Genomic DNA, 72,089 nt, shown 5'->3' on the forward strand with positions numbered 1-72,089 from the left:
CTTGGTCTACAAAGTGAGTTCCAGGACAGCCAGGGCTATACAGAGAAACCCTGTCTCGAAAAAAAAAAAAAGAATTGAAAAGATTTAAGCATATGATCCAAAATTTCTGTAAATATTTCCTCTCTTAGGCTATCCTCTTACAAAGCAGGACATATCTTCAAATCAAGTACCCAGAATTCTTTCTATTTACTGAATGAATAGTGATCATCATTGATTTCAAACTAAACATTTTTTAAGTAGTTCCCTACTTTAAAAGCTCATAAACTTAAAGTCAATTGAAGAAGTATGTGGTAACATCTTGTAACAGTGTATAGCAATACCACAGCCAGGATACTGACATTGATGGAATCAAGGTACCAAAACCATTCTTCTTTGTTACTTGATTATAGCTACATCCACTTGCCCTGCCTCACTTTTGAATCGTAGCAACTACAAATCTGGTCTCCATTTCTACTACTTGCCATGTCAAGAATGGTACTCAAACGTAATCACACAGTCTATTATTTTTTTCCCTTTTTTTTATTAGGTATTTATTTCATTTACATCTCCAATGCTATCCCAAAAGTTCCCCACACGCTCCCCCATCCACTCCCCCAACCACCCACTCTCACTTCTTGGCCCTGGCGTTCTCCTGTACTTAGGCATATAAAGTTTGCACAACCAATGGGCCTCTCTTTCCACTGATGGCCGACTAGGCCATCTTCTGATACATATGCAACTAGAGACACGAGCTCTGGGGAGGTACTGGTTAGTTCATATTGTTGTTCCACCTATAGGGTTGCAGATCCCTTTAGCTCCTTGGGTACTTTCTCTAGCTCCTCCATTGGGGGCCCTGTGATCCATCCAATAGCTGACTGTGAGCATCCACTTCTGTGTTTGTTAGGCCCCGGCATAGTCTCACAAGAGACAACTATATTAGGGTCCTTTCAGCAAAATCTTGCTAGTGTATGCAATGGTGTCAGCATTTGGAGGCTGATTATGGGATGGATCCCCAGATATGGCAGTCTCTAGATGGTCCATCCTTTCATCTCAACTCCAAACTTTGTCTCTGCAACTCCTTCCATGGGTGTTTTGTTCCCAATTCTAAGAAGGGGCAAAGTGTCCACACTTTGGTCTTCGTTCTTCTTGAGTTTCATGTATTTAGCAAATTGTGTCTTATATCTTTGGTATTCTAAGTTTCTGGGCTAATATCCACTTATCAGTGAGTACATATCATGTGAGTTCTTTTGTGATTGGGTTACCTCACTCAGGATGATGCCCTCCAGGTCCATCCATTTGCCTAGGAATTTCATAAATTGCAAAGCTTCTGCAATCTATTACTTTTAAAGATTTATTTTGTCTCTAGAAAGTCATCCAGGTTACTGGCTGTATTGCTGGCTTTCTCTTTTAATTGTTGTCTAGTATTCTGTGCATAAATATGTCATAGTTAAACTATTAATTAGCATATAGCAATTATATTTTATAGGCCCCCCAGGTTAACTCTGATGACTTCTCTAGTATGATAATGACTAGTCTCTGGATAGCTTGTTTAGAAAAGTAAGTGAGAAGCAAAAACATAGCTAAGTGTGGTAGAAAAGGCAGTTACAAGAGGACCATGAGATCAAGGCCAGCCTGGACTACATACACATGTAGAAGCCAGAGAAATTAACTCAGTGGTTAAGATCAGTTATCTTCCAAGTTTGATTCCCCACACCCATGTCATACAACACATAACCAATTATAACTCAAGATACAGGGAGATCTGATACCTCTGACATCCTGGGTATCACGCACACACACACACACACACACACACACACACACACACACACACACACACACACACAGTCTTCCCCTCCAAAAAATGAACTATAGCAATTCTCTTATTTTATACCCTGTATACTAGTGTCGCTTTTCTGAAGCACAAGAAAATGATGTCTCTTTTTCACCTGCCCCACTACTATTAGCACAGGCCTCTATTCCTTTATCATCATTGCTAAATAATGCACTTTCCCAAGAGATCAATGTATCCATTAAACAATGACTTAATAAAGTACCTGCTAATAATTGTTCTGGAATATGAAATAACAACTGTGAGAAAGGTATGTAAGTTAGGTCATTTCTCAAAAGTTTCTTTCACTACCGTGGGACCAGGAAAGGTTATCAATGAATAAAATCTTGTGAAATAGAGTCAAGTCAAAATAATTGTTGTGAATAAAGATAAAACAAAGGGTTCTAGAATGAATGAAAGGAGGATTCTGATTTTTATTCTTTTTAAAACTTTTTTATTGGATATTTTGTTTGTTTATATTTCAAATATTTCCCCCTTTCCAGATCTCCCATTTAGAAACCCCTTATTCCATCACCCGCCCCCTGTCTCTGTGAGGGTGCTCCCCCACCCAACCACACACTCCTGTCTTTCTGCCCTGGCATTCTCCTACACTGGGGCACCAAACACCCTCAGGCCCAAGGGCCTCTCCTCCCACTGATGCCAACAAGGCTGTCCTCTGCCACATATGCAGTTGGAGCCATGAGTCCCTCCATGTGTACTCTTTGATTGGTGGAGGGTTACAATTTTAATGACAAAGACCTGTGAGATGTCACAGGTACAGATAGCCAGCTGAAGTGAGCAGTTGAGCCATGCAAATGTATGAAGAGCATTAGCAGACAGTGCAGTAAGTTTAACTGTCTTGACTTAATTTGAGAATACGCTTACTTCATAGACCTAGAGATGATAAGAAAAAGAGAATACTGGAGAATATGAGATGAGAGCTATCCTGGAATGGACTTCAACCTTGCTCATGTGTCTTTGGAGAACTACTGTATTGAGTACAATTTAATACATTGGATTACTAACTAATTGCTTTTGCTGTCTTAGAGTAGGAAAGAATGCATATGAGAGGCCAGCAACCTAATGAGGCACCTTTCTAGGTAAGAGCTGATGAAATTAGTTCAAATCAGGTAGTGATATTTATGGTAATGAGCAGCTGAACTGAATCTATTTAGAAAGCAAAGCATTCACGATTGACTAAGGATTTAATAGTGAGAGAACAGTAGACTCAAAGATAGCTGTAAGACTTACACTCTTAAAAATGGCTGGGATATCACACATGAAAATGGCAAAGCAGAATGAGAAGATTAAGTCAAACTGGTCTCTGTAAGATGCAAAGTTGAAGATGCTGTTGCTACCAGTTGGAGTTACTAGTCCCTGTGGGAATAAACTTCATACTTTAAAATTTTTACTCTGTATAAACAACAACAAAAAAAAAAACAAGAAGAAAATATATAAGGAAGAAATTTTGAAACTCAAAATTCAATGGAAGGAAAATCCTTATGTAAATTATTGTGTCTTCACTCTGTAATGTCATGAGCTCATTAAAAACTATGATTAGCCAAGGGAAATAACAATATGAAAACTAAACTTAATGTTATGAAAGAAAAATACTGAATTACATATGGTATATAATTCTTGCAACATCTAACAGAAAGGTTAAGTGAGATAACTAAAATCTACTAACTAAATTAATATAGGAAATTAAACATTGTTCTCTTTTTATAGGCCTGATTATTTTGTTATCTCATAGTATTTACTTATGTTCTTTGATTCTTTTTTTTTAAGTAAGCTATTTTTTTTTTGGTTTTTCTTTTATGACAACTTCATGTGTGTTTATAATGCACTTTGGCTGACCACTTTTTCTACCCACACTTCTTATCTTCACCTGTGCTTCTAGATCTAACTTTCAAAATTGCAACACATTTAAGGTTGTGTTTCCCCGTCTATGAAAACACTGTAAAATAGCAATGAATACTGTTAAAATTTTTAAGTGTTCCTGTATCTTTAGACTCAGTAAAGTGAGTAGACTTGGGACATAAAGACCATTAAAGCAAGAAAGCCATGTCTTAAGATGTTGATTTCTACAGAACTGAATGAAACAGGGTAGTCATGAGAAGAAAATAAATCTTTGATATCTTCCCTGGATGGCAATTCCTAGTTGTAGGACAAAATCTTTGCCTCATTCTTTGAAAAGCTCCAGACTAACCAATAGTCTCCTAACATCTCCAAAATTGTCAAGTGATATCACTATTGTCCCTGAAAATAAGAACTAGAGAGAGTATGGCCAAGTGGAAACTATGTCCCAGAAAAATTTTTGAAGCACTCTGCTAAGAAGGAAAGTGCCAACACAAAGGGTAGACCATCTTTGTAACCACGGCAAGAACTAAAAAAGTATTTTCTCCAAATAGATGAAGAATGCAGATTTACAACTCTCCATATTTGTGGTTTTCCAACATTCCTTTCCAATCCTTTTATGGATCTCTTTTAAAAATTATATACAACTGAAACTGGCAATGGTAATTAAATCATTAAAACCAGTCTGAGGTAGTCTTCGAAGGCCACACACACACATACACACACACCAAAAAAAAAAATCATAATGATGTTTCAATTTGCCTTTATGTGCAAAGGTCAACCTCTAGAGAAAAGAATCCAAGCCAAATAAATTACTTACCTCCTATACATGTGTGTTATTCCATGCTCAATAGAGAATTTAAGGAGTAGAGAAGAATAAGGGGAAATAAATAAAGAAATCTGAAAATCAGCACGAAAGAGTTCTCTAATATCACTTTTGGGGCTTGAGACAAAATAACATAGCTATATATTTAGATCTTAACTCATAAAATAATTTTAAGTACTTATTAGAATCCTGTTCTCTGCTATACTATGTAATATTGGAAATATTTAATTATTAGTTTAAATGATAGAGTATAGAAGAGATCAGACAAGCTGATCCTAGATATGTTTTAGAAAGGTCATTAAGAAAGCAAACTGGTATAAACTCTCATCTCTATTACATATTCCTTCTTTATTCTGTAGAATGTAGGTCAGAGCTTTTCCCAGTGTCTGTCCTATGTCAGCTGTCTACTTTACTCTGCTTGTACCAATAAGTCTACCAAATAGGGAATGGGGGCGGGGGGTCACAAGACTGACAGTTGATTGTTCATAAACCTTTATCAACAAGTATCAAGTATTCTATAAATCCTGTTCTTACAACTATACTTCAGTAGTCGCTAAATTATTTAAAATTACATAAGGAGCAAAGAGTATGAATGAGATGAATAGTTAATATTTATTACTCAGTTATAAATTCAGTTATTTCAACAATTACACTAAATTTGTATGCTGGGGACTTCATTGACAAGTGTAACAGTGAAAACTGAAGGTCATTGTTAGTATGTTTTTATTTTTTCAATTGCTTCTCTACCTTATGTTTTGTTTTGTTTTGTTTTTATTATTTTCTTGGTTTTGTTTTGGGGTTTGTCAACGTTGTTGTTGGTTTGGTTTTCTTATTTGTTGGTTTGGTTTGGTTCTTACTTTTCATGGCTTTTAATAGTTACATGCAGGAGTCTGGTTCATATCAACTCCTTCAGCTGACAATTCTGGGGGTAGGGACTGCTTCAGCTTCTCTGCCTTCTCCTTGTCTGTGATAACCAGGGTGTAAAGAGACCTTCTGCAGCAAACTTAGAACTTCACACTATCCTTGTTCTTGACATATTTGGCATCCTTCTGCCAGGCTGTGAGCAGAAAGTTCACGATTTCCGCAATTTTTTGAGACATGGTGATAGGTGCTCAGCTCTGGCACCTGCACAGTGGAGATAACTGAAAAGAATAGAAAAGGCTCCACCTTAGGTTTTGAGACAGGGTCTCCTAAAGACCCTGTTGCATTTCACCTAGACAGGCTAACAAGCCCTTAGATAGCACCTGGTTTTGCCCTGCTCAGTGCCAAGGCTAAGGTGTTCCCACCTCATCTGGCTACTTACAATAGTGCTGAAGATGCAAGCTCAGATCTTCATGCTTATCCAGCAAGCACTTCACTCACTTAATTTATCTTGCCAGCACCCACAATAAATCTTAAATGTTTTTCCTATTATTATCTAAATATTTTCTCCATTTTGTAATGGAGAAAATTAAGATTATTAAAATTAGCCAAACTCGTTGAGGTTGCAGAAGGTATTGTGGTAGAGAGTGGTGGCATAAGGGAATTCAAAACTAATACCTGAATGATATATACAGTAAAAGATTATTTAGAAAACTTGTACCAGTCAAATTTGACAATCAGTGATTTCTAGGAAGGTCAGGAACCTGTCTTTCTCCTTATGGTTTCAACAGTTAGGACTGACAGAACACATGTATCTTACCTATATTTGTATGAAGATTAAAATCAGAACAAAAACATAACAATATGGTTTGACTCTATAAACCAGAATCTGGGGACTGTTTTTGATATAATGCTTTCTCTTTACCCAAAAGGGGAAATGTATATCAAAGGATGGGTATTCTGCTAACATGAGGAAAGATAGACAAAGATAGTACAGGCAATAACCTACTTTGTCGAGGCATAGGGAACATCCCTGACAATGACAAGGGTCTTTGCCACTGTGAAAGAAATCATACACATACACACACACACACACACACACACACACACACACTAAAGCAAAGATCAAAGCCAAAATCTACAACTAGAACCAATTTCCAGCTGTCAAAGAGTCTCTGAATCTGCAGAAAAACAAACAAACAAACAAACAAACAAACAAAAAACAAACCAAATGCCTTAACCCAAAAATGAATTTGTATTCATTTCAACCAGAATATGGACAAAGCCAAGGAGAATAGGTATGATGTGTGACAGAGTCAGGCTTTAAAAAACATAGGTATAACGAGGTTGTAAAATGGATATTGCAGCATAATGGACATCTGAGCAATTTACACATCAATTCCTGCAGATGCAAGAGATGGCAATAAGTAAATGTGCTGAAATAGGAAAGGCTACTGCTCTCTTCACAACAACAACGAAATCTAAGTATATATGTGTGGCATCAGTTAGTTACCATGGAATCACACATGATGTCATAAATTTGACATTCTAAATTCAGAGCTAGACTGAGCCAGCGAAGTGATAGGAAATGGAGCTGGGGAGATGAAGACCATCATAACAACAAACGAATTCCATCAGTTGAAGAAATGAGTCAAACATCCTTGAAACAAAAAAAGAAAGTGAGTGAGTGAGTGAGTGAGTGAGTGAGTGAGTGAGTGAGTGAGTGAATGAGTGAGTGAGTGAGTGAGTGAGTGAACTACCCTAAAATCTTACCAGAAAGCTGAGAACATGGAAACATTCGTCCATTTTTACTCTCTGGGAATGCTCTGCAACAACAAATAAGTCTAGACCACAGAGACATGGAATAGGGAATGGAAGCAACAAAGAAAGAGGTGAAGTGGGAGAATGTAGGCCAACCTAGTGTGTCAGCCTGTGTTGAACATATGCTCATAGTTAATATGAAAAAGTAAATACAATGACTCTATAGGAGATTTGTACAAAGAACGTTTGCCTGTGGTGCTGCAGCAAGATTGGAGTGAGCTGAGTTTTGGAGATTATTGAAGAGAAAGTGGCTTACAAAGAAGTTACATGGGTGTTAAGCATAGAAATAGGAAGTAGTGGGGCTTCATCCTGATGTTCCTGGTCTGTTTGGGTTGAAGATAGAGTTGACCCGGGAATAAAGCTTAAGTATGCTTACATTCAACAAAAGAGACACCTTTGGAAATGTGAAGGCTTTAAAAGCCATGAATGATGACCGGAGACCTAACACAAAGATAAAGAATGGTTAGATTTAAATATTTTGGAAGCTAGAAGTGACAGAATATTATGGAACCTGAAATGGGGCCATGGGAGTTGGTGGGGTCAGCTCAGGTCAGCTCAATAATTATGCAGCTAGGCCATTCCTTGAAGTCACATCTCATTCAAACACCATGGAGATGATGTTTCCTGGGCCGGTGCAGGGAGTAAATGGATGAACATAGAAGTTTCTGAAAGGACTTTGGTCTAATTTATGTATGTATGGCACATCATAAAAAGACACTTAACACTAATATTAATGACAGTACACACTTGAATTAGCATAAAACAAGTAGACTTCGGTATTTCCCACTCAAAATGCAGGCATCAATATTTGATTAGGTTTCTACAAAATAAGTGTTCATCCTATCTGTTCTTGATTTTTACCTATTAGTTTGTTAGTAGGTAATTCCCTTTTTTAGCTAGATGCTAAGAGAAACTTGACAATAAGAATAGATGTACCAATAAATTTGTAAAAGATAAAAGCCCTTGTTTGTAAAAATCAAATTAATACTGGTTAGGATCAGCTATATGAGTTTCTGTTCTATATAGAAAATGAAAAGTTTCATAATTAGCAGTCTTCAGAAAAACAGGAGAAGAAACAATTATTCTGCACATGCAACATTACACTTAAATCCAAATGCTGTCGATCCCCCGAAGATGCTCATTACATTCCTCATGCTATCATTTTTAATGATAAATACAGCTCATATCCTGAACCCATGGAATGACTGAGTCATATAACAATATGCTTATGTAATATTTTATTTATAAAATGTGTCCTTTTCTTATACTTGCTAGAGTGGGAAAGGAATCATAGCTAAAGTTTACATAAATTTTTGATGCTGGCCAAGGGACAAAGTTTAGGTTTTATTTACCCTGTTTTAATTCCCAAACCCAAGGTTTCTAATGTCTCTGAGAGTAAACATTAATAAACATTCTTTGTTTCCATATTAAGAATGAACCTGGAAGGAGGTACTCAAAAGAGAGTCTAGATGCAGAGAAAAGAAAGGATTCTGACAAAACTGGAGCTCGTCTGAGCACTCAGGTGAGCTGCCCTGCATAACACAGCTGAAAGAAAGCAGAAAACACAATGAGAAAAAACAGGGGGGAAGCTCTGGAGGAGACATGTGAGCCCTTCAGGTCTGCACCAATGGATACTCCTAAGGTCCTAGTGAAGAGGTTAGGGGTACACTCAGGAGAAGCTGGCCCTTGCCCTCCCTCCAGTCCACAGCCTCCCTGTTCAGGCAGAATGATAAGTGTAGAAATACAGTCTCCTCCGCTCAGCCAACAGGAGGAGACTGGTCCATTCAGATCAGGGAGGGAGTGGAAGTCTGGCCATCACATTGACCCATTTTCTGCACAATCTTTCAGATGAGGCGTGCAGGCTACCCGAATCACTCGCTGAGATGTTGCCCCATGCGGTATCACCACTCCTGTAGACGCTGCCTTTGTGCAGCTGAGGGAACTAGCCCCTGTCGCACAATACGTATTTATATTCACATGTGCCTGTTGTGGGAGCAGGGCCGGCAGATCACCATGATCAGGGTGAGCAGAGATCGCATGACTAATTTGGGAGGGGAGCCCCAGTCATCCTGGGTAGGGGAAGGATATGGGACAGAAAATAGTCCACTTGCCTCTCCATGGTGTCATCATGAAACAAAGGTTGGCAGGTTGTATGCACTTTTGTGTAGCTGTCACAGAGCCCTGCTGCAGCTGTGGTTTGAGTATCAGCTGCCCTCGATTTACAGTACAGTAAAATCATAGATATATAATTTTGACCTATAGTCATAGGTTTATCTTTAAGGGCGGATGTTGGGGAAAGGAGAAGATATGACTGAAGAGCAAAACCAGGACCTAGACTGAATCAAGGGTCATAGAAACAGGGCTGGGGAACATCTTTCCCTTGGTTGCTGCTGTTTTTTGTCTGACATGGTTATCCTGTGGGCAGATACATATAAGGAGTAGATGGTTAAGAATTAAATAGTTGGGTCTTTTCTCTTACACAGGGATCCCAAGAATTACCTCTGCATAATACAGACTCCAGAGGTTACGTCGTACGAAATCAGTGGTCCCGAACATCACGGAGCCCATCTACTGGGGCTCCATCAGTGGATGAGCCCAGAAGCAGGAATACTGTCATCAAGGTAGAGGTAATGATGAAAGAGAGGAGTGGGTGATAAATGATAACTTCTGTCTATTGGGACTTATTTTTCAAAGTGCTTAGACCCTGTTCTGGGTAAGTGACTTTTTTAATGTTAGTTTTTTATTAGATATTTTCTTCACTTACATTTCAAATGCTATCCCCTTTCCTAATTTCCTCTCTAAAAGTCCTCTATACCTTCCTGCCACCCTGCTCCTCAACCCACCCACTCCTGCTTCCTGACCCTGGCATTCCCCTGTACTGGGACATATATTCTTCTCAAGACCAAGGGCCTTTCCTCCCATTGATGACTGACTAGGCCATCTTCTGCTAAATATGCAGCTAGAGACACGAGCTCTGGGGGTACTGGTTAGTTCATATTGTTGTTCCTCCTATAGAGGTGCAGACCCCTTCAGCTCCTTGGACACTTTCTCTAGTTCCTTCATTGGGGGCCCTGTTTTCCATCCAATAGCTGACTGTGAGCATCCACTTCTGGATTTGCCAGGCACTGGCACAGCCTCACAAGAGATAGCTATATCAGGGTCCTGTCAGCAAATGCAAAATGCAAAAAGACCCTAACTCAAAACATCTAGGAAATCCCGGACACAATGGTAACTGACTTCTTAGTAGTTAATTTAGCTTTTCCAGAAACACCTAGGCCCGCCTAAACTTACCACTGAGAAAACAAAACCACAGAGCGATCTGCCCAAATTTTCATACTACAAAGCAGAAGACAACAGTTTTAAATACAGTTTTTAGGTCTAGTAATATATTCTCTGTCCTTCATCTAAATAACAAACACAATTGAGTACCCTTGGCTTTCAAAAGAAGAAAGGGAAGAAAACAATCAAATCAAAAGAGAACATTTAAATGTCATTGCATGGGCTTTAGACCTTTAAGTTGGCCTGACCACATAAGTGAGATTATGAAATTCTTTTCAGATGCATAGAAAAGAAGAGATTTCCCTGTTCAAATATATAAACACATTCCATATACCTATATTTTGCTGGGTTTGGTTCAGTAATCTCACCAAGAATGGCCATACATGTGAAACAAACATAAATTGAGTGTTATATGAATACATGAATGTTTAATAACATCTTGCAGAGCTGTGTCAGTAATGCATTCTTTCTCCAGAACTGCCCCTTCTTATTTAGAAAGATAATCAACTCTGATGTTATCTGATAGCATATCAAGACTGCGACTTTGGGAATGGGTGGGTTGGGGAGCAGGGCAGGGGGAGTGTATAGGGAACTTTAGGGATAGCATTTGAAATGTAAATGAAGAAAATATCTAATAAAAATTGTTAAATTAAAAGAAAAAAAAAAGGACTGAAGCCTTCCCAGCAATCACATGCATAGTCACTGCGCAAAGAAAGTCACAGAGGATTAGGGTAAGTAGAGCCTTCTAGTGCCAGTGTCTTACCCAATATGCACATGAAGCTCACTGGAGTCATTTAGGGAGGCAAGGTTTATGATTTATTCAAAGCCAAATACCAGGTGCTGCAATGAGCAAATGTGATACCCATGTGTGAGGTCCAGGTAGAGGGGTTGGTGGATGAGAGTACAGCAAGCAGTCTATTTTAACAGGAATACCCAATGTCTGGAGACTAGAAATGCTTGGATGCTTTTCAGTCTAGTTAAAGGGGCGAGAATGAACCAGGATTCATTCAATATCTAGGAATAGGCTAGAGCTAGGAGGTGCAGTATGGGAGATAAATGTAAATCCTCATGGGCCTAAACTTCAACCTCCATTTCTTCATCAGGCCCCTAACAGCTCCACTACCTCTCGAACTTCCTCTGCCTCCCCCAGTCAACACGAGACCTCGCCTCCACCTCAGACATCAGAGAAGTCCTCCATTCAACAGACCCCCCAGAACAGACCTATCACCCAGCTTGAATCACAACCTCCCACACCTCCGGAAACAGAGCCAAACTCGAGACGAACATCGGCGAAGATGTATACAGGCAGTGATCCATGGGCTCACAGGGAAAACAGAGAGCCTAGAGACTTGCAGTTGAGGGACTATGCACACAGCTGTGACTCGCGAGAAGGGATGCCCAAGACCCGAGAATATCCGCGCACTCCTCCTACTGAGTGGAAGCCCTATGTCCAGCGTCGCCTCCAGTATGGCACCTCTGTGGACTTGGAACCGGAATATATATCTGATGGCCTGCAGCAGAGGCAGAGGCAGCAGACGGAGGAAGATGAGGTGGATGAGGCCTATTGGACATCTGTGAGCATGCTGTATGAGAAGATCCCCAGCTGTGCACGGCCCAGGCCGGTGAGGGTGCCTGGCTTCTGGCACCCCTAGGCTCCCTTCTGCCTGTCCCTCAACTCCATCCCACTTATTGTGTAGAGAAGACCTTCTCAGCCTTCCCACCTCGGTCCTCTATCCTGTCTCAGCTACATTCCTACCCTTTTCTATATGTGTTGACTTTCCTCTCCTTGACCTCCACAGCCCAAACCCAAGCATGCCATCACCATTGCCGTCTCTTCTCGGGCACTTTTCAATATGGTAGATGACAGAAAAATCTACGAAGAGGAAGGTCTGGAAAAGTACATGGAGTATCAGCTCACTAACGAGAATGTCATCCTGACCCCAGGGCCAGCATTCCGGTTTGTCAAGGTACTGTGTAAACTGCCATTCACTCCCATCAGGGACTCTGGATAAGAAGAAAAAGGACCCAGATGGACCTTTGGGAGTTTGCCCATTCTCCTCAATAATCCCTATACCATCTTTATAATTCTTGCCCCATTCCAGTTGACCAAGTCCCAAAGATATTCGGAATTGTTGAGAGAAGGATTTTTCATCCTGAATCTGCCATTATGAATCGTGGCTTTCTTCAATGGAGCCCTGGTTACCTGGCCTTTAAACAAAAGCCTGATTCCTCTAAACAGAAGTTAGGTAGGAAATAATAATGAGTTAATGGTCCTGGGTAGTAGAAAGAAAACGCCTTATTAAAATAATGGAATTCACTTGAGCTGGTCTGACCCCAAATATATTAAGAAAATCAAGACTATCCCAGCATGTACTATCATGAATGTATACTAAAATATGTAGCACTCATAACCTATCTCCTGTATACAATTATTGGATTATTATACAATCAATCATGTAACTATGTGAAAGCAAATGTCACCTCTACGGGTTTGGAGTAAGATACTTGCATGACATGTAGAACCATGGAGAGAAACCACCAGCCCATGAAAAACATTTAATTTTTTTTTTGTAAAAAGATTAAAGGGCTGGAAAGAAGAGTGTAGTATTTAAAGCTGGCATTGTTCTTGAAGAGGACCTGACTTGGTTCCCAATCCCCACATAGGGCAGCTCACAACCATCTCCAGCTTCTAGACATATAGTTCCCAATGTTTGGATCAGGACCCCTTTGGCAACCCTGTCTCTTCAAAATGTTTACCTTACAAATAATAAGAATAGCAAATTTTCAGTTATGAAGTATCAAAGGAAATAATCTTATGGTTGGGGTCACCATAACATGAGGAACTGTATTAAAGGGTCTCAGCATTAGAAAAGTTGAGAACCACTGAGCTAGAGACTCTGGAAGTACTTTCTTTCTTTTACACACACACACACACACACTTTAAAAAATGAATTAAATGCCAAAACTAAAATTAAAATAAGTGAGTCACAGCCTATGATGTTCCATAGAACATACAAAAACAAAACAAAACAAAACCAAAATGAGATTATCAGTTTGCCTCAATCTGCTTTCTGCATGAGTGACAAGTAAATTCCCAAATCGTTCCAAATTTCTTACAATAAAATCAGGATTTACAAAGTTAAACAAATAGACAAATAAGAAGGCATATCATTAAATGTATCTTTTTCTCTACCTACTGCTGAGATAATTTTTTTGGTTATTTTATTTATACTAAATTTCAAATGTTGCCCACCCCCCTTTCCCGGTTTCCCCTCCACAACCCTCCTATCCTATCTCCTCTTCCAAGACAATTCTATTAAACAGGATGTTTTAATACCATCCTGTAGACATCCCCATTTGTGCCATGGGCATTAATTGAGGCTTATGTGTGGGAGTCAGAAAACATAGGAAAGGTGACATCACCATGTTTTAAAAGAGCACTGATTTTTCAGTCAGGACTCTATGGAGCTTGATTCTGACCCTGATGAGGTGTTTTTCTTCTTGCTGCCTAACACCTTGCTTGCCCTTTTTTATACATCCATGTTTGCAACCTGCAGGCACTGCAGCATGTCAACTCTAGACTCCGTGATCTGTATCCTGAGGAACAGGACTTATTCGATATAGTACTGATGACTAATAACCATGCCCAAGTGGGAGTAAGGCTTATAAACAGCGTCAATCACTACGGTAAGTAAAATAAATACCATGTGGAAGACCGGCTCTCAGCCCTGCAAAAAAGAAGCCATGCTATTTAGCTAACTGTGGCTTAAACCATTGCAATGTCTTTGATACCAACACCCCCTTCTGAGTGGGGAATGTTTATTTGCCTATGTCAGAACAAGAAAGACCATGTTCATTTTTAACTTCAGCACAGAGTTGGGCTCAAAGCTCTGGACTTAACTTGTCAAGTGTGAATTTCAAAGTCTTAATTCCAGGTCCTCAATATATTTCTCTGCTTTATGTTTTTCACTTCTGAACTTGACTTCAAGGAGCCGTCAGCCCAGAGGCTTTTTCTATGGGATCAAACTTTTTCCTCACCACAGATCCATGTTACAGGTTGAAAGGTTTAAGGTTTTCACCTCCCCTTCTAGTTCTTAAAATTGGATGCTCCTGGCTGTTCTCTCTCTCTCTCTCTCTCTCTCTCTCTCTCTCTCTCTCTCTCTCTCTCTCTCTCTCTCTCTCTCTCTCTCTCTCTCCCACACACACAAGTCCATATTTTTACCAGAAAATTTGTCTTTATTACTTTACATAAAAGATTGCATTGGTGCTGATCTTCACAGCATTGCCACCGATGTACCTTTCTTGTAAATTTTCCTTTTGTTTTTCTACTATGAAACGACCTAACAGTCTCTTTGAGATGCCTTGGTCTTGTTTTCCAGTAACAGATTTAGTTGTGAGTAAGTCGCATCAAAATCAGGTTTAAATTATGAACATAGAGATTCTAAGTTTAAATTAGGAATATTTATAAATAACCAAGGTGTATTATAAGCTGTTGTGTTTTATTCTACTTCACATGATCCTACTTATAAAATCTGAAATGCATTTTAGTAATTCAACCTTTATAATGTTATGAATTGAAGAGAAAATGTATGTCAAAGGCTCTGAGGAGCATACGATACTCAGCAAATGAAGTTTATTAGGCTCTTGCCATATATAGCACAGGCTAGCTCTAGGTCATCTTGCCTCAGCTTCCCAGAATGGGACTTCAGGTGTACAGCATCACAATCTCACTGCTTTAGTAAGTGATAGTGGTATGTCTGTCCTGAAGCATGATAAACACACCAAGGTTTCCAGCCTCCGGAATCAGCTACTTAAATATGAATTCTGTTGATTAAACAATTGGAACATCTTTCCAGCTGGTCTTTTCCATGGAATTACAACCTTTTACCTTGGAAGAGTTGGTTATTTCCCTCTTTAGGATACAGAAGACAGTCTTTGCCTATCTCTACTGTGGTCTTCATTACCATAATTATGCCCGGCTCCTTAGTAATTGGGAATCACTTTGAAGAAAAAGAAAAGAAAACAAACAAAAAACAATGTTTTCACTCAGTTTTGAAATCCTAGTACCAACACATATTTTCTAGAACGTTATATTGATGTTATATAATGGTATATAAGATCCACTTCTGAGACGCTTAAAGTCAACTTTGTATCAATTGAAATTTTTATATTTTGTTGACACCAAAGCATTCTACCCACATTGGTGACCTATGCCCCTTAATTCTTCGGAAAACAGCTAACCAGATTCCATATTTTGCTTTATCTAACATAGTTACCCAGTTTATCATAAATTTAAACATAATTTTGAATAATCACATAGATTTTTATCATATGCATGAGTCTCACATTGATGGATATATATTTTCAAATATAATCTGGACCTTAGATTTTTATACTTAAATCCTTACTAAAACTTTGTAGATTCCGTATAATAATACTGTCAGAAAAGGAATTCTATGTTAAAAGGCATAACTCTCTAAAAACTCTTAATAGATACCATTAAATTAATTATTTTGTATATAGATTGAACTTTAGAACTAATTAGTGCTGGTCAATGGTCAGCCACTGACCTATATCTCTTTGCTCATTAAATATCTTTCAAGGCAACTTGTACAAATTCATTCTTTTATTCATTGTATATGTGGGTGCTGGATATACAAGATCTTTTGAACAGTCAATTTTTCTTCTTTTAATTATTGGGAGGTATTTTAAAGTATATTAGTTGAAGCCTGATGGCATAGGCTTATCATGCTAACTTTTCAGAAGACTACAGCAAGATGCAAGAGGGCTATCTTGGATTTGAGACCTACCTAGGTTACACAGAAACACATGCAAGTTGAATACCAGGTTGGGCAACTTAGATATAGCATAATTAATAATTTTTACAAGTTAAATGGATGTTCATTGGTAGAGATATCAGTTAATATTCCATTTGCTAATAGCTGCAATCAAATATTCTAGTCAAGAAGGAGTGAAATTTTTAGATTATCTTTAGAAAATAATTTAAATCCTGGGTGACTTATTACTACGTATTACATTGAAGAAATGTAGAAATAGTATTTAAAATGGGGCTATACCTTAAAAACTCCTTTCAATAAGCAAGGAGGAAGCTGTAATTTAAGGAAAAGAGAGACTTATCCTCATGCAGATGTAGTTAAACATGTGGGCTGAAGACTGCCGTATGTCTTTGAACTAGTAGGTTGTGCAAGTCTTTCCAGCATCCTTTTCTATAAGGAGAATCACACATGGCATGCTGTTTTAAGTAAATTGACATGGTTTGTATGAATATGCTCCATAAACTATAGTGTGCCAAACTATGAAGTTTCTTTGATGTTTTATAATATTGGTGCTGTGAAACTCATTTTTAGTTTTCAAAAATTTATAACATTCAGTTAGACTTACAAATGAACTCACAAGCATTTACTAATACAACATTTTATTCCTACAGTAAATGTCATTTGGATCAATGTTATATCTTTGATCATAACACAGCTTTTCTCACCTGATAATAGGTCTACTGATTGACCGCTTCTGTTTGACGGGTGGGAAAAGCCCCATTGGATATTTGAAGGCATATCTTACCAACTTGTATCTTTCTGCCGATTCTGAAAAAGTACAAGAAGCAATAAAAGAAGGTAGTGACCTGGGTTTATTCTAGCTCATAAGGTTTGAACTGATAGTTAGTTACCTTGGGTTTCACACAGCTTTAGCTGGCTTACTTCTTATTGCCTCTTCTGCTGAGGCTTTTACACATATGGCACCCCTTACTTGTGTTCCATAAGGATTTGACCTTACGGGAAGATAACATTTTCTGTGGTTATTGCATAGCTCATTTTCACCTCCCATTCCTGTATAAACAGAGTCTGTGTATATTCTGAGATTTGTAGTTGTAGGCAGCTCCAGAATTATGTGGCAACAACTAAAGAAGAAGCTTTCTATGGGGAAAACGACTTTACTTGGAGAAACTAAAACCTATAGGCTTAAAAAGAGTACTAATCTATCCCTATGATGTCAGGTATTGCCTCTGCAACCATGTATGCTGGAGCCAAAGACATGGCTTATTGCGACACACAGCTACGCGTGGCCTTTGATGGGGATGCTGTCCTCTTCTCAGATGAATCTGAACATATTGCCAAGGATCACGGGCTGGACAAATTTTTCCAACATGAAACACTATTTGAAAATAAGCCTCTTGCTCAGGTAAGATAACCAACTTTAATTTTCATCTACTTTTCTTCCAACATGTGAATATCGATGTTGTTCCTTGTGATGACTTTCAACTAATTTTAGATGGCCTCCTCCACTCTGTATATTCTACTCTTTTGCTTGTTAGTTCCTCCTTACTCCTTACTTCGGAACATATATGGTTGCGAATTTTACCATTCTTTTATATATCCTCTTGGAAACACTTCAGTGATCTTCTGTTACTGATGAGGTAACTTACTTCAAGTTATTAGTGACACACAGGACTGTGTACCATTAAGCCATTTCAACATCTTTAGCCTCAAAGTCATGTCCAATATACTCACTGCTCTGTAAACATTTACTTGGTCTGTCAGACTGTGACTTCAAGTTCAAGAAAGACACTTTAATTGGGAAGAACTTCCAGACTGATATTCTGCGTCCAAATAAATAATTAGCCTTCAACAAACAAGTATTGGAGGATTTTGTGTATTTGTTTGTTTTTGCTTTTTCTTTTTACTAAATCCACTTCATGAAGTATTAAAAATTAAGATCTAGATCTAAAAGGGGGTGTTTCAAAATTGGAAACATGAAAATGGAATCCAAATTGAATCTGAACTGATGGTTGATCCAGTTTTTATTCTGAATCTGATCCATATAATGTTCAGTAGCAACCAAGAGTATGGACCTGTAGGCCTTGCTCCCTGTCCTTCAAAGGATGTTCAGACTTCCAGTCTTAAGTAATGTATCTACAGGATATTTTCAGATATTCTTTGTCAAGTTAAGGTGCTACCAACCACTATGCATTTTTTGAAGATTTGTGGAATGGATGCTGGGTTTTGATTGATGCCTTCACACTATTAGTTGAGAAAATCCATTGGTTTGGGAGGACATGCATATGTAAATTCACTGAAGGATCTTAACTTGTTGAGGCAGTAATGCACTGCATGAACACTGGAGAAAGTCATAGAGTGTCGTCATCCTTTTTAGACATTCCTGGATTCAGTCTGAGAAGATGTCTGCCTTCATATATATATATATACATATATATATATATATGTATGTATGATGTATGTATGTATACGAGTAGTCTAGAGTTTACTTGCTGTATCTCACTTGAGTAGTAGAGTAATAATGATTCATGATTTTATAAAATGCATGAAAATTATGCAAATGTTTGATAAACCTTTCTAGACAAACTACCTAGACCCAGATATCATTTAAAAAATTTTTATTATGTATATTATTTTAGTATATACTATATATATTTTAAGTGTGTATGTGTGTGTGTTGTATGTGTGATGGGGTTGGATCACATGTGCCATGGCATGTATATGGAGGATAAGGGACAACTTTGTGGACTCAATGTTAGCATTCCTTCTAGGTTTCACCCCACAGTTACTTGGCAACAGCCAGGTATGCCTGGCTTACTAAAAAAGGGGCTGCTTGCCCCCTCCTGGCTCTCTTACCCTAGTACTCTACTCCTTCTCTCCCTGATCCCTTTCTCCCTCTCTCCCTTCCCCCTCCCCACCTTTCTCCACTGTTTCCACTGTTCCTATCAGGCCTCCCTCTCCCTCCCCACCTCCCTCTGACTCTGTCTGTCTCTGTCTCTGTCTGTCTCTGTCTCTGTCTGTCTCTGTCTGTCTCTGTCTGTCTCTCTCTGTGTCTCTGTCTCTGTCTCTGTCTCTGTCTCTCTCTCTCTCTCTCTCTCTCTCTCTCTCTCATTCTCTCCTCCCTTCCCCACTCCCTTTCCTATGCCCTAAATAAACCCTATTCCATACTATACCCATTGTATGGCTGGTACCTCAGGGGGAAGGGATGCCTCAGCATGGACCCGTTGAGACACCCCCTTCCACCTCACCATACCTGGCTCTATCAAACATATCCTTGGCCCTTCCTTTTTATATAAAAACGCAACACTCAGTGCTCTCATTTCACCTTTATATGAGTTCTGGGAATCTAATTCTGGTCTTCAGACTTAAACAAAAAGTGCTTTTTCTCCTAAACCATCTTGCCAGACCTTGAAAGACTTTTCTCCCACATAGCCATTTAATTTTTCCTCTTCACTCCATTCCTTTCTTCTGTTTATTGTTTGTGCTCCTCAAAGAAATTAAAAATATCATTTATTTCTATAATCATAAACTTATATATGTTTTACTGTGTTTTTTAAAATGTTTTTAGAATAGTAAGTGATGTGCTCCCAATTTCATGTCCAATAATATTAATTATTGCCATTTTCCTTTGCTTTATTTCATTTTTGTGTCACTATGGGTAGTAATTTACCAATTTTATCTTTTTCACAAGGTAACTTTCCTAACATTTTTAGGTCACTGATTTTGTGTAATTTGGTTTCTTTTTTTTTTTTCTAAATTAATATCCCAGATGTTTAAAAGTGATGTCATTTTATTTCAATTCAAAATATATTTGAATTTCTTTATGACTTCCCCTTTATTGGTTGGATTGTTTACAGTTAAGGTAAATTAACTGTGAAACATTTGATGAGGTGTTTTTTTTTTTTTCCTTCCACATAGCTCTGTTACTCTTCACATGGCTTATTCCAGTGTGAGCAGAAAGTCTATGTTGCATTTTATGGTGTTTGTTGTGGTGTACTTTTTGCTGAGAAAGTTATAACCTGCTGAGTATGTCCTATGTATTGTGAAAATAATGTATTGTTGATGGTCCATTCTACAAGTGTAAATTAGATTATCACATTAATTAAAGTCATGTTGCTGGGATGAGAGGGTGTGTGTGTGTGTGTGTGTGTGTGTGTGTGTGTGTGTAGAATTAAGAGATGGATGTCAACCATTTTTCCCTGTCACCCATATGTTTTGAGACAGAGTCTCTGAACCTTGAATTCCCAACTAGGTGGACAGCAAACTCTGTCCATCCTCCCATTTCTGCCTCCCTAGTGCTAGGATTAAAGTCCTATACTACCACACTTCCCCCGACCCCCTTTTTAAATATATACAATGTTCTGCCTCCATGTATTCCTCCTCCAGGCCAGAAGAGGGCATCAGATCTCATTATAGATGGTTATGAATTACCATATGGTTGCTGGGAATTGAACTCAGGACCTCTGGAAAAGCAGCCAGTGCTCTTAACCTCTTAACCAGCCCCCAACACCTGATTTTTGATGTGGTTGCTACAGATACAAACTCGGGTGCTTGTACTGGAAAGCATTTTACACCACCACTTTAGTTCAGTTGTAAGATGTTTAATTCTTTTTGATTGTTTGCTGTCTTCACAACAAGAAGGCAGTGTTGAAGTACAGAAATATTACCGGGGATTTTTTTTCTTTGATTGACTGAGATAAGATCTAACTATGTGACTGTTTTACTTGCTGTTTCTATTAGTGTGGTGAAAAATCATGACCAAAAAGCAAGTTATGGAAGAATAGGTTTATTCAGTTTACACTTCCACAGTACTGTTGCACTGGCTATTTTTGTGTCAACTTGACACAGCTGGAGTTATCACAGAGAAAGGAGCTACAGTTGAGGAAATGCCTCCATGAGATCCAACTGTAAGGCATTTTCTCAATTAGTGATCAAGGGGGAAAGGCTCCTTGTGGGTGGGATCATCTCTGGGCTGGTAGTCTTGGGTTCTATAAGAGAGTAGGCTGAGCAAGCCAGGGGAACAAGCCAATAAAGAACATCCCTCCATGGCCTCTGTATCAGCTCCTGCTCCCTGACCTGTCTGAGTTCCAGTCCTGACTTCCTTGGTGATGAACAACAGTATGGAAGTGTAAGCCGAATAAACCCTTTCCTCCCCAACTTGCTTCTTGGTCATCATGTTTGTGCAGCAATAGAAACCCTGACTAAGACAACTGTTTATCACTGAGGGAAGTCAGGAAAGGAACTCAAACAGGGCAGGATCCAAGAGGCAGAAGCTGATCAAGAGACCATGGATGGGTCCTGCTTGTTCAACCTGCTTTCCTATAGAACCAGGAACTTCAGCCCAGGAATGACACCATCCACAATAGGCTGGGCCCTGCTCTGTCCATGACTAATTAAGAAAATGACAAATTGAGAAAATGCAGGCATTTTCTCAAGTAAGATTCCCTCCTTTCAGATAACTCTAGCTTGTGTCAAGTTCACATAAGACTAGCCAGCATAACTGACCCCTTGTCAGCTTGACACACAAGCACAAACATCACTATTAAGCCATGACCCTTTTTTTTCTTGTCTCTTAAGATCTCACATTAAAATTATAAGTAACTTTTAAAGTCCCACAGTCTTTATAAATTCAAACACATTAAAATTCCAATCCCATTGAAATAGCCAATTTCCTTTAAAATCCAAAGTTTCTCAGCTGTGGGCTCCAGTAAAATAAAAAATAAATAATTTCTTTCTTCAAGAGAAAAGATTAGGGGCACAGTCACAATCTGAAAATGCAAAACCAAACTCCAACATTTGCCTAAATGGGCATAAAAGAATGCCCAATATCTGGGATCCACTCGAGTTTTTCTAACTCCAAAGGGCTTGGGTCACTTCTCCAACTCTGTTCTCTGCAACACAAACAGCTTGATTTCTTGGCTACATCTGGCTCCACCCCACTGCTACTGCTATTCTTCTTGCTCAATCCATAGTACTGGCTTCTCCCAAACATAGGGGTCTTCTACTGCAACTGGGCTAAACTTTCACCAGTAGGTTTTATTTATGGTGCCAAGCCTCAGCTTCTTTACGATGTCGATGTCCCTTTCAATCTTGGGCCTTTGACTACCACTGAGGCTGCACCTTCACCAATGACCTCTCCTGCCCTCTCTAGAGCCAAGCCTTAGCTGCTCTCCATGACCCCTTCATTCCTTCAAAACTGTTGCCACCTTGGTGACTCTTCGACTACAAAGTTCGTGACTGCCAGCACGAGATACAATCTTTGCTACCTCTGTAGCACAGCTGATGTGTGATAACTCTCATGAAACACTTTTCCAGAAGATTTTGCCTCAGTAATGCCAGTCTTTTCTTAATTACTGTTAAATGCTCAGCTCTGGAAGACCAGCATAAAGTATCCCAGCAAAGCAAAGATTTCACTTTAGTGGTTCTGGTATCTTGTTAATTACAGCTGATTCTACAGCCCCAACTAGTCAGAACCACAGGATTAAATCAAAATAACAAATGGCCGTGATAGAGTCTTTAAACTTCCCTCTGAAAACCTCATAGTTGAGGCCTCCGCCCTCTCTACTGCTCCTTTTTCTTAAAGGGTTTTTTTTTAATCTATTTTACAACCCAATCACAGCCCCCCTCTCTCCTCTCCTTCTAGTCTACTTACCCTTATACCCTTTCAACTTTCTCATTGCCCACTACTCTTCTCTTCAGAGAAGGAGGAACCTCCCTTGGGTACCACCCTACTCTGGGACAACTAGTCCCAGCAGGACTAGGCACATCCCGTCCCCTGAGGCCCTATCAGGCAGAATAGGAATGCAAAGGCAGAGAACAGAGATTGAGACAGCCCCTCTTCCACTTGTTAGGGGTACCACACAAAGACCAAGCTGCACATTTGCTACAAATGTGGGGGACCTAGACCCAGTCCCTGCATACTCCCTATGTGGTGTCCCTGTCTCTGTGAGCCCCATGATTCCAGGTTAATTGACTCTGAAGGTCTTATCGTGTCATCCACCTCCCTCCAGCTTGCTCAGTTCTATGCCTCCACTCTTCCACAAGACTCTCCAAGCTCTGCCTGATGTTTGGTCTTGGGTCTCTGCACCTGCCTCCATCTCCTGCTCGATGAGGCCTCTCAGTAATCAGTTATGCTAAGTTCTTGTCTGCAAGAACAACAGAGTATCATTAATACTGTCATGGGTTAGCTCTCTCACGTGGGATGGGACTCAAGTTGGTGCAGTCATTGGTTAGTTATTCCCTCAGTGCTGCTCCATTTTTATCCCTGCTCATCTTGTAGGTAAGACAGATTTGAGGTTGAAGGCTTTGTGAGTGGTTTGAACTTGAGAATATCACCACGAGTCAGGTAACCAAGATCCAGAAAGACATATGTGGTATGTACTCATAAGTGGGCATTAGCGATAAAGTGCAGGATAACCATGTTACAGTCTATGGACTCAAATAATCTGGGTAATAAGGAGGCCCCAAAGGAGGATGCATGAATCTCTCTCATAAGGGGAAACTAAATGGCCATCAAAGATGGATGGAAAGAGGGAAATGGGTAGGAGGAGTGAGGAGGGGAAAGGTGATAGTGATCAGGTGTGTGTGTGGGGGCAGGATATGGGTGGGAATGAGAATGGACAAGGTGGGGGGGGGCAATCTCTGGGACGAGCTGGAAGTCTGGGACAGGGGAGGGTACTGGGATAGAGGAATATAAGGGGAATCTATGGGGATGAGCCTGAGATTATTACCAGAGGGAGATAATAAGAGACTGACGTGCCTACCTCTTGTAGCCAGGCGGGACTTTCAGAGGAGGGAGGGGGCACCTGCAAAACCCTCTGTGTTGTTCTTATCAGTCTTACTTCCAAGCAGCCACAGAACATCCAACCAAGCTCTCAACATTAAATGGCTTTCCTATTGCAGAGCACTAAGATTCTTCCACAGTTCTCCCCAAAACATGGTCAGGTACCAACTTGTCTTAGTGATTTTTGTTTGTTTGTTTCTTTGATTGGTTGGTTGGTTGGCTGGGTTTTGTTGTTGTTGTTGTTGTTATCATTGTTTCTTTTTTGATTTTTTTTTTTTTGGTGGTTGTTTTTGTTCATTTGTTTGCTTGCTTCGAAGAAAGACCATGACCAAAACAACAAGTTGGGGATGGATGGGTTTATTCACCTTATACATCCATATTACTGGTCATCTTCAAACGAAGTTGGAATGAGAACTGAAACAGGGTAAAGTCCTGGAGGCAAGAGCTGATAGAGGCCATAATAGGTGCAGCTTACTACCCTCGTCTTGCTCAGCCTGGTGCCTAGGGTATTGGCACTAACCACAATGGACTGGGCCCTCAGTCATCAATCACTAATTAAGAAAATGTTTGCAGTTGGATCTTATGGGGACATTTCCTTATTGGAGCCTCCCTCCTCTTAGATAATCTGTATCAAATTGTGTCATGATGACAAACATCCAGCAGTAACTAAGGCTTTCCTTGAGCTCTGTGATGGCTTGCATATGCTTGGCCCAGAGAAGGGCATTATTAGTAGGTGTGGCCTTGTTGGAGTGGGTGTGTCACTGTGGGTGTGGGCTATATGACCCCCATCCTAGCTGCCTGGAAGTTAGTATTCTCCTAGCAGCCTTCAGATGAAGATGTAGAACTTTCAGCTCCTCCTGCACCATGACTGCCTGGATGCTGCCATGTTCCCACCCTGATGATAATGGACTGAACCCCGGAACCTGTAATGCATCCCCAATTAAATATCCTTATAAGAGTTACCTCAGCCGGGCAGTGATGGCACTCACCTTTAATCCCAGCACTTGGGAGGCAGAGGCAGGTAGATTTCTGAGTTCGAGGCCAGCCTGGTCTACAGAGTAAGTTCCAGGACAGTCAGGGCTACACAGAGAAACCCTGTCTTGAAAAACCAAAAATAAATAAATAAAAAGAGTTACCTTATTCATGGTGTCTGTTCACAGCAATAAAACCCTTACTAAGACAAGCTCACTGCCACCTGACTCAGTTTCTCATATGGTGGGATTACAAATGAGTTCTAACAAACCTGGCAATTTTGATCAGTTTTGCATATTTTGAATTCCACATATTTAGGAAAATGGTATATATTCTATATCACATTTATCAACTGTTTCTCATACAATGCCTGTCTGATATTCATATATTCCTAACTTTTAGAATAATGCTGTATGTGTTGTATATTTTTCTGAACTTTTCCCTTCAGCCAGCTATGTCTATTTATCCTGATTGTATATTTATTTAACCATGTGTGTGCCCCTGTACACACACACTATAATAAACATGGTTTTAAAATGGGCCAGTGAGGTGGCTTAGAGGATAAGAGTGCTTGCTTGTCACCAAGCCTGATGACCTGAGTTCCATCTTATTCAGAGAAAATATGACTCATGGAATCTATTTTTAGGCAAAACCTCACTCAGGTAGAGGGGACAGTGAGCAGTATGATGATAATATACTAAATTGTCAAACAGGATTTCCACAAGTATTTTCTTGAGAAGAGAGTAGTATGCAACAAATGTTGGCCAGCATGCCAATGGCGGCATGCGCATAGAAGACATAAATGAGTATAAAATAGTTAAGCATGGATGTAAACATAAAACAATGGAAAAGACTAAAATAACATAAAAAGAAACAAATATTATGTCTTAATGTAGAAACTATAAAGCTATAAAGCTATATAGCGTTAAGACAGGGTTGGACTCAGGCCAAACAAACAACTAGTTAAACAAAGTGACAGTAATTTCAAAGGTAAAATGTTCAGCTAACCAACAATGTGGTACAATGGTGGTTTTGGTGGTCAACTGAAACACATCTCCCAGTTACCGGGGATAATTTATGCCTATTGCCCTGGAGTACTATTAATAGAACGTTCTTTCATACTTAACATATCTTTGTCTGGATGAAAAATGATGTGGTTATCCTAGATTTATTCCAGGCATGCAAGGGATGGTTGTATATCAGGAAATATCTTCACATAAATGCAGAGAGTTTGACATCGTACTGTCAGCCCAGAATCACTGTAGGCCAGTCAGCAACCTGTGGATTTTAAGGTCATATAAGACCCTGTTTGTTTGTTTGTTTGGTTGGTTGGTTGGTTTGGTTTGGTTTGGTTTGGTTTTCAGTAATCACTTCTCTTTTGCTCACCCTTGCACAGCTGAGACTTACGTTCTCTTTTCCAGGGTCCTCTTAAAAGCTTTCTGGAAGATTTAGGGAAACTGCAGAAAAAATTCTATGCCAAAGACGAACGATTGCTTTGCCCCATCAGGACCTACCTGGTTACAGCTCGTAGTGCAGCGAGTTCAGGTGCCCGTGTACTGAAGACCCTTCGCCGATGGGGTCTAGAGATAGATGAAGCTCTTTTCCTGGCTGGAGCCCCTAAAGGTCCCATCTTAGTGAAGATTCGGCCCCACATCTTCTTCGACGACCAAATGTTCCACATTGAATCAGCACAGAAATTTGGTACCATCACGGCCCATGTGCCTTATGGCATTGCTCAAAAACGCAACTAGGGATGGGGAGGAAAAATAAACAGTCTGGTATTACAAATGGCACGTGTTTGGGATGGCTAGAGTGACTAGTTATTTCTGAGAATTTGACCACAAAACTTAGCTCCTTTGGTGTTTTTCTTTGCTTTTTGGAAAAAAATTTTGAACTTTCAAGCTACAGCCAAGCAATCTACTTTTTAAAGCTAAGGATGTTGGATACTATTGCACCTCTCTGTAAGTTGTAATGGGTGCCTCTTTAGACAAGTTTAGAACTTTGACACTTAAGTTGTTTCACAAGAAGCTTAATTAATTTTCAAAAAGCATTGCTCACTTTTTAATGTTAGTCAAATGAATGAATCTCTATGCAACATCACCTAGGAAAGGTATATTCAGGGTGGAATGAGTCCGATCAATGATACTGCTGATAACTGGGGCTGTGTCTTTTGTTATCTCTGTGTGGCAAGAATTTTACCAAGAAATGTCATTTTGTCTATAGGCATATACCAATTCTAACACTGTCCACTTCTAAATAAATCCGTTGGGGCTTTCATGTGTACTTCCTGAACACTAAGTCAAGTCAGCCTTAGAAGCAAAACTACAAGTCCCAGAAAGCCCCGCGCGCAGTAGCCCAGGACAGCAGGCGGCGCCCCAGAGTCCTTCGCGTGTAGGTGGCCCCATAGCACTCCGGAACCTGTGCGCCAGGCCTAGTGCACCGGGACCGGAAGGCTATGGCAGTGGCTAGTGTGGCCGCAGCGCTCCTGGCCGCACTGGGCGGGGCGCTGTGGCTGGCCGCCCGGAGGCTCTCTGGGCCAAGAAGCCAGCGGCAGCAGGGAGGCGGGGACCCGGGCCTCATGCACGGGAAGACAGTGCTGATCACCGGAGCAAACAGCGGCCTGGGCCGTGCCACCGCGGCGGAGCTGCTCCGCCTGGGGGCGAGGGTCATCATGGGATGTCGGGACCGCGCTCGAGCAGAGGAGGCGGCCGGTCAGCTCAGGCAGGAGCTCGGTCAGGCTGGGGGCGCCGGGCCCGACGCCACCGATGGCCAGCTGGTCGTTAAGGAGCTGGACCTTGCCTCGCTGCGCTCAGTGCGAGCCTTCTGCCAAGAACTGCTACAGGTGTGGGTCGAATGGAGCTCAGCCACCCTCGGGGAGGGCCCTCTGAAACCTGGTGTGACCTTGAGGGTGGCCATGACCAAACCCGAAAGGCTCCTGCCGGCCTAGGACCCAGCTAGGAGGAGGGGCAGGTCTGAGAAGGAATTCCTGGGAGGTCCTAAGAAGAAGTGCATAACTAAGCCAGTGTCTGGACATTTGGTTTTGTTAGGCTAGGACAGTCACCAGCTGATCTTTGAGTTGTTTTCCCCCTGTCAGAAGTGAAATGTGTGCCAAATCTTACAATGTCACAAGGCCTGTGAGCACCACAGGAGAAAAGCTAGCCAAAAACTTTGATTAGACCCTTCTTAAAACTTTTCTTTCTTTTTTTCTTTTTTTTTTTTTTCTCGTTTGCTGGTTTTGTTTTTTTGTTTTGTCCTGCTGAAGTAGGAGGGGGTGTCACTTGCTGACTGACACCCTGCATCATCCCTAAACTTGGAATTCCATTAAGTGTCTGAAAAGGGACAGGAATAAAAATAATTTAATGCTTAGCTTTATGGAAGGTTTTATACATGCCAGGGGATGTGCTAAGGACATTTTTAATGTCTTTGGCTGTTGTCAGATCTTGTAAAGCAAGCAATACTATCTCTACTTCATAATAGGGAACTGAGGCATAAGAAGGTTAAGTAACTGCCTGTCTTCAGACTCCTTGCTTCTCCTGTTCTGCATTCCTGGTGCTTGAAGGCTGAGGTGTGTGATTTCCTTGGGTGTACAGTAAATATTCTACTGAAGTAGAAAGGCTGTGGCCAAGGTGACTTGCCAGAGGTAGATCTAAAGGCAGACACCGGAGGGTGCTTGTCTCTTCTGAAATCTCTTGAATCTAAGGCAGGCATTCTAAATGGCCTGTTTTTCTTTTCCGTGATGTACTTAGACCAAAAGAAATATCTGTAAGTTCATTTGTTAACATTTAGATATTTAACTCTGACAGTTCTTACTAGTGGGACTGTGGCATGAAGGACACTATACTAACTTTTCCAACCTCCAAGTTAGATGGACACAGCCACCTTCATTCTTGTTCAACATAGACTTCTTTTTTTCTTTTAACTTTTCACTTGCATTGAAGACAGTAACTAATAACTACCAATAACTGCTAAAAGCACAGCTGTACGAAGAAACCGTCTCATCAGAAGAGAGACCATATTGAACCACTTGGAGGAGGAGTTATTGAGATAATGAGTAGAGCATCACTCTTTTGCTCAAAGTTTAAGCCATTGTACAAGATACTCCTGTTGTGTTCTGGGACATCATGTTGCTTATTAAGAGCCAGGTAGATAGAGAAGTTGGTATTTTGTTTTGTTGTTAGCATTTCATTTGCATGTAGTAGATCAAGTAATAGTGCTTGTCTGGGAGGTTTTTGAAAGCATAGGAAGTAAGTTTTCCTGTCTCACTAATGTGTAAATAGAATTAACCATGCTCATTTTTGATACCATTGCTGCTTTGGTGTCTTGAGGTAAAACCAATAAAAAAAAGTATGAATACAAAGAGGTACCTAAATAGTACTGTCCTAAGTATTTCCATTTTTGCTTGGCTCTGAAGTTCAGTGTTTAGAAGAAAAGAGAAATAGAAGTTTTAACATTCTACAGATTGGTATTCTTGGAATTTATGGTATTTATCTCCTAGAATTTAAAAAATAGAAAATGATAAAGTCTTAAACCCAGCAAAGAATGATAGCTCAGAAATGATTAATTCTGGAACCCTTCCCAGAGGATTAGTGAAGACGAACACTCCTTTCTCGCCATATCTGTGAACTCGTGCCTTCTTTTTGAAGTTGACTGTTGGAAAATATGAAGTCTTTTTCGACAGGCGAGAATGAGAAACAGTTAACCCGACAGGTAACCTCTGGTAACAGTTGTGAAATTTAACACATTTTTCTTTCACTTACACTTGGCCAAAAAAAAAAGGCATTAAGAGTTGAAATTTGACCTGAAATTAATTTGATGATAGGTCATCACCACTGATTTACACCTGGAACATGTGGTACATTTGTTTTACTCTATCATCAGAAGACAGAGGAGCCAGGAACGAGCCAAGGAAAAGCAAATTCTATAAGGAACAAAAAGGCTCTCAGTGAGAACAGTGCAATGTAGGACTTGAATTTTGGAAGATGTGGAGGTATATGATCAAAACACTAAGCTGAGTATAGACGTCTTGTAATTTGCGACCCTCTTGATCCTTAGGGACGAAAGGACAGTTCTAGAGTCACAGTGAAGGTTAATGGTGTCTGTCTGTCAGTGGGCTCTTCCTGGACTACTGTGTCACTTGGGTAACAGTCCCTGTTGTCAGTAACTAACCACTCAATGATTTTATTAACTTTTCTATCTTGATTTAGTCACAATTCTCTCTAATCCAAAGTTTGTACCTATGACTTTCTGTTTGTACCAGTTTTAGGGATGTGCACTCAGTTATTCTGTCTTTGTAGTGACCTTTTACACTTAACAGAATTACAGATTCAAGCATCTTCATTTACTACTGATGGTGATACTAGTAAGGAGGTGGGAGTCACAATATCAGCCCTCTGCTAGATATGGTCGCTCTGCTTACCCTCTCAAGCTCTGTTTTACACATCGAAATTAGAAGGATTAGGTTACTAATTATGAGATTAGGTTACTAATTATGAGAATGGCCTTTGGAGTCTAAGAATTTTATCTTCAGGTTGAATTTGACATGCCTCTTAGCTTGTTGACACTGACCAGTCACCTGGGTTTATCTTGAACTTAGGATATTATTGGAAGTAGATAAGGTTATCTGAGAAAGGGACCAAGTAGGCCTTATTAGTCATGCAACATCACTATAAAAGTATATTTTTTTCATATTTTGAAAGATGTTTTTAAGGTTATCATAGGAACATATACGTTTAATATGCTATACCAAATTTAACATAACATCAAAACTGGTATTTTTCTAGTTCATCTGAAATTAAGATAAGACCTGCAATCCTAGGATTCTCTCATTCCCAAATTTGCTGTATTTGTTTTTTAAGAAAGACCTTGATAATTAACATATAGTCAACATCTGAGTGAAATGTGAACTATACATACTCATAATTACTAAGTTGCAAAGAGCATGACAGTGCTTCAAGTAGTTCCCAGATACACTGACTAAAACTTGAGTTAGTTTTAGTCTCAAATTCTTGTTCTTATTAGTAAACATAGATGAATAAAAGATACGGAAAATGTGTGTTCATAATTCTGCATTCTCTTCCTGGTTTCAAAGGAGGAGCCCAGGCTAGACGTCCTGATCAATAATGCCGGGGTTTTCCACTGCCCATATATGAAGACTGAAGATGGGTTTGAGATGCAGTTTGGAGTGAACCATCTGGGCCACTTCCTACTCACCAATCTTCTCCTTGGACTCCTCAAAAGTTCAGCTCCCAGCAGGATTGTAGTCGTTTCTTCCAAACTTTATAAATATGGAGAAATCAACTTTGAAGACTTGAATAGTGAGCAAAGCTATAATAAAAGCTTCTGTTATAGTCGAAGTAAACTAGCTAACATTCTTTTCACAAGAGAATTAGCCCGTCGCTTAGAAGGAACAAATGTGACTGTCAATGTGCTGCATCCTGGTGTTGTGCGAACAAACCTAGGGAGGCATATACACATCCCACTGCTGGCAAGACCACTTTTCAATTTGGTATCCTGGGCTTTTTTCAAAACTCCATTAGAAGGAGCCCAGACTTCCATCTATTTAGCCTGTTCACCTGACGTAGAAGGTGTGTCAGGAAGGTACTTTGGAGATTGTAAGGAGGAAGAGCTCTTGCCCAAAGCTATGGACGAGTCAGTGGCAAGAAAACTGTGGGATATCAGTGAAGTGATGGTTGGCATTCTAAAATAGGAGTAAAGAGAACAGGACTATGTATAGGATGATCCATTATACCCCTGGTCAGGAATGGCATGTTGTGAGCATGTGCTACTTGACAACAGTCTAGCCACAATCATGCTGAGAGGTGCACATGGATATTTCAAGGGCACTGCTACTATTTGAGGCTAATACAAAGTTCAGCAAAGATGCTATAAATGTGGATCATAACTAGAATATAACAATTCTGTTATTTATTATAATTGGGCAATTATAACTGTTAAAGATACTGGTAATTTAAAAGCTGTCTTAAGAGGGTTTTCAAAAATTTTGACTTTCATGGCAAATATGTTTAGAATTTTTATTACAATGCTTGTTTTGTGTAAATACTATGCCTAATGTGTGTACATAAATTACTTGGAATAAATGTCTGATGTAGGTTTTTCAGTGTGCAGTTCTTTAAAAGCAGCTAGCTGAATGTAGTCCTTTAGTTTTTCTTCATTAGCCTTTCTTGGTCTTGCAGTACCAGGCTCTTCCTGTCACATCTTGCATGTTGCTCTGTTTCTAAATCTGCGGTTTATGACCTGGTGTCCTGACACACTTCCAATCCTGTGATGGTTTTCCAGTTTTCATTTTGTTTGTTTGTTTGTTTGTTTTTCTTTTCCAGCTATTCTTTGAATAAAAGAAATAAAATTTCTTTTATTCAAAACATTTAAACACAATGTTAACTGTATAAATATAGCAGTGATATCGGGGTGGAATCCTCCAAAGGGATATTATAGAATGTTGTAGTTGATAATCATCCTGTTTAAGCTCTTTGTTCACACTGGCAACACTTCATGGACTGTCCACATGCCTCATACTTGGTGCTGTTGAATGGAAAGAATTCTGTCCCCACAGCCCCAATAGAGTGGACTAGATACATAGAAACAGACTATATGAAATTTATATTCTTATTTATGCTCTTTAAACCCAAACATTACTCTTTATATTCAAATTTATACCCTTTGAACAGGAAAATGTCTGGTGACTACCACTGTCCATCCACAGTGCCCAGCTCTGAATGTAGAAAAGCAGCCCACACCCTTGCCTTTAGATCATTATCTTTTTATATGTCCCTTAAGTCTGGACTACCTACCCTTTTAAGGACACAACTGACCTGTAGACAGAATCAATTCTTTCTCCTTCATTTCCTTTGATTTTGGTAGTTTGCTAAAGTGAACTAATTATTAATTTCAGGTTCAGTTAGACAATTTAAAAGCATTATCTAGAGAAAGAAAGTAGTTTTTCTTTTCAGAATCAGTGTAGGTGACAGGTAGTGGAAATGGGCAACAAAGAATGAAGGGGTGTTCAGGAAAATAATAGATAACTGAGCCAAATGGGCGTATTGTTTGCATCTGCGTTGTAACACCAAAAGTATCAGCTTAATAACTTCCATTGTGTTTCTGTCTTGACACCTCAAAATATTGGAAAAAGCAATGAAAACACCAAGTGAGAGACAGCTCCATTTAGTTTAATGGCCGTTTGGTCAGACCTAACTCTTCGTTATTTTTAAGAACATGTCATACCTGGTTACTAATATCGTTTCTTCTTCAGACTGGCAGGATCTTGGCTGATCCTGCAAATGGTATGTTTTCTTTTAGAGCACTGCCTTGTGAATACAATAAAGGGTCCTCTCATCCCAAGGTGTTTCTGCGCTGTAATAGGCAAAGCTATGGTGTGTTCCTTACAATGCATTTTAGAAAGTTTTCCTCAGAGACCTGCTGAATTTGGAAATATGGACAGGAAGTACACAAGAATGCAACTTGGAGTGGGAGCTAATAAATCTGTCCTACACCTTGACTTCATTAGAAAGGGTCTCCCCTCTTCATTTAATACCATCTTTTTCTGGCTGTGTTAGGATACCTGATGCTTTTCAGGGGATTTGGACCCTTTGAGCCTTTCAGAGTTCTTGTTTGTGGCACCACAATAAAATAGGATATATTAATTTATTGTGATGGGGAAACGACTCATCTACAAACACCAACTAGTACGGTAAAATGAGCTGCCATTTGGAAGGGAAAGCCCACTACTGCGGCGGGTGGCATCAAGGGCCCAGAGCAGCAGCCTACTAGGTACAGTTGGAAGATTATTCCAACTCTTTCTCTCGTAGCTCACTTCTGAGCATTCTACCTAAAAAAGAATAAGGGAAATAATTTTGTTACCTTTTATACTTGGCAAATATTGGTAGAGCATCCCCGAGCCTGGTAATAATAAATGAGGTTAACCCCATTTTCTCCATTCTAAATCTTGAATTGGTTTGTATTGTTATTTGTTTGTTTGTTTGTTTGTTTGTTTTTAACTAACCCATTCAAGCAGTTTGGTTCTAGAATCAACACGTGCTGTTTCAACATCATCCACGTTACTTAATCTCGGGGTCTCTTAGTTACCTTATAACTGGGAAAGGGATTTCATTTCGTAGCAATACCACTACATTGATTTTAAATAATTATTTCCCAAATAAACTCTCCCAATAATCATGGGCAATTATTTAACCTTTCAAAATGTTTCCCTAGCTCTCATGTTAGGTATGTAATAGTCACTTTAAATTTTAAATTTAAATAGCCATTTTAAATTCTACCATTGTGTATAAGAGAAAGTGCATATACGTCTAAACCACAGCATATATATGAAGATTGTAGAACCAGTTTGTGGAGTCAGCTCTCTCCTTCCACCTTCCCCTTGGTTCTGGAGATCAAACTCAGGTCATCAGGCATCTGTAGCAAGCACTGAACTATTTTGGTGTCTGATAAATGCCTATGTACATTAAAGGACTGGTCAATGAATGAATGTGACAGAGAAAGCCAAGCCTGTGATGAAATGATAACAGAAACACATCAACTTTTCATCCAAAAATGTGCCTAATAGTGACAGTAGTAGTAGTAAGAATCAGTGATAGTGAGGGCTCAGTGAGTCCAGCTGAAGAAAGGACCCTAAACCAAGAATCAGTAGCCCAGGTTTGTTTTTTAAGTTAGGTGTACATCTTAAGATGTACATATTTAATGAGTCATTTCCAATTCATGCTACATAGTCTTAACATCTCTTTTATTTCCTCCAATATTATAAAATTGAAAAATTATTCTTGGCTAGTCCAGAATATTCTAATGTGCTTCAACAATTAGTGCCACCTTCCAAAGCTGGTGCATTCACAAACAGTTCGTCTCTATGCAGCAGTAGTAATAGTGCAACAGCTCTTACTCTATGACGCTGCTTCTGGTTTTCTATATAATTTTTAATCTTGTATGATTATTTGCTCAAAGACCCAGGAGGTCTAAAGAGTATATTTTTAAATCTATCTCCTGCTATAAATTCTGGTGTGAGGAATAGCAGTTATCTTCCTCCAACTCCTTCCCTGCACAAACCTGCTGGGCCTGGCCAGAGATCTAAGAAAAATCTATATTTGAATATTTAATTGACTCCAAATGTCCCAAGGAACACTAAAGAGAACATGTTACTAATCACCCTTCAGGAGCTGAGCCCCCACAGACAGCTTCAGATGTTCACAAGGCTTCTCTGGACAATGGGGGGTTAAATTAGCTATAGGTCAGCATGGAGGAAGGTAGTTAATTCCTAGAGGAAAGTTGGAAGGCATGCCTAGTTTTCTGCAAACAGCAAGGAAGAGTTTTTTGCCAAGCCAGATGTTTAATCAAAGTAGAGTAGATTCCGTCTTCAACAACCACCATGTGCAAGCTTACTGTAAGACCAGCATCCCCAGTCTTTTTGAGAAACAGTCAGACTGATTCTGCCATCTTGTGAAGGTGTTAGGTTGATGACCTACTTTTAGCAACCTGGTGAGTCATTGCAAGAGTACTTTGGAAAGTTCATGCTGGAAAACTGTGAAACTACATTTTAAAATGTCCCAAACAAGTCGCAATGTTTTAAGTAACTGTAGTTTTGTGTTAGACTACATTCACAGGTATCTGGGAGTTCTTGTGTCCCACATAACATAGGTTGGACATGACTGTGGACCCTTTGCGCCTTTTTGTCCTATCATCATTAAAACAAGCAAATTTCAAATTTCATACCATTCACTTGCTGAAATTAACAAATATTTGAATATCTTTTATATGTTCGACATTTGCCTAGTGTCTGTCTCCAGGGGATGCAGGAGCCACCCGAGGAAAGACAGCCAAAGCTATGTGTGTGTCCTTGTGTGCTTGTTAGCTGGGCTTGCTGTTAATCACAGTACAATTTAATAGTCATAACAGAAACTGGTGAACTATCAGGTCAAAGAAAAGTAAATTTCTGTGAAAATTAGCTTGAGTGTTCTCCTACAAGGAAATGAGGGCAGATCACTGGAGTTTACTGATGAATTAAGTTATAAACAACTATCTTTTTCTAAAAATAAATATTGTGCACACACCACTGATATCAGTACTCAGTCCCTTGCAAGTGACTGTTTTTAACTCTGAGTCCAGTATTTTCTGCTTGATTCCATTGTTGTTTTTTTTTTTTTATTGTTAAATTTGTAGACAGACAAAACTATGGGCTTTATTATGGCATTTTTATGTGCACCCAGAATTGTACAGTGTTCCTGTTGTTATCCCCTGTACTGCACTGTTTGGTCGTCTTTAAAAAAAAATGACACAAAAGTTGGAAATTATAGTTGTATTCTTTAGTGAATGCCATGTGCAAAGATACAATTCCAAGTGGATTTAAGCTCAAAGAGCAGCAAGAAGGGTGATTAAGCCCTTAGCCTCAAATGAGATGATGGGCTGATGAATGGATGCGCTCTGGTTCACGTGCAGGTAATAGCTTCATGGTGTAGATGACTCACGATTACGGTTTCCGTCTTTCCTAAGCCTGCTCATGTAACCAGCCAGATTCAAGTAAGAAGGCTTCTACTGTGCAAAATACAGTAATCGCTGCCATTTCAGAAGAATTTTAGTTCGATGTGATTTGTGATACATCTTTTCTGTGGGTGATTCATAATTTTCCAAAGACTTCTAAATTTGGGGATAACTTTATTTTTTTAATGTACCAACGTGATGAATTGATTATCTGATATAATTAGTGTGGCTTAAACGTGTTTTTGCAGCTGCTGCTTCAGATTTAATTTCATTATCAGCTTTGCCTCTCTCTCCCACATTTAAAAAGTGCCTACTAATTATGTTAAATAGCAGAGTCCCTGAATGCTTAAGATTTATTGTTTTAACACGTGGTCACCTTGTGTTAGGAAGTTGCTGTCCTATGTATGACTTGTTACCATTTGTCCCATTTGTTACCATTTGTTACCATTTGTCCCATTTGTTACCATTTGTTACCATTTGTCCCATTGCTGATATTTGAGTTTGTTGAAGACATCAAAAGAGATATTCATTCTTTCATTTACAAATTCAAACTTACAGAACAGAATCTGTAGCTTTTTTTGTTGCCACTGTCATTACATCACACAAATCTAATTAATTATCCAATCATTAGCAGAATGAAATGGAAAGCTCTTCTAACAACTCCCATTCTTTTTTGCCACCATGAAACTAGTGAAATGTTTAAGTCAAGTATTTTGTACAAAACAGATTTAATAGATGCAGAAATTTTTATCTGTAAGACCTGCATACATGTTGGCCTTTTAGCTGTACCTGGAAGTTATATGTATGGTTTGAAGAAATGCTGAGCCCTATCATTATTAGCTTGTTTAAAAAAAATATCAAAACTAGTTTCTGCCACCAAGCCATGAAAGCACAGGAAATGGCTTCATGTAGTAAGTGTCCAGGTCTAAGCAATCTGTTGACAGAAGGGGATTCTACCCAAGGGTTTCTTGCTAATGTAATCAAACACTTCAGAGCCTTAGCCCAGCAAGAGCAGGTCCACCCACCTCTGAGTTTATCTTTAGCTCATCTGGAAGAGTTTATTTTAAACATTGAACATTGTTTGCTGCTGTTGAAATGAAAGTGAGAGAGTTACAAGCTTTATTCCACTGCCATCTGGCAGATTTACTGATGGATCGGGTTCTTTAATCCATGTAACCCTGTGTGTGGGAGCTATTGTCTTTGTGTTGATCATGCAGCTGGCTTGGCTGAACTTTCAAATGCTCACACAAAGCTATCAAGAGCCATCCTATAGATAAATGAAGTCAGAGTTGTTGTAAAAGTCACGGTGGCCTTTGGGAGAAAGTGTGGATGTATATTATCTTTATTCTTCTTTGATTATACACATTTTTGCTCTTGTGTCTCTCTTAGCGAAATGAGAAAGATGACTGTATGTGGGTATTTTAGAAAAAAAATTGAAAACTACAAAAATCTGACTCTGCTTAAAAAGAAAAGGGAGTAGAAGAGTAGAAGAGAAGGGAGTAACAATCACGTAGGTCTCTTTGCAGTGAAAATGTGTCTGGCTGCGTGTCCACTCTCATTTTTTACATGATGTAGGCTTCTTTAGTGATAGGCATATTACATACTTAATCATTGTATGAGCTTAGGGTGTCGTAGTACCCAGAATTCCAAGCAGTACCTTACAGTAAGCACAGTTTATAATCAACTCTGGGGAACACCCACAAGTGGAAATGTACATGAGAATCAAGACATTGTATGCAGAGTGGTATGATAGCTCAGCAGGTAAGGACACTGACTACCATTGCCCATGGCCTGGGTTCAATTGCTCATATCCACATGGTGGAGAGAACCAGTTCCCACAGGTTGCCCTCTGACTTACACAGGACTGCTATGCCTGTGTACCCACACAAGTAAATAAGACACTGTATTCAAACGAAAGGCTTTGTTGAAGATGGACTACCTTGCATGAACATACATAAAGTTTATAGGAACATAGTCAGACATAGAACATTGAACACTCAGCTGATTGAAGAATCAACTGGTATTACGTTTTATTCTTTTTCTTTTTTCTTTTTTTTTTTTTTTTTTTTTTTTGGTTTTTTGAGACAGGGTTTCTCTGTGTATCGCTGGCTGTCCTGGAACTCACTCTGTAGACTTGGCTGGCCTCAAACTCAGAAATCGGTCTGCCTCTGCCTCCCAAGTGCTAGGATCAAAGGCGTATGCCACCACTGCCTGGCTCAGTTTTATTCTTACCTAAAAACACTTTGTGCTTTTTCTTTGGCTCTTTGTCTTTTCTTCTGTTTGTTTGTTTTGTCCTATTCCAGTTTGTTGTTTTCGTCTTATATTGTTAATTTTGTATATTACTAGATGTCTGTTTGTACTCTAATGAAAGAAAGAAAGGGTGTAGATTTGGGTGGGTGAGCAAGTAGAGGGATCTGAGAAGAGTTGGAGGAATGGAAAGAATAATCAGAATATATTGTATGGAAAATATATTTTCTGTTAGAAAAATAAAACTGATTTTTAAAAATCTTTTGAACAGCTGCATTTAAAAAATAAAGCCAGTGAATGTAGCTCAGTCACTAAACTTGCCTAGCATGCATGAAGCTCTAGGTTTTATCTCTAGCCCCACATAAACTGGGCACAGCAATGTCTCAGTAGTCTCACCATTTAGGGAGTGGAAGATCAGAAATTCTAGTTCCTCTTTTGCTGTATAGCGATAGCTGTGTAGCAGTAGTTAGGTAACCCAGGATAGGCAAGGCCCTCTCATACATGTTTTTATAAAGCCAACCCAGAAAGAATTTCATTGTCTATATTGTGGATAGAAACATGTCATCCCAAATAGATGACACTAAAGAGAGATTGTCACAGGAACACCGAGAAAGAAACCTTCTTCCTGCCACTATTGCATATTTCCTACTGGCAGGAAAGATCAGTCACTTCCTTTGGCTCAGCTTCGTTTCCCGTGTTTGGCTGTTTGTTTCAATGACAAGAAGGCCGTAGGGCATGCCACTGATGATCCTGGATACTCTCATAAAGAAAGGCGTTGAGAGACAGGGACAGTGCTGGTGATATCCTGATCCCATTTCCTGATCCTGGTACAGAGTTCTGATGATCCAAGCTCTAACTTGTCATTCTAGGAGAAGCCTCCAGCTTCCTTGCCTTCCTCATTATGGCAGAAGTAGTAGCTTACCTCAATGATCAGTCCTTATAGTATTATCTGTAACTTATCCCATTCTTATAGACTTTTCCATTATTTATTAGTACTTAACTTAATGTATTTTTGTTCTTTTTGTCTTAAAATATTCATGATAAACTATGTTCCCAACAAACACTATAGGCCACCAGGATTATTGACCTCAATGACTAAATTATCCTGAGGGGCCACGAATACAGAAATTGAGTGTTTTCATAGCATGAAGGGAAAAGAGACATTGAGTTGGGGAGAAAGGCAGCTAGCATGCCAATTCTTTGGTGAAATTAAAATTGTGCAATGTACAAACCCCAACTTAGCAGCTTTGAGTTTTTAAATGTGTTGATATTTGTTGATGGTGACAAACAAAAAAAAAAGAAAAGGAAAGAGAAAATCTATTTTTAATTCCAATGAGGAAATTTGTTTTAGAAAATCAATTGACAAGAATCTTTTAGCTATGAATCAGAGTAGAGAACCTGAGTTTTTTCTTACCTTTTATAAATATGTATATTTATTTGTTTATTTATTGACTATATTATTTTATTTATTTATATTCTAAATGTTGCCCTTCTTCCTGGTTCCCCCTCTAAGAGTTCTTCACTTCATACCTCCTCCCATTTGCCTCTGAGAGGGTGCTCCCACACCCACTCACCCACCCTCTTTGCCCAGCCCCTCTCTTCACCCTCTGTGTTGTGTTTCCCTGGGGCATCAAGGTTTTACAAGATTAGGCACTCCCTCTCCCACTGAAGACAGTCAAGGCAGTCCTTAGCTACATATGTGCCAGGTGCCACAGGCCATCTCATGTATATTCTTTGGTTGATGGCTTTGTTTCTAGGAGCTCTGAGGGGTCCATGTTAGTTGAAACTATTATTCTTTCTATGGGGTTGCCATCCCCATAAGCTCCTTTAGTCCTTCCCCTAACTCTTCCAATAAGAGTCCTGACCTCAGTCCAATGGTTAAGTTTCAGTATTTGCATCTATCTCAGCCTTTCAGTAGATAGCCATGCTAGGCTTCTGTCTAGGACAGCCATCCTATGCTCCAAGCACAACAATGGCATCAGTAATAGTTTCAGGATTTAATGCCCACCCATGGGATGAATCCCAAGTTGGGTCAGTCATTAGACACCCTTTCTTCAAGTGTGAATGCTTCAATCCCACTTAGAAGGGGGAACAAAATAATCACTGGAGGCCGAGGGAGGGAGGTACCTCAGTGGGAGAGGGGACAGGGAGGGAAAGGGGGGCCAGAGTCAGGCATTGGTGGAGACAGAAGAGAAGCCCAGAGAGCCAGGAGAATGAATGAAAGTATGAAGCTGAGGGGAGTAGGGTCAAGGAGGGGGAGGACCCCTACAAACTCCCAGAGACCTGAGATGTGAGAAGCTCCCAGGACTCAATGGAGATAACCTTAGCCAAAATGCTCAACAGTTGGGAAATAGAACCTGAAGAGACCACCTCCAGTAGACAGACAGGGCCCCAGGGGAAGGATGGGTTCATTGACCTACCTTCAATTTTTTTTGACCCAGAATTGTTACTGTCTAAAAGAAATGCAGACACAAAACTGGAGCAGAGATTGAAGGAAAGGAAGTGAGTTCTGAATTGAATGTTTGGTGACATAATTGGAATATTTGCATTAGGTGAGTCCTTGACCACAAATTGTGTTCTAGCAGTGGCTCTTCAAGAAGCCCTTGGACTCATGCACACTGCTGTGTTGGCTGTTGACTTTACAATGACATTTTTGCCCCGCCCCTTCTCAACTTACATTTTATCATTCTGCATATCTCCCAGAGACATAAAGGCATCCATATTTTAATAATAGGTAGGACCAGGGATGATATTTACAATGGGATAGGCTGACATTTGAAAGAATATCCATGTATACACCTATCTATAGAGCTATATCCATACCTAAGGTAAGATGTCTGCTTGAACTATTTTCTTACAGCTTCTTTCCATCTAAGAAACATGTGGCATACCACCGGCTTCCCTTACAGTAATGAGGCTGAGATCGTAGAATGATCTGTGGTGGATATTCCCACATAAGTGTTTGAAGTATTGAGAGTGGATAAGAAAGACGTTCATAATGGAATAATCAGGAATATTTTGTTCTCCTTCTCTGCTTCAAAAAAAGCAGAGACATCAAGGTAAGAAGTGAGTCAAAGGCCAGAAAGAGTGGAACATTTTTACTCCATGAAAGTCAGGCACTTGACTGAGTCATTTTTGTCCCATATTCTGTCAAAAGTGACCATAAGTCAATTATAAAACACTTGGTTATGTTTTTTAATATTGAGTTATTAATTAGTTAATCAGTAACCTGAAAGGTAAAATGCACACCACCTCACTGATGCTCAGGAACAAGTTGCCCTGGTAGCAAAGCAGTGTGTTTTATACTCTAAACAATACTTTAGTGTTCAGTATTCAGTGTCTGAAAAGAGTAGAGAGTCCTTCTGGCTGGAATAGGCACAAATGGGTTCTCTGCAACAACCCGATTCAACAGTAGACGGGAACAACCTTCGTCATTTTTGGTAACTATTTCAGTGGTAATTGAGAGTTAGCACGAGGGAAGCAGGAATGTCTCTGGAGAAGTCTTACAAGAGAAGTATTTTGAATCCTTCCACCAATTCCACTGCATCCTTCTCTATGTCAGTCAAATTATTGGTCATCTTGAAGTTTCTGGGAATCTAAAGTGTTGTAGGGAGAAGTCTGCTTTTTCTTGATTAAACAGGACATTCAAAGGCCGACATAATTATTTCTACAATAACTAGTAAGCATTTATCTCACCTCTTAATGAATTTCCATATGAAATAATAGATGAAAAATTTGAGGAATTTTTATTCTTCTTACAATAATAACACATTCTTTGTGAACCTCTAGACCAAAGATCCCCACTTAATAACACAAAGCCAGCATGTGATCAAACTCACTGGTGAAATCTCTCTCTAGTATAAAACCTTTTCTAACAGAGATCTTCCTTGTATCAACTCTAATACTAAAAGCAATGTAGTATGCAAGGAATTTCCATTCTTCTGTTGTGAATAAGAAGTTGGAATTCAGGAGACTAGTGATTTACCTAACTAAAGCTTGATGGGCCAAAGGTTTAACTAAACTCTTTCAGAATTTACTCTGTGGCTGCTTTAATATATTAACAGATGCTTCTTGTAGGTCACCAAATAAGTTACATAAAATGAATTAAAATTTTCTTTTAATTAAAAACAATAATATATATTTTATTCTCATGCTTATAACTATTATTTTTCTATCTTTCTCCTAAATATATGCATTTCCTAGAAAAGGTATTATTTTAGATAAGATTACTTCTGCCTGGCAAGTCAAGAATGTGTTAATTTTTTCACTAAGTATACTATATTTAGTTTCTCTGTCAACACAAGCTAATTGAAAAGGTTTCTGTATAATATCTCAAGTGTAAATTATTTATCAGAGTGGTTAAATAACCCAGGGCCCAGCATAGTGTTCCTTTGCTGCCAGAGGGAAATAGATCATCTTTCATGGCTTCAGAGAAACTGAACAAACAATGAAGATGTCTGAACTAAATCATAATGCAATGATCAAAAGAACCATGTTATAGTACTTTATAGTAAATACATTTATTTCTCTTGCGATGAAGCCTTTTTAACTCTCCAACATCTGCAGAGAAGTTGAACATTAGGCATACCCTATCAGTGAAATGCCAACTAATTAAGACCTGCACTTATTTAGAATACCTTTCCTATTCTGTAACTGATAACATACCTGACATAACAATATTATGTCACGTTAGTTTTCTAAATAAAGTGAAAAGTGACAGAGAAAAGGTTTTCTTTTTGTTCGGTTCTTAAAAAAATAGTTGAAGGGTCATTGGCATTTGGATATAATACACTAAATTAGACAGATTAATCCTTGTTTAAGGACAACTCTGGATGAATTCTCATGTGTATTTTTTAAACTTCAAAGAGCTGTAAGATAATGAGATGTTTTTAAAATCAAAATCAGGTCAATTTGAATAAATGAATTTATATGGACTGAAGAAAATCACTTTTATCAAGAAGGCCTCTGCCAGTCTGGAAAACAATTTACACAAACTTTTGGCATTTGAAGAACAATAGAAGTGAAAATTTACACAAAAACTGACATCTTCAGAGTTTACATTGAACTGGATTTTGAATAACTATAGACACTAAGAATTCAGACACAGGAATGGTCCTGTGACCCTCTGCTCAGAGTTCAGACAGAAGGATCATCAGATGCAAATGGTAAAGAATGACAGTTGCTGTAGCAAAATTAAAGTGTTGCATGAGACATAAACCTCTGCAAGAGATAGACCTGAGTAATAATGGTGTAAGAGCTCTAGACATTAAAACAGAACTGAAAAGGCTCAGAGATGGAGTCAGCTCCGCACAGTAGAAGGGAGAAGCGGCAACTGAAGGGATGATCGGGAGACATTACCAAAATGCCATGAGAGACACAGAGGACAGAAACAGTGGGAAATAGACAGAGAAATATAGCAGGATGAGTGAGTAAAGAAGGCACTGATTATACAGACATAAAATGATAGAGAATGAGAACAGAGGCAATATTTGTAATGACAAAAGACAAATGTTCCAGAAGTGATGAAAGCACTAACTCAGTTTCAAGAAGACTAGTGTGAGATTGGAACAGTAGAAAGTTCCATCTTAAAACTCTTAAAACACACACACACACAGAGGTTAGGGGGAGGGCGGGAGAGGGATGGGACAGAAAGAGAGAGGGAGAGAGAGAGAGAGGGAGGGAGAGAGAGAGAGAGAGAGAGAGAGAGAGAGAGAGAAAGAGAGAATCAACAGGTACTACAGCAGTTTTAATCCTGACTTTCCAAAACTGAAACAGCTGAAGTGAACTTGTGAATGAATAGCAAACTGTGTGTGGTATATCTGAGCAATGAACCAGATTTCACTTCTAACAAGATGTGTGCTGCCCAGCCTATGCTGGGGCCATAATATAGACTCAGCAAAAGAAATGCCAACCTGTATGAACCTGAGGATACTGTGTTCTGTAAAATACAAAACCATAGACACAGCCAAATGATCAATGTCACCAGAGATCAGGAAGTACGACTACACGGAGCACAGGTAAGTTTTCAGGTATCTTAGTTTTACATACTAGTCATCTGTCAAAAGCCATGGAAGCCCACCAGGAGTGAATTGTATTAATAGCAATAAGGAAAACATTCGTATCTAAATACACAATGAAGAAATGTCCAGAAACAAGAGACAGAGAAAGTCTAAGAAGCTACTGAATGAACTAGACAGATAACCTTTAAAAAATAAGCAGCTACTTTCTCAGCAGCAGTCATTTGAACCAGAGACTGCAGCATACCCAGCAGAAATAACTGCCAGCCCTATCACCTACTCCTATCAAACTGTGTCCACAGCAGATAGGAAATTAAATGTTAGCTGGTATACCAAAACAGGACTGGCCACAATTGAACCCAATCAGAAGAATCCTCAGCGATTCACTTCTGGCATAAGGAAGAGCCCAGGTGTCCAAAATAGAGGACTATTCAGAGGATGCTGAAGCTAAAACTCAGAGGTATATTAAAAAATAAGAATGTAAAATAATATGTTGGTGTGTGTGTGTGTGTGTGTGTGTGTGTGTGTGTGTGTATGTAAACTTAAAATGCCTGGCAATATTTAAATATAAACAACTTTCTGGATAATAAAAATATTGAGTTCGAGTGTTTTTACCTTTTTCCCATTATCCTGAAATCAGATAAATGAAACTATTGATAATAAAACTTGCATGGTAAAGAAGTAAGCTTGGCAGGAATCTGACATTAGAGCATGACAAAGAAGTAAGTTCAGGCAGGGATCTGACATTGGCTGAAAACAAGGAAGTAAGGATCTGGTTTTAGGGTAGAACAAAGAAGTAGGCTCAGATACCTTGATCATCCTTAGAAACAGCTATCACTAGAGTGATCATGAGGCTTTGTGTTATTGTCTTGCTTGTTCCTTGTTTATTGTCTTTCTTGATTCCTTATTGTACTACTGGCCCTTAATACTTGCATGTAATTAAAATGGTATAAAAAGTGGATTGGGAAAATTAAATTTGCCTTCAGACTCAGAATTGACTGGGGCCATGTTTTTAAAAAATTGCTAAGGACACACAATGTAATACAGGTACTCACTGCATCAATAACAAGAAGGAACTCTCTCCAGCCTCACATGCAAACAATCAAATGATAACATAACCTGAGGAAAAAAGAGAAATAAGAGAAAAAGAAGAAGCAGAGGATGGGATAGCTTAGTAGCTTTAAATGAAAATATGATAAATGTGTGTGATAAGATACTACTTTGTAAAAATATCCAGGTGCAGGCAGACATGGTGCTGGAGGAGCTGAGAGTTGTGCATCTTGATTCAACTGCAACCAAGAGAGACTGTCTCCAGGCAGCTAGGAAGATGGCCTCAAAGCCTACTCCCCTCAGTGACTCACTTCCTCCAGCAAGGCCACACCTACTCCAACAAGGCCATACCTCCTAATAGTGCCATTCAAAAGGCCAAGTGTATTCAAACTACCAGAGTGGTTTGAAATTAGTAGTTAAATGAGAACTAGAATAGCTTTATTAAGGCATACTCAAACCAAGCCCAAAAGCATTACTCTCAGAGATGATATCAGGATAATAAAAATTATAATTTGCTAGTTTCTTCATTGTTTCATAAACTTAATTATATAAAAAACCTAAAAATAGCTTCAAAACACTAAAAATCCAAGAAAAAAACAGTAATTGTACTTACCCCGGAGATTGCTGTATCTACCATCAGAATGAAATTTTTATGTATCAGTTATTGAGAACTATGACAAAACATGTTATAATAGAGAAGATTTAAGCAATAATTTAACAAAGTTTATTTGATGGACAAAGATAGTTTATTAGATAGACACTACCTATTTTGACTGAAGGATATATTATCTGTCAAGCTCCTGAAAAGATTTTAGGAAGTGTCTTTTTATTGTTTATAGAGCTAGTTTTAACTTACGCCGTAAGTTTGGGAGTATATGGAAGGTCTCCTAAATCACAATTCAGCCAAGAAAAACATCAGGAGCTAAATAATAACTAGTCGTGTAACAAGTCTTTTCCTGGGGAGACCTAGCATACATAATCTACTCACTCCAGATAGGGAACCCATGACAGGACAAAGTGCCAATACCACCACAGTCCAGTTTGGTGAACCATTAGTTGTATTGGTGTTACTTTGAGAAACATGAGTGAGAGGTTACTTAACATGAGCAGAAATGACTCCAAAACAGTTGCATTTATCAAGCAGGGCCCAACATGGATGACAGCTCACAAAAGCTGGGAATCTCCAACTAGTTGGAGAATGTCTTCCAAGTGACTCATTGTTCTAATCTTCCAGACAGCAGGCTGGTCTCTGCTTCACTGGGGCTACTGGTCAAGTCTAGGAGACTTCTTTGTAGCTATCATGTCTGAGAGTGAGTCAATAGCCTTTATTGCCTTTATTGCTTACTGGGATTTGGGGGTGGGATGGGGAGGGACCTGGTGAATCTGGTCAGTTTCAGAGACTTCCTGAAGCTTCTTTGAGTTGTTTACCTTGTGTTAAGGAGGTTCCCTGAGAAATGGAATGTTTGAATCTCAGAGGAAACTGATATACAATATTAGTAAACTTGGAATTTGAAAACCAAGAAGCATATTTCTAAATGAATAATGAGCCAAAAGAGAAATAAAAATGGAAGCTTAAAGATATTTTGAAACAGTAATAATGAGATGATAGCCTCAATAAATAAATTAGAAAGAGATTAAGGAGAAATCAATCATGTGTCAGAAGTTAAGTAAAATAAAAAAAACAAAACAAAACAAAAACAAAAACAAAAACAAACAAACAAACAAAAAACCCCAACCCTTCATGTATAGGAAATTAAACTAACAATTTAAAGAACCAGAATGGTTCCTCTAAATTCACAATGGTTCCACTACCAAATTTATGGAGCTGATTTTCTCACACCAAGCAGTTCCCCCATGCTCTGTAGTGTTCAGTGATTCAATACTGAATCAATTTTTCAGGCAGGCCTTCCCAGTTAAGACTGTCCAAAATTGTAGGTCTGAGTCACAAAACATGGGTCACTATATGATTCATACTGTTTCAAAATTGATTACAGATTGGATATTCATACACTCCCTCCTCAGCTTACTGTAACATTTCATAGTACTCAGAAATTTTTACCTTTTGCTATCATTTTATTATAAAGGATGTAGTAAAAGACAGAAATGAGGAACCAGGTAGTAACATACAAGGGCCCTGTGTGTGTGCATGACTATTTCTGTCTAGCTGAGAGTATTACCATCCAAACAGGTAGACATATCACTAACCCAGAAGCTCTGAACTCACTTATTTGAAGGATTTATGAAAGCTACATTACATAGTAGGCATAACTGACTCCATTGTTGACTATAGGCCATTGACCTTAGTCTCCATTTCTCCTTCCTTCCTCATAGGTTGGGCGGTGGCACTCAATATTCCAGCCTTTAAACCACAGACTGATTCCTCTGACTACCAGACTTTCCCTGAGCGGCTGTGGGTGTAAGGGAAGAGGTGGGAGGGAGAGAGCCCGTGTCCTGCCAGAGTTCCGGTATTCTGGGCAGGCAGATGTGAGAGGACTGCTGGTCGATCTCCATGTGGCCCCAGGTGGGCATCTGGTTGTGTTAAGCCACTGACCACACATGGCGGGGTTGGACAAGGGGCAGCCCCTGGTACAAGGTTCTCAGTATCTGGCATCCTACGCTGGATACAGTGGAGGAGCTGAGAACAGAATAGGGGCCCCGAGGCAGCACTCGGCCCCAAAGATACTGGAAGAGAGGGCAAGGGGATGAACAGAGACAGTCTATGGTTTTAGAGACTTATTGTAGAAAGGTAGGGGTAAAGAGAGAAGGTGAAAAGAGAGAAAGAGAGATCGGCCATGGCCAAGAGGAGAGAAGGGGGGAGGGAAAGAGAGAAAGAGAGTTAGCAAGTAAGAAAGGTGAAGGTTTAGAGAGAGAGGTAAAAGCTTAGACAGAGAGGGATGGGAAGGGGAAGAGAGAGAAGGAGCTAGAGAGTCAAAAAGGTGAAAGCTTAAGAGAGCAAGGAGGGTCCAAACAGCCCCCCCCCCCATTTTTTTTTTTAAATATGGAACGCTTCTTGAATTTGTGTGTCATCCTTGCGCAGAGGCCATGCTAATCTTGTCTGTATCATTCCAATTTTAGTATATGTGCTTCCCAATCGAGCATGCAAACAGCCCCTCTTATAGTGGGCTGCTTATCTTGCTGTTGCTAGGTAACTGTGGAGGAGTCTAACCAGAAGGCCAAAAACTTGGGACATTGTCTATGAGACTGAAAGCCACATGCCTCCTGTGGGGGCTGTGGGAACAGTACATTTGACAGGAGCCAGGGGTCCAGGAGATATGAGGGAACACCTACCATCCCATGTAGGCAGAAATTACCACCCATTAGGTCCTACCTGAGTTCAAGACCTCAGCTGGACTGGAGGCCAGACTGTAGGTTCATAGCCTATTGCCTCACATTCCCCTCATTTGCATAAACTTCTTTACACTGAAAGAGACTTTTAAAAATACTGTAAGCTGTTCTTTTGATTCTTATCAGAAACTTGCAAAAGATAAAAATCTCAGAGCCATGAGTGAAGAAGACCAGATATCTACTTTGTATTAACAACAAAATTACACCCAAAAAAGAAAAAGGCAGATTGTTCATGAAAGAGAAACAAAAGTCAACAGAAATTCAAATAATCAATTCTGCTTTTTGAAAAGGCCAATGAAACCAGAGAAGGCACAATAGCATAATTTACTGCCGTCATACCCTTATAGAGACTATCCCTAGAATTGGCCCTGCTTTACAAATTGGCCCTGCTTTACCTTTCACTCCTGCCAACTACCTGGTCCCATCTTCAAACTATTCTCTACTTACCCCTGATAGCAAGATAAACCCTACTATAACTGAGTTGCTTAGTACCATAGCAATGTGTGCTGCTAAGCAACCATGAGTCTGTTATTTGGGTCACCGCTTTTCCCCTAGCATCAGCTGAGGACTAATATGTGCATCTGCCTGGGCACTCATTCTCATTGGAGAGCCAGTGCTTGGGGTTTTTTGTTTGTTTGTTTGTTTGGGGTTTTTTTTTTGGTTGTTGTTTTTGTTTTGTTTTGTTTGTTTTTCAAATTAAACTTTTTTCTTTTTCTTTATTAGATATTTTCTTCATTTACATTTCAAATGCTATCCCCAAAGCCCCCTATACCCTACCCCTGCCCTGCTCCCCAACCCACCCATCCCACTTCCTGGCCCTGGCATTCCCCTGTATTGGGGCATATAATCTTCACAAGACCAAGGGCCTCTCCTCCCATTGTTGGCCAACTAGACCATCCTCTGCTACATATGCAACTAGAGACACAGCTGGTGGGGGGAGTTACTGGATACTTTATATGTTGTTCCTCCTATAGGGTTGCAGACCCCTTTAGCTCATTGGGTATTTTCTCTAACTCCCTCATTAGGGGCCCTGTGTTCCATCCAATAGATGACTGTGAACATCCACTTCTGTATTTGCCAGGCACTGGCATATACATAGCCTCACTAAAGAGAGCTATGTCAGGGTTCTGTAGGCAAAAAATTTCTGGCATATACAGTAGTGTCTGGGTTTGGAGGCTGTATATGAGATGGATCCCTGGGTGGGGCAATTTCTGGATGGTCCTTCCTTCCATCTCAGCTCTGAACTTTGTCTCTGTAACTCCTTCCATGGGTGTTTTGTTCCCCATTCTAAGAAGGAATGAAGTATCCACACTTTGGTCTTCCTTCTTCTTGAGTTCCATGTGTTTTGCAAATTGTATCTTGGGTACTCTAAGTTTGTGGGCTAATACCCGCTTATCAGTGAGTGCATATCATGTGTGTTCTTTTGTGTTTGGGTTACCTCACTCAGGATGATATCCTCCAGATGCATCCATTTGCCTAAATCAGTCTGACCGTTCCTCAGAAAATTGAACATAGTACTATCAGAACCCAGTACTCCCACCACAGCAAGTCCTGGATACACAACATACCTGAAAATCCAGATTCTGATTTAAAATCATATCTCATGATGCTGATAAAGGATTTTAAGAAGGGCATTAATAACTCAGTTAAAAAAAATAAAGGAGAACACTGATAAACAGGTAGAAGTACTCAGAGAGGAAGCACAAAAACCCCTTAAAGAATTACAGGAAAACACTGCTAAACAGGTAGAAGTCTTTAAAGAGGAAACACAAAAATCCTTAAAAGACCTACAGTAAACACAACCAAACAGATGATGGAATTGAACAAAATCACCCAAGATCTAAAAATGGAAGTAGAAACAATAAAGAAAACCCAAAGGGAGACAACTCTGAAGATAGAAATCCTAGGAAAGAAATCAGGAACCATAGATGTGAGCAGCAGCAACAGAATACAAGAGATGGAAGAGAGAATCTCAGGTGCAGAATATTCCTTAGAAAACATGGACACAACAATCAAAGAAAATGCAAAATGCAAAAAGATCCTAACTCAAAATATCCAGGAAATCCAGGACACAATGAGAAGACCAAACCTACGGATAATAGGTATAGATGAGAATGAAGATTTTCAACTTAAAGGGCCAGTAAATATCTTCAACAAAATTATAAAAGAAAACTTCCCTAACCTAAATAGAGAGAGATATGCTCATGAACATACAAGAAGACTACAGAACTCCAAATAGACTGGACCAGAAAAGAAATTCCTCCCGACACATAATAATCAGAACAACAAATGCACAAAATAAAGATAGAATATTAAAATCAGTAAGGGAAAGAGGTCAAGTAACATATAGTCCTATTAGAATTAGAATTACACCAGACTTCTCATCAGAGACTATGAAAGCCAGGAGATCCTAGACAGATTTTATACAGACACTAAGAGAAAACAAATGCCAGCCTAGGCTACTATACCCAGCAAAACTCTCAATTACCATCGATGGAGAAAAAAAAGTATTCCATGTCAAAACCAAATTCACACAATATCTTTCCATAAATCCAGCCCTTCAAAGGATAATAAAGGGAAAACTCCAACACAAGGAGGGATATGATGTCCTAGAAAAAGCAAGAAAGTAATCCTTCAACAAACCTAGAAAAAGATAGCCACAAGAACAGATTCCCAACTCTAACAACAAAAATAACAGTAAGCAACAATTACCTTTCCTTAATAAAAAGAACTCAAGAAGCTGGACTCCATAAAATCAAATAACCCTATTTAAAAATGGGGTACAGAGCTAAACAAAGAATTCTCAACTGAGGAATAAATACCAAATGGTTGAGGAGCACGGGAAAAAATGTCCAACATCCTTAATCATCAGGGAAATGCAAATCAAAACAACCGTGAGATTCCACCTCATACCAGTCAGAATAGCTAAGATCAAAAATTCAGGTGACAGCAGATGCTGGCAAGGATGTGGAGAAAGAGGAACACTCCTCCATTGCTGGTGGGATTGAAAGCTGGTTCAACTACTCTGGAACTCAATCTGGCAGTTCCTCAGAAAATTGGACATAGTACTATCAGAGGATCCAGCAGTGCCTCTCCAGGGCATATATCCAGAAGATGTTCCAACTTGTAATAAGCACACATGCTCCACTGTGTTCATAGCAGCCTTATTTATATTATCCAGAAGCTGGAAACAATCCAGCTGTCCCTCAACAGAGGAATGGATACAGAAAATGTGATACATTTACACAATAGAGTACTACTCAGCTATTTAAAACAATGAAATCATAACATTCTTAGGCAAATGGATGAAGCTGGAGGATCAGGGAGTTTACCTGAGTGAGGTAACCCAATCACAAAAGAGCACTCATGATATGCACTCACTGATAAGTGGATATTAGCCCAGAAACTTAGAATACCCAAGATACAATTTGCAAAACACATGAAACTCAAGAAGAATGAAGACCAAAGTGTGGATACTTCATTCCTTCTTAGAATGGGGAATAAAATACCCATGGAAGGAGTTACAGAGACAAAGTTCAGAGCTAAGATGGAAGGAAGGACCATCCAGAGACTGCCCCACCCAGAGATCCATCCCACCAAACCCAATCACCAAACCCAGACACTATTGAGTATGCCAGCATGATTTTGCTGACAGGACCCTGATATAGCTCTCTTTTGTGAGGCTATGCCAGTTCCTGGCAAATACAGAAGTGGATGCTAACAGTCATCTATTGGATGGAACACAAGGTCCCCAATGAAGGAGCTAGAGAAAGTACCCAAAGAGCTGAAGGGGTCTGCAACCCTATAGGAGGATCAACAATATCACTTTCCAGCCTTTTACTCTGAGCTAGTGACTGTCTTTTTCACTAATACTTTTTCCTATATGCAGCAAAATGCTGGACTTCTCCTCCTCTTTTCTAATGTACAACCCTCTGATAGAGTTCCTATTTTTAGAGTCTCAACCATAAAATCATTTTTGTTGCTACTTCATTTTTAACTTTATTTTTGCTACTACCATGAATTACAATGTAAATATCTGTGCTTTCTGATGGCCTTAGGCAACCCTGTGAAAGGGTACTTCTACCCCGAAAGGGGTCATAATCTACAAGTTGAGAATCTCTGGTCTAATGTCAAGGGATAATGAGCAAATGAAACTGCAACAGAGTTTCAGATGACCAAGTGAAATGGTTTTGACCCAAAGCAAAATTCAACATAGGCTCCTAGACCCATCCCCTCTGCCATACTTTCAAAAGAAGGGGTGATAACAAGCAATTCAGAAGTCGTTAAACATACATATTTTACTATGAACCATTTTTCCTGTTTTACTCCAATAATATGGCCTTCTCACTCCAAATCCTTGACTTCAGAGTCTTCTCATCACTGTTCACAGGTTACACACATTGTTAATTTAGGATCTTTCCTTCTACACAAAGTGAAATCATCAGACATATTGCTGTGAAGGCAGGGGTCTTAAGAGAATCTTGAGGTAGGTTTTGATCTAAATTTCCCTGTCTCATCTTCAGACACCATAACTAAGCAAGCCCCTGAGAATGGCTTAGAGACGTCTCATACCTGAGCATGCAAACTTTTTGAGACATTCCCCCTTGGGTCCCAAGTCTGTTTGCTCTGTCACCCACTCTATGTCACCCTTGGGCCTTAGTTGCCATATATTGTTTATTTATATATTGTTAAAGTATCCCTAATTTCCCTGCATCCCCTCAAATCAGAGACTAGTAACGCACAGTCTTTGGATCTCTTCATCTCCTCCCCTCTCTTTCCCACTCCCTTGTTTGCTCTTTCTCCATTTTCCTCTCCCCCCCCCACCCCTTTCCACATATCCACAACACTCAGCAACAGCAGTCTTATTTTAGGGACTTTATAATAACTTCCCACACACTTCTTGAACACCTGAGATATTGCATTTGTCAGTACATTTGCTTCTTATTTTCCCATCCCTATTCTCCAGAAGTAAAGCTGTTAACAAATGTGTTGTTGCAGCAGACCACAAACTATCTGGCTTCACCTACTTCCAATAATAGAGTGCGTATTGGCCTTGGGAAAGGGGTTTAACCTGGAGCTGGATGACACCTAACAGGGGTAGTTCCATGGTGAGAATCTCATCTGGGAATATCAGCAAAGTGTGCTATTTCACAGAGCATGTGTTGGCCACAAATTAATGCTGACACCAAGGAAGGAGACCAGAGGTAGCTTATCTCAGAACCTGCACCATGTATTTCTCATTTTGCTTTATTTTTGTAGTGAGTTTCCAGTGATGAGAACCAATTCAAAGAGTGAGACATAAAGCTGATGAAAGTTGCCCCTGTAAAACTTCACAGAAATAATAAAGTCCTCTAAAAACAGTTGAATATTATTGTGTTGTATTTCCTTGTAATATATTTTATAATATATTAGTTATGTAATATTTATTTATAATATGTATTTTGGTATATCATTTATACTTACATTCTCTTTTTCATGTATTCATCTATAGGGAAGCTTGCTCGTGGAGGTAAGAGGATAGCATACAGAAGGCAGTATTCTCCTTCCAACACATGGGTTTCTGAGAATTGAACTTAGATTGTCAGACTTGGCAGCAATCATCCTACTTAATGAACTGTCTCAACTTTCCTATGCTTATTTTCAAGATATTTAAAGTGTTTCTCAGGAAGAATGGCTATTCAAAGGGGGATGTGAAGGTTCTGTTTAACAACAATATTGTATAATTCAACTATAGACATGTGCATATGTTGTTCACTATGCATTATATTTTAGTTAAACATTATCATTAGGGAAAAATTAGTAAAGGGTATATGATATGTTTCTATGTTATTAATTTAAAGTGAAGACTAGTCTGGGAGTCATGTTATTTTTATTTCAAAGATGTGTAACTTAATTTGTTATTTATTCATTTACTTTTAAAATTTTTATTTTTATTAGATATTTTCCTTATTTACGTTTAAAATGCTATCCCGAAAGTTTCCTATACCCTCCCCATTTATTTACTTATTTATTTATTCCTATACAAGGTCTCACTTTGTAGCCCTAGCTGGCCTGTAACATTATCAAAGTTAACCAGAAGATCAAGGAGTTTGCTATAACCTTGTGTTACTTAGTAATGTCAGAAGTTACCCTCATAAAACCTCATGTACATGACTACCTATACGCAGGATCTGAATAAGGAACACACCAGTGCCCATGACAAAGTGGATAGGGAAAATCCTATGATACCTCAAACCTATACAAAGAACTACAGGGAACTGAGGAAAGCTGACAGCAAGAGAAATAATCTTTCCAGGAAAAAGCACACCAAGAGTTATACAATGTCAAATAGTTCTGAAAACACTATACAAGTAACACTAAGTAAACTGAGAGGGTTATATTTAGGAATAGATGTAGACACATATACAAGTATAAACACAGTAACAATTAATTGAAAAACAAGAGTCCGGGGGCTGGTGAGATGGCTCAGTGGGTAAGAGCACCCGACTGCTCTTCCGAAGGTCCGGAGTTCAAATCCCAGCAACCACATGGTGGCTCACAACCATCCGTAACGAGATCTGACTCTCTCTTCTGGAGTGTCTGAAGACAGCTACAGTGTACTTACATATAAATAAATAAATCTTTAAAAAAAAAAAAAACAAGAGTCCATGAACTTAAAATAGGGTTAGGAATGGTATATGGAAAAGTTTAGAAAGAGGAAAGAGAAAAATGTTATAATCATATTACAATATCAATTCTTTTAAAGTTAAACCAATAGAACATGCAGATACCTAAGAAATATTTTCCAGTTTTTGAAGAGATGATCTGGAATGCTGTGTATCTTTCACCATTTTGTACTGCAGGCTTTCTCTTCTCATTGCCCCAGGCAGATGAGCATTCAGAGGCCAGAGATGGAAGTTCCTTGCTTCTGATTGTCATGTAGCTGGGGAGTAGCTTGTCCTCTCTGGCTTTCTCCCATCCCTTCCTCCCTCAGCCTCTTCCAATCTAGCTTATTTGATGGTATGATGAGTTCTGTCAGACACAATCCTGTCTGCCAATCAGCATCCTCTATTACAGTGATGGGAGGGACTCAAGTGAGGGACTTGAGTCTTAGAGATAGAGATACGTAACTAATTTTTGTGCAGAGGTGTATCCTCAAGTGTGTATCCGAGCAGGCATCACTCTCTAATCACACAAACTTTTAGATCTTCCCCTCACTGTGAACATGAATTTTGTTGACTTTGGTTCAATACACTTTAATGTAAGAGCCAGCACCTTCCAGACTGTAGTAATTTTAAAGGCACTTGAAGAGTCAGCAGAGAGATCATCATCTGGTAGATCTTCAAGAACATGAAGTTTAACTAGAAAGGTGGGTGGCCACTCTCAGTACTTGAAGGGAAGGCAGAGTCTGTACAGGAGAATTAGGTTGTAGTCCATTCTGAGAAGTGGGAAAGCTTTTTCAACAGATCACATCATCTTAAGAGACTTCCAAAATTGAATAATACCTCCAGAATTAAATAAATTGCATGTGTGGTTATAAGAAAGCTGAGCACTTATTTATCCACATCATTAGTCACTGAAATTCCTGTAGGGAGGAACAGCCCAGCCCCACAGGTCATCCACTTCATGTTTCCTTAACACTTCCACTGTTTTTTAAACACCCACTTCTTGATTTATGACTGCACTGTGGCCTCAGGCTGGGCCTAATAATGCAGCACGTACCACCCCATCAGAGTGACACACACATTCCCTCGCACCAATTTAAGTCATCCCATATGTGAGCTCATAGTTTTTATTCTGCTATCTGGGAGTTCACAAAAACAGGTGACCTATGCGGCAAGCCAAAGCTCTTTACTTTGGTTCACAGTTCTTACTTCTCAGGTTAACTTTAGCCATTCTGTGTTCTTACCCCTTTCTCCTCATTTATTCAGTTTTCTCCAATTGGAGCACCTTTCCTCCAATCAGGAAATGCTTTTCATTGTCCTTAAGTGGCATGGGATAAGAGAAAAGTTGCTCTCATACTAGGGTTCTCTAGAGGAACATAACCCATGGTACCAATCTAATTTAAAAGGAGATTTATTAGATTGGATTATACAATAAGGCCTGAGTATTCCAGTCATCGGTGTCTTTACACTGAAGAAGATAAGATCCCAGTGTCTGCATAATCTATGAGTCTGAACGCCTAGCAGTCACAGTCTGACACTGCAGGATTCCTAGAGAGTCACTGATCTTAGGAAGTGATCACTTAGGAAGTGGGAGAATCTGGGTTCTAATGTCAGTGAAGAATAACTGAGGCAGAGAATAAAAGTCACTAGCAACACAAGAACAAGACAAATGAACTCATCATAAGGTATGAAGACAAGCAGGCCAAAAGCAAAGTCATTCCATCAGAGTTCTTTATATTTGGGCTGCTGCAGAAAGGTACGAGCTGACTCAGGGTGGGTCTTTCCAGTCAGTTGAAGTCATTAAAAAGAGCCACCAAGAAAACCAATAGGCATCTTGTTGGCAGGACAAGATGATCAGAGATAAAGATGGAGTAGAGACTGAGGGAAGAGCCAACCAAGGATTATTGCTATTTGAGTCCTATCCCATGTGAGTGAGCCAACCCCTGACACTCTTAATGCTACTCTGCTGTGCTTGCAGACAGGAGTCTAGCATAACTGTCTCACGGGATGCCCACAGCTGAATATCAGGCACACCTTGGGGAGTCTTGTGGAAGAGTAAGGGATAGAACTGAGCAAGCTAGAGGGGTCAAGGACACCATGAGAAGACCTACTGAGTCAACTACTTTGGGCCGATGGGGGCTCAAAGAGACTGGACCACCAGCCAAAGAACATGCAGAGACTGGCCCTATGCCCTCTACACATTTGGAGGAGATGGACAGCTTGATCTTCATGTGGGTCCCCTAACAATTGGAGCAGGGGCTGTCTTCGATTCTGCTGCCTGCCTTTGAATTCCCTTCCCCTAGGTGGTCTGTGAGGTTGGGACTCATTGGAAAAGGATGTGGTTAGTCCTGCTGGGAATAGATGCCCCAGGGTGGAGGAGGAGAAGGGGGAAAAAGAGGTGGGGGGACTTGGAGGATAGGAAGGAGGAGGGATATGATCAGGATGTAAATTTAATTAATTAATTAATTAATCAATAAAAGAAAAAGAAAATCCATGGTCTTTCCTGTTAGTTGATTACAGGTTCAGTTAAGGTAACAAACAACAGTGATCATCATAGCTTCCTTTATGAAGTTACTGCCACTGTGGCAAGCCCCAGGTCCCTTAAGGTCACCCCTAAGTAGGAAATATTCTCCTGGATTTGGCTTTATTTATCTTCCCTGTTTTGTCTTTGCATATTGGCTCATCTACCCCAAAATGTAGATATCATTAGAATCACCCTCCCTGTCCACATATGTACACCGTATACTCCATCCTCGACAGAATGCTGTGGGTTATAGCCTTGTTGCTTGTCTCTGGGACCAATCAATGTGTGTTTTATTTTGGCATCAAGGGTACACAGGATGGAAGAAATCAACAAGCAAAGACCCAGGGAAAGACAAGTATGCCAATTAAGGGGGAAAGACTCAGAGAAAACAAGCTTACCACCACATTGACCATAACTTCCAACCTCTGAAACTGTGAAAAATAAAGTTCTCTCCTTTAAGCCACCAGTCTGGAGCATTTCATATGTTAACCATGGTAACAGAGCACCACAAATAACTACAGTTTATGGTTATAAGAATTCTATATAGCCAAAAATCACAGAACCTGTGGAGGAAGGGAACCGTGAGTAATTCAGCCTGGGGGATCCAGAACAAGAAAGAGTTCCTCAAGAGAGGCTTAGAAAGACAAACATGAACTTACAGTACAAAGACAGAAGGAATACATGCTGGATGGAGGAATCCGATTCAAGATCCTCAATAGCATTCTTCTTATTGGTGCCCTAGTCCATTTCTAAGACCTCACTTGCCTTTTCTCTCTTGGACAGTCCCTGTGAACAAGAGTTCAGGTTACTATTTCTTCAGGCTTTTCCTCTGCCTGCCTCAGTTTCTTGTTTTCCTCAGAAAAATGATTTCCTGTTTGCATGATGGCTGCAAAACCCCATGTATATGGCCCTCTAAGTAGTTGCTCATCTACAGCAACTGTGTCTGACCTCACAGGGTCTGGAGCACACACCCATCTATGAACTATCAGCTCCATCTATATACCATCATCTCCATAAAGTTGGCATTTCCTGATTGGCCAGACAAGTTTGAGTAGTAAAGCAGCCCAATGGCCACCAGAATTGGGTGTGTTTTGTTTAGAAAAGAAGAGTCTGTTATTGGAGGCAAGAAAGAAGCAATAAGCAGAGCAAAACAGCAGCTACCATTTCCATATATTTCTCCCTATCTAGAGGAGGAAAGTGAGACTTGACAAGTAAATGTCTTACAAGTATCATGAACTCATGAATTCATTCACTTAACCACAATTTACTGAACACTTGCTGGAATTTACCTTGTGTATCTATCATAGATAAGGTGACAGAGGAAAATACACTTCAGAGGCTTATTGGAGCAGCAGCAGGATTAACCATTTAGAGCCTAGGTTTTGTATCTATGGGGGATTGCCTCATATATTAAGCTCTCTGTCTTTGGACTACTTTTCTTATGGCTGTGATGAAAACATCTGGCCTAAGCACTTTAAAGGAAGAACAATTTATTCTGGTTCACAGTTCCAGGACCCAGTCTACCACAGCAGAAGAGTGAAGCAGCTGTTCACATTGTGTCCATCATCAGGAAGCAGAGAGGGACTGACTTGCTTTCTCACTGGTGTTTGATCCAGAACCCCTTATAATGGAATGAGGCCATGTATGACTAAAGTAGGTCTTGCCACCCTAATTCACCCAGTCTAGAACATCTCTTACAGGAATAATGCCCAAAAGCTTGCCTCCTCAGTGGTTTTAGGTCCTGTCCGGTTGACAGTACGGAGCAACCATTTCAGCATGCATAGTGAGTATATCAGCTGCCTTCATTCACAGAGCTTGAATTGGAACAAAAGAAGGCATGGGTAAAGCATGGAATTAATCAAACCAATAGAGCTGAGGTGATCAGGGAAACAGGGATGGTAGAGATGGAAAGAAACACAAAGGGTGAGTTTACAGGGACACATCAGGCAAAAACATGAAGGACATGAAACCGGTAGCTCAACCAGAGGAGGAGCTGTTTGCTTCCTTTTCCGTTTGTGGCACTGGATGTAGGAGCTGCGTGGCCAAGGCTCTAATCTCAGCTTGGTGCTCTGTAGTGATGAGCCATGGATCAGGATACTTTATCTCAACAGCATACAAATGTAAGCATGTATAGGGTACTGTGTAAAGTCATTCAGTCAAGCTTGGCACAGTGTAAAACTCTGGAGATTAGCCATGTCAATATTTATTTAGATGCAGAAGACCTGAATTCAAGCCTAACTCTGTGCCTTCTCGGCTTTATGAGCCTGGACATTTTTGAGACATCTCTGAAGGGAAGTTAATGATCCTTGACTAAGGTCCAGCATTGTTTGTAGAGTCTGACATCACAGATGTGCAACTGTCCATGCATTTTAAATTGTTGTGCAGATATACAAGATTCTCATTGTTACGAAACAAATAATCTTAAGGAGGCCCTATCCAGTTTCTGGATAAACTGACAGAAAATGAATATATTTCATGGATTTGGCTGAGTTGGAGCAGCAGCCAACTGAGATATTCAGAGAACAGGGTCTGAAGAGACAAAGGATCCCATATGGAAAGTCTCACGTAGGACCTCTTGCTCTTTTGTACCAATTAAGTGGGCTGCTGGTGGTTCCTGAGACCTCTAAACACCACCTGGAACACATTTCCTTTCACTGACTCTGCTCTATCAGTTAGGACCCAGCATTATTTAGCAGAAAATGAAGGTCATGCAAGAGGGCAGACTGCAGAGAGGACTTCCAGGACTTACAGCCAGCTAAGCATATGTAGCATCCCACCAATTTCCTGGCATGGCACTCTAGTGGAAGGAACTAGAGGCACATTAATAACAAAATAGCTGGTTTTGTATTGTTTTAGCCTGTTAGTTATTTCATATTCTGTATATTTGAGTATGTACAAGTGCAGGGAGTTATATGTGCATTCATATGGAGTAAGGGTACACATATGCGTGTGTGTGTGTGTGTGTGTGTGTGTGTGTGTGTGTGTGTGTGCAAAATTGAAGTAAAGCTTTAGATGTCAGTACTCAGCTTCTACCATATTAGAGGTAGTTGGAGGGTTTGTTGGTTGGTTGATTTGGGGTTGTTTTTTGTTTGTTTGTTTGTTTGTTTGTTTGTTGTTTTTCCTATTTGGTTGATTCCTGCAAGTACCAGGGCATCTGGCCTGCTGGTTTCTGAAGATTTTTCTCGTCTGATCCCCTTATCTCCCTGCAGAAGCACTGGGCTCATAGGCACACACTACTCCACCAACCCTTTATACAGGTCCTCATGACTGTACAGAAAATGCTTTATCTAACTGAGCTATCCTCACAACTATGGCTTTGTAACAGGGTCCCACTCTATGATACAGGCTGCACCTTGAATAATTTATCCTCCTGCCTCAGCCTCCTGAGCACTGGGATTATAGGGATGTTCCGCCACACCTGGCTTACACATATCTAGTGCTTTTTGATCTTTTAAAATTATTTAAGATGAGGTTAAACATTATGAATCCCATCTGCCCCAAATACTTTGCTCAGCACAGCTGCAAATGCATCATCTTATTTAATCTTCAAGATATCAATAGGAGGTTGGCATTGCTGTCTGCACTTCACAAATGAAGAAACGAGTCTAGAGTAGCCTTGCAGCCCCACAGAGGTCACAAACTCCAGGCTCATTCCATTCTGTACAAAGAGGAAATGAAGCTCAGAGAGTTTGGAGAACTTGTTCTGGGATATTATGGCTGATAGAATGGGAGACAGATATGAAGGGGGGGAGATCTGAATCCAGGATGATCAAGCCTTTCATCTTGATGTCTTCCAGACAGCATGAGCTGTGTGCTATGCAAGACAGGCTTCCTCATCCTTCTGCTGTTGTCACTACTGTGATGCCTGAGTTAATTGGCTAGCCGACATTCACCAGTGAAGCTGTGCACTTTACCTGCCATAAGTCAGACTCAAGCTAACAAGAACTCATCTAGGAAAGCTGGAAAGATGAGTTTATGGCAAACATGCAACCACAAACAAGCAATATAGGGCTCTAAATGCCAACTGGCTGTCCTTTGGCCTCTGTGGTGTTTGTCATCTCTGCAGAGAAGCATCATCTTCTCATCTTCATGGACTTTGGTTTTTGTTTTTATTTGTTTGGGGTTTTTTGTTTGTTTGTTTGTTTTACTTTTCATCTGAGCCTCTGCTTTGTATGACCTCTCTAATCTAGAATAGCTTCTGCATCCATTTTTCTTTTTCTTTTTTTATTGGGTATTTACTTTATTTACATTTCAAATGCTGTCCCCTTTCCTGGTTTGCCCTCAGAAAAACCCCTATCCCCTCACTCCTCACCCTGCTCACCCACCCATCCACACCTGGTTCCTGGCCCTGGCATTCCCCTGCACTGGGGCATAGAGCCTTCACAGGACCAAGTGCCTCTCTTCCCACTAATGTCTGACTAGGCCATCCTCTGCTACATATGCAGCTGTAGCTATGAGTCCCACCATGTGTACTCTTTGGTTGGTGGTTTAGTCTCAGGGAGCTCTGGAGATATTGGTTAGTTTATACTGTTGTTCCTCCTATGGGGCTGCAAAACCCCTTCAGCTCTTTGGGTCCTTTCTCTAGCTCCTTCATTGGTGCCCCTGTGCTCAGTCCAATGGTAGGCTATGAAGATCCATCTCTATATATGTCAGGCACTGGTGGAGCCTCTCTGGAGACAACTATAACAGGCTTCTGTCAGTAAGCACCTGTTGGTGTCCACAAAAGTGTCTGAGTTTGGGGATTATGTGGGATGGACCGCCAGGTGGGGCAGTCTCTGCTCCACACTTTGTTCCTGTAACTCCTTCTATGGGTATTTTGTTCCCCCTTCTAAGAAGGATGGAAGTATCCACACTTTGGTCTTCCTTCTTCTTGAGTTTCATGTGGTTTGTGAATTGTATCTTGGGTATTCTGAGCTTCTGGGATAATATCCACTAATCAGTGAGTGCATATCATGTGTGTTCTTTTGTCATTGGGTTACCTCACTCAGGATGATATTTTTTAACTCCATCCATTTGTCTAAGAACTTCATGAATTCATTGTTTTTACTCATAGCTGAGTAGTTCTCCATTGTGTAAATGTACCACATTTTCTGTATCCATTCCTCTGTTGAGGGAAATCTGATTTCTTTCCAGCTCCTGGTTATTATAAATAACGCTCCGATGAACAGAGTGGAGCATGTGTCCTTATTACATGTTGGAGCATCTTATGGGTATATGCCCAGGAGAGGTATTAGTGTGTCCTCAGGTAGTATTATGTCTTTTTTTTTTTTTTGAGAAACTGTCAAACTGATTTCCACAGTGGTTGTACCAGCATGCAATCCTACCAGCAACAGAGGAGTGTTCCTCTCTCTCCACATCCTCTCCAGCATCTGCTGTCACCTGAGTTTTTGATCTTAGCCATGCTGACTGGTGTGATGTGGAATCTCAGGGTTGTTTTGATTTGCATTTCCCTGATGACTAAGGATGTTGAACATTTCTTTAGGTGCTTCTCAGCTATTTGGTATTCCTCAGTTGAAAATTCTTTGTTTAGCTCTGTAACCTATTTTTTAATAGGGTTATTTAGTTCTCTGGAGTTTAACTTCTTGAAATATATATATACAAATATATATATATATTAGCCCTCTGCCAGATGTAGGATTGGTAAAGGTCTTTTCTGAATCTGCTGGTTGTCTTTTTGTCTTATTGATAGTGTCCTTTGCCTTACATAAGTTTTGCAATTTTATGAGGTCCAATTTCTTGATTCTTGATCTTACAACACAAGCCATTGGTTTTCTCTTCAGGAATTTTTCCCCTGTGCCAATATGTTCGAGGCTCTTCCCCACTTTCTTCTCTATAAGTTTCAATGTGTCTGGTTTTATGTGGTGGTCCTTAATCCACTTGGACTTGAGCTTTGTACAAGGAGATAAGAATGGATCGATTTTCATTCTTCTATATGCTAAACGCCAGTTGAGCCAGCACTGTTTGTTGAAAATGCTGTCTTTTGTCCACCATGCATCCATTTTTCTATCCCATCATCCCAGATGGGATGTTTAGAGTGTTACTTCTGATTTGAGATCATTTTACTCATTTTTGAATGTACGCATCAATGATCAGGCTTCTCAGGTAGGATGTACATGTTTTGTCCCCCACAGCCTTATGATGGAAGCTTGATCTCTGCTTGGTAAGGGTGTGTTGGAAAGAGGTGGAAACTATAATATGTAGGACCAAGCTAGAAGAAATAGATCACTAAAAATATGACTTTGAAACTTCTATCTGATCTCCCATCCCATCATCAGCCCCATCTCTCCTTTTCCTCTTCACCGAGAAGAGAATGACATCTGTGGCATGTACACTCCTAGAGTTGTCTGTGACAGTTACAGGCCCAGAGCCATCTCTGCCAGACCCTGAAACCTTTGAAGAGGTGAGATAAAATCAATTCTTCCCCCTCAAGGTATTTGTATCAGACAATTTGTTGCATTAACAAAAAGGCTAACTAGCATATTTGCTTTGTGAACATGGGTATCCATTGTGCCCGAATCACCCCAGTAACACTAGCACTGCATGCAGCAAGCATTTAGTAACATCTATGCACATTGCTTGCCTCACACGTAGCATAGTAGGGATGCCTTGGCATTTAAATTGTAGATTACATTTACAAGGAACAGAAACTTACTAGAGAAATGTCTCAGAGATGGAAAATATGTTTCTAGAAGACAAAGTCTAAAATCCAATGAACTAAGGACACCAACATCATTAAAATAGAAGATACATATTAATTTCCATGTGAGAAGCAAAACCAAAGAATCTTACAATCAGCCATTGTCACAGCTAATGGCGAACACACACCCCTGCGCTGCTGGTAAAAATGTAAAGTGGCTCATTGACTTTGGAAAGCATTTTAGCAACACATAGCAAAATTAAAAAGGAGCATTCTCCATGGATCTGCCATTCCACTTCCAGATGTATTTTCTAGAGGAATTTTCAAAGATGTCCACAAGCGAACATGTGCAGGAATATTCATTGCAGTATTGTTTTTAACAGCTAAGGAGTTGGGAAACATCCAAATGTCCATCTATAAATAAATACATTGATATATATATATATTCTATGCAGCTGTTAAGAAGAATGACCCAAAGCTATATACATAAATCTCAAAAACATATGTTGCTTCTACTTCTGGCTAAGATGCAGTAGCTGTAGCAAAATACTGCTCTCTCTGAGCACACAAGAAAAACAGAAAACAAAATCTTGAGAATCTTCTTGAAGGCAGCAATAAGGTGCTGAGACCTCTGGTGCAGAAGAGGGTAAGTTGTGTGTGCATTTCCACAATAAAGCTTATGTCGTACATAGGCTAGTTCTCTGCAACAAATAGGGCCGAGAGGAGTCTTGGAAGTTCTCATGACAAACCTGGGAGCTTGAAGCCATCAGAGCAGCGAATCAATAAGGGACTCTAGAATCTTATGCATCCCCTACAAATACTTGAATGACGAAACACTGGTATGGTAGTCTTCTGAGAACTAGATAAAGCAAGATGTCCTGACCTCTTCCTGGCAGTGATTTTCCCAGCAGGAGGCAAGAGGAGCCAAGTTTGCCAAGGATTAAGGATGGTAGTGGGTAAATCCTAGTAAACTCGTTCTGAAGCATTAACAGGTATGAATTTTATCCTGATGCTAATACCCTAACCCCCTCCACTGAGCTTCTATATCATTCTGCTAGCCATATATCCCAATAAGAAGTTATGTACACTTAAATGTAGAGCACAAGATGCTTAAAATGTGAAAGAACTCATTTCAAAATGGGTAATTTTGACTAAATTTCTCATCTCAAAATGAGTAAAAGGTAATAACTTATTGGAGACATAAATCAGTTGGTTAACTAAGAGTATGTTACTTGAAGAAAAAAAAAGGTGAAGATCGAAAGCTCACTTTTGAACTTAGTACTGGAGAGACAAAGACAATTAGATCTCTTGGGTTTGTTGATCAGCCAAATTAATTTACTTGGTGAGTACAAGGCTACTGAAAGACCTTATCTCAAAAAACAAAACAAGCAAACAAAACAAAACAAAAAAATAATGGTACCCAAGAAACAGTACCCAAGGTTGTCCTTTGAACTCTACATATACTCAAAGCAACACACACACACACACACACACACACACACACACACACACTCACACACATTCATATACCAACAAACACCCAGAAAAACATATTCACATACAGGTAACACATACACACAGCCTCACACCAACACAGACAGACAGACAGACAGACAGACAAACAGACAGACAGATACACACACACACACGTACACGTATACACACGTACTCATACACTTAAAGACATATAGAAATACACCCTTACATATACATACCCAACAATTAAGACATAACACCCTGAAGAGGACCCAGATTTGGCTCTCAGAACCCACACAGCTGCCTATTACTCTAGATATAAGGAATTTAATTTCCTTTTCTGACTCATAAGGGTTCCTGCAGGCCAGTGGTACTCACACATACACTCAGCATGCACACATACACAAAAGACAATAAACAAATAAAATAGATAAATAAGTAAATTTAAAAACACCCCTTTCATTTTGTATTTATAACTGTATGAATATTAGTATTTAATTATTTATATTTATAGTCTCTGGAAATAAATTACTTGCATAGAAAGCAGCATTTCTATACCCCCCTCAGAGATTCTTAGAGGCAAGGCCCACATTGCATGTGAATAATCTATGACATCCAGTCCGTCTCTCACTATGCCTTCCCAGAGTCTAGGGTCCATCCTGGTGTTCAACCCAGAGAAGTCTCCAGAATCCTTAGCCCTTGTCACTTGGTTTGAGGTCTACAAGTTGTATAACACCCACCTCATCTATATTCCTTACTCTAAGCCCAGGGATAGATCTCAGATAGTATGACTCGTGGTGAAGGGCACAAAGTACCTGGCAAAGATAACAAGAGCTCAAGTCCAGGGACTCTTTGGTGGTAAATCCTCCAGGAAGAAAGGTCTGTATCCCAAGACTTGGTAATTTCTATGTGCCTCTTATGCTTTGAAGAAAGATCCAGTGCCTGGCCAGGGTTTGGTTATGACCTTAAGAAAATCAGGATCACCCTTGATCCTTGGCCTTTGGCCTCTTTTCTGTCCAGCTGTTGAGAAGGGTCCCTCTTTGAGCCTCAGTTGCTTTGCATACAAAAATGCAAGTTGCCTGAAATTATTTCAGAAATGTTATCTTTCTCTATGGGAACATAGAAATAAAACAGAGATTGGCTATCCACTTTTCTGGAAAAATATTCTATAAGTCTTATCAAGCCCACCCTAGATCTTCCTTCCTCCAATACTTATCCCTGCCCCCCTGAGATTAAAAACACCCATAGACATTTCCTCTGCCTGCTGCTTTATGAGTTGAGTGTAACAGAGACCAGGGGAAAAAATCTCTCTCTTTTCAGGGCTATCCTCTCCTCTATCTCCATGGGTATAAAATTTCCTCACCATAAGGAAATACTTATCTCCAAAGGATACGAGGAAAGTTCAGGAGATAATGGATTGTGTAGCTGCCAGCAAGAGAGAAGGAGAGTAGAGAGAGTCATCCGACCCCATGGGAATAACGTCCAAGACAGGACCAAGATGGGAGTTTTAGGAGGAAGTATGGAACTTCACCTTCCTGTCCTCCTACCCTTCCTCCTCTTCTTCTTCCTCCTCTTCTTTACTCAGTTGGTTCCCTGACTTTATTCTGATTGCTGGGAAATTCTGGAGTTCAAGACTACAGAACCTCCTATCTGGACAGTTCCTTCACTGTTTCTCTATCCAACATTCCTTTGAGATAACTGACAGAATTCTTCTAATTATTTTATGTTTTCCCCACTGAAGCTGTTCCAGAGTATATGCTTTTAGAACTAACATTTTTAATATTAGAACTTTGTTCCACTGAACTCATTACATAACTGAGGGAAGCTGACCTGGTACTCAGCTATGTAATGAGTTCTTGTCTGTAACTTCCTTGTTCTGATATTGAAGGTGTATGCCACCATGTCCACCATCCCATAAGGATCCAGAACAAACCAGTTCATATGGAAGGATCTGAGGTCATTAGCTGTTACTGCAGGGCCACATAATATCCCCTGTGTTTGTAACCTCAACAGTGAGGTAACACTGATGGGGTAAGGGCAGCTACCAAGCAGGAATGCTTATTCAGGGACCATCACTTGTTTTCTGTTAGTCCTTCTCAGTGAATGGACATCCTTAGAGAGTGGGGTCTCCTAACTATCTCCAACAAGCATACCAAAGCAGGCCACAAAGAAAGAAAGGACAGAGCCATGAAGGTCTTTCCATAGAGTCTATTGAGAAGGGTAAGGTGGTCTGAATCGAGGCTGCTTGGTCCCTAATTCAACTCACTCTCTTCCATCCTCTGGAAGCAGGAGAGGGAAATTTGAAATGTTCCTCTGTTCTTTCTCATTCTCCATCCTAATACTTCTACCTCTGAGTAGAAATTAGATGGATATGCATTTTTTTCTGCCAGTATCTTTAGCAGGCAGACATTCAAAAACAAGAAAATCCAGTAGAAGAAATGGTATGCACAGGACTGGATATGAAACTCTGGGATACGTACATTCAGGAGGCTCAGCCCCATGTCTGAGGCCAGGTGTGAACATAATGTTATGGGGAAAGAGAAGCAAGTTAGCTATTGCCAGAACTAGAGAGCCTTACATTTCAGGCTTAGGAGTTGGTCATTGTTCAGGAGGTAGTGCAAATCCATGCCTCTTACTGGAAAAATGACTGAGTTCAGACTACACTAGCCAAGGACACCACGTAATGTGCAGTAGGTGCTGGAGAAGCCAACTTTAGCATCCTCTCCATGTTGTCTGTCTATGAAACATTTCATACTGGAACCCATGGATTTCCAAATGCAGTCATCTTACACAGTTAACACAAATAGAATAGGGGGAATCTGCAATTAATGATCAAAGATTCAGTGTTGATAGAACAAAAGTAGCATCAAACTTAGAATGAGACCCACCAGTGGAGATTTTAGAGTCAAAGACTGGACTTAACTGTAGGAGGAAGTTTTTAATGCTAAGGTCCTGTTCCCCAATTGGTTCTTGATCTGTCAGTAAAGAAAGCCTGGGACAATTGTTGGGCAGAAGGTACAGATAGGACTTCTGGGTCCCTGGAGGAAAAGGCAAAGGCAAGGAAAGAGAGGAAGAGTTTTTGCCATGCTTTGGAGGGAGAAGAATGCAGCAGTCATGTGAGGTCTCTGGAGGAGCTTGGGACTGTGGCCACTACTACAGGCAGGTTTTCAGGGATGTTTGGCAGAGGCTAGATGGGACTAGCTATTGAAGCTTAGAGCAGATGGGAGATACAGAGCTAAGAAGTGGGCCCAGCAATTGTGCCAAGTAGGCAAGTTGAAAATGAGCAATTGTCTCTGTGCTTTGTATGCAAGGACTCAAGGGAACATCACCATGCTTTTCAGGAAGATCACAGTAGGAAGTGGATGACACCATTCTGAGAGCAGGGCAGAGCATGGCAGGACCTCAGAGGCAACCTGTGTATATGAACTTTGTAACCTTTACCATATGAGAAACATCATGAACCTTGTTTCAATGGTGGAACCTTATTCAGCTACAGAGGCTACCAGGCTAACAACACAAGGCTTTTAAGGGGATAATGAACTGCTGCGAGGACAGCGTGAACTCTGTCATGCAGTGCACAATGCAATTCAGATAGCACTTCCACATGACACATGTTTGGGAGAGTCAGCAGATGCTACTTGTCAAGAGGATGCATAAGTTTTAGCTTAAGAAACCAAGCTTGTCCCATGGAGATCAGACAAGCCTTCCCTCTGGTTCCATCATCACTTCATGATTTTACTGTTGGAGAAACATGTATAGGGGGGAAGATATAAGACTGACCAGTAGTTTATCGGTATGCCCTCCTCGTGGAAAAGCCTGCTCTGATCATCCCTTGAGTGTGGCAATCAATGAGGCCAGCAGTCCTCAACTTTTCTGATGCTATTACCATTTAGTACAGTCTTCATATTTTGGTGATTCTCCAACCATAATATTATTTTTGTTGCTACTTCATAACTAATTTTGCTATCGCTGTGAATCATAATGTAAATCTCTAACTTTTCTGATGGTCTTAGGTGACCCCTGTGAAAGTCATTCAACTTCCAAAGGGGTCCTGACTCTCACATTGAGAACTGATGAACTAGACAGAATTTACTTCATCCAAGATGGCCAGGTAGAATGATAAGTAGAATTATACTTTGCATCTAAGACAAGATATCAATATCAGGATTATTTGGGCAAATTTGAGATTCCACATCCTAGCAAATACTTGTCTCTATCTTCAGTATCTTTTAAGTAATAAAACATAAAAAGTAGATGGAAAGATACAAATTTGTAGCCCAAAAGTCAGCAGATACTCATACAAGTGGTGTGTGTGTGTGTGTGTGTGTGTGTATCAGAGACCAACTTTGGCATTATTCTTCGGGCTCTGTCTACCTTTTAAGGGAACATCTCTCATTGGCCAGCGACTCATCAGGTGGACTAGGCTGGCCAAAGAGTGCAAGAATCCATCCATCTCTTTCCTTATCTCCTAAACACTGGATTTATGTGTTCCTGCCACCATGACTGCCTGGTGAGTTAGGAGAACCCAACTCAGTTCCTCATGCTGGTGAGACAATCTCTTTGCTGGTCACGCTCTTTCCATCACCCCTCAAAGTGAATTTCTATGGCAATGCCTTGAAATATAAGAGTACCTGCCCTCCAGCCTGGTATAGCTCCCACCATCTCTATGATCTCTGAGCAATCCCACTGTGTTAGTCAGTGAACAATACATGCTTGTGTATACTTTGTCTAGACCAAACACACTCCATCAATCCATTTTCATTCCTGCCTAAACTATCAACATTTGAATACATGGTCTCTACTCTACAGCAAGTGCAGTGGGATGGAAGCTAAGAATTACTGGACGTTCGTTTTCCACTTCCATATAACCTCCTCTATCTTGCTAATTGCTTTGAGGCTGAGTTATAGTTAATGTCTTCCCCAGTCTTCAACGATTGGCTTTGTGGGGACTGCTGCATTTCTAAAGAAACAGCCATAGGCAGGGCACATATCAGGTAGTTAGTTATTGTGCTCCTAAGCCCCACCAGGTAGCTGAAGCCCAGAAACTTGTGCAAGGCCAGGAGGCTAGTGACAAGGCTTCTGGGGAGAACCGAAGCTATCTAGGAGGCTTCAGGAGAGGACTGGCCCGCTTGATCCAAGGGCCAAAGCTAGATCCCCTGTCCTTGAGGTCTTTGGTTTCAGACCCTGCCCGAGAGAACAAAGGAGATTTTGGTTGTCACATTTCTGCAGCCCTGAGCTGCTCTGTTTCCTAACTTGGCTGCCTTTCCCATGTGCTGTTTCCCATCAAATACCTCCCCCCTTCCCCTCAGATGATTGGTTGAAATTAAATATCCTAAAATTACACTCAAAGGGGGGGGGGTGGAGAAGTTAATACGAAATTTTAATCAAAATACAAGCTTAACAGTTCCCAGTCTTTGAAATGTGAAGCAGACATGGGGTCCGTGGAGATGTCCCAACATGTCTCAGGTGTGAAGTTAGTCAATGGAAGGTGCAAAGCAGGATGTATTGAGAAGGGTTTTTTAAAAAAAAAACAAAAACAAAAACAAAACAAACAAAAAAACAGTGGGATCATATTTCCATTTACACAGTGGACATGACTGGAGGGATCGGTTCCTCCCCCCAAAAAGGGGGTTTGGGGGCTTCTTC

The 72,089-nt window shown here is 40.0% G+C and overlaps 2 protein-coding genes, 1 non-coding gene and 1 pseudogene across 11 annotated transcripts; 2 read left to right on the plus strand and 2 right to left on the minus strand.

The window, feature by feature from the left end:
- Positions 1–5,362: 5,362 nt before the first annotated feature.
- LOC147001096 (large ribosomal subunit protein eL38 pseudogene) lies at positions 5,363–5,614 on the minus strand (annotated as a pseudogene).
- A 1,311-nt stretch (positions 5,615–6,925) lies between these two features.
- Nt5c1b (5'-nucleotidase, cytosolic IB) lies at positions 6,926–26,809 on the plus strand. 9 transcript variants are annotated; one of them, XR_002379348.2, is made up of 11 exons: positions 6,926–7,033; positions 8,608–8,697; positions 9,024–9,197; positions 9,659–9,802; positions 11,558–12,076; positions 12,254–12,421; positions 14,012–14,141; positions 16,967–17,089; positions 17,470–17,654; positions 23,529–23,622; positions 26,426–26,489. XR_002379348.2 is itself a non-coding variant. In XM_021179246.2 (10 exons), exons 1-10 carry the CDS (start codon positions 7,001–7,003, stop codon positions 26,753–26,755), a joined length of 1,848 nt encoding a protein of 615 aa, XP_021034905.1. In that variant the 5' UTR covers positions 6,926–7,000; the 3' UTR covers positions 26,756–26,809. The 9 variants fall into 9 exon arrangements, 8 of the variants coding, with proteins under 8 accessions (XP_021034905.1, XP_021034903.1, XP_021034909.1 ...); XM_021179246.2 differs by lacking the exon at positions 23,529–23,622 and having other exon boundaries at positions 11,558–12,028; positions 26,426–26,809; XM_021179244.2 differs by lacking the exon at positions 23,529–23,622 and having other exon boundaries at positions 9,659–9,796; positions 26,426–26,809.
- A 577-nt stretch (positions 26,810–27,386) lies between these two features.
- Rdh14 (retinol dehydrogenase 14) lies at positions 27,387–32,116 on the plus strand. The gene is made up of 2 exons (XM_021179251.3): positions 27,387–27,846; positions 31,093–32,116. Exons 1-2 carry the CDS (start codon positions 27,460–27,462, stop codon positions 31,708–31,710), a joined length of 1,005 nt encoding a protein of 334 aa, XP_021034910.1. The 5' UTR covers positions 27,387–27,459; the 3' UTR covers positions 31,711–32,116.
- A 16,693-nt stretch (positions 32,117–48,809) lies between these two features.
- On the minus strand, positions 48,810–48,916 carry LOC115032910 (U6 spliceosomal RNA). The gene has a single exon (XR_003838557.1). It is a non-coding gene; the product is annotated as a U6 spliceosomal RNA (small nuclear RNA).
- Positions 48,917–72,089: the final 23,173 nt, after the last annotated feature.

This window comes from Mus caroli, unplaced genomic scaffold (assembly GCF_978045245.1).
Source record: "Mus caroli unplaced genomic scaffold, Mus_caroli_1 scaffold_14, whole genome shotgun sequence".
NCBI classification, from domain to species: domain Eukaryota; kingdom Metazoa; phylum Chordata; class Mammalia; order Rodentia; family Muridae; genus Mus; species Mus caroli.

Bases quoted from the DNA above. Each gene is read 5' to 3' on its own strand.
- Nt5c1b (XM_021179250.2), top strand. From the start codon at position 7,001: ATGAGTCAAACATCCTTGAAACAAAAAAAGAAA. The intron at 17,090-17,469 runs GTAGTGACCTGG...CTATGATGTCAG, and splicing joins ACAAGAAGCAATAAAAGAAG to GTATTGCCTCTGCAACCATG. The intron at 17,655-26,425 runs GTAAGATAACCA...TCTCTTTTCCAG, and splicing joins AAAATAAGCCTCTTGCTCAG to GGTCCTCTTAAAAGCTTTCT.
- Rdh14 (XM_021179251.3), top strand. From the start codon at position 27,460: ATGGCAGTGGCTAGTGTGGCCGCAGCGCTCCTGGCCGCACTGGGCGGG. The intron at 27,847-31,092 runs GTGTGGGTCGAA...CTGGTTTCAAAG, and splicing joins TCTGCCAAGAACTGCTACAG to GAGGAGCCCAGGCTAGACGT.